We start from the raw sequence: 70,112 nt of genomic DNA, 5'->3' as shown, positions 1-70,112 counted from the left end.
TCTTCTTCTTGCGGCACGGCTTCTTGTCGTCGTCCCTCTTCTTCCACTCCTCCAGCTCGTCCTTCTTGGCCTCCTCCGTGTCGCTCTCCTCCAGGATGATCTCGTCGCCGCTCTTGCTGTGGTTGTGCTCGTCGTCCTCCTCGTCGTCTTTGGCGTCCGGCTCGGATTTGAGCACCAGGTCCGGGGAGTCTCTGTCCGTGCCCGAGGCTGGAGAGGAGTCTCTGGCGCCTAGTTTGTGGGTGACTGGAATGGGGACACAGGGGGATGTGGTCATTAGCTGATGGACTGATGCTGTGTTTTTTTTATTATTAGGTTGCACTCAGCACAGACTAGGAGCTTTGGGAAACTGTGCTGGTTATAAACAGTGCCACAAAAAGACATAAAAATAGACTATTTATAGTTACACTTACTGACAACACCCCAATTAAAAATGGACAAATTTAGCCACTGTTTTGCTCTTAGTAAAACAGCCTAAAAGAATAAAACATCGAACCGCTTTACTTCGTATAGTCTCATTTGAACAGACCACAGTTTTACAACCAACTTTCAGAGATCCCTCTTTGTTTCTCTGCATGAATGATGGTGTCATTCACATCAGCGTGTTTTAAATCGCGCACGGATAAATCACCCAGGGACAGGCTGTCAGTGACCCAGCCTCGGGGGTAAGATGTTCACGCTGAGCTCCCGTAGACAAATCAAAAGCCCGCTGCGCATCGTCACCCGTATCCGATGATTTCACGATGTCTGCTTCATTTTATGCACAGTGTGTCACTTTATTGATCTATTATCCCGCGTCGTGGCATAACAAAATAGGGCCTTGGTGGAGGAGCAGGCGTCACATCACTGTGTAGAACATGCACTCTGTGGCGAGGACAGGGTGCATCACCAAAACGCGTAAAATCCACGTTTACGCACAGAGGAAATGGCCCAGAGAGGTCCTGGTTTTTTAAAACAAATATAACCCCACACCTTCTTTCTTCTCAAATTAAAAACATCAACATCGCTTCCCATAATAAAACAGTATCACTTCAGGACTCAGCCTTACCTTCAGCTCTGTGCAGGTGGGCGGCCGAGCCCAGGGTGTACGGGTACCACCACGCCGAGGTGCGCTCCAGGTAGTGAGCCGGGAGACTGAACCTCTGCGCGGGCAGGTCGAAGCGTGGGAAGTGCAGGTCCCCGACCTGGGAGAAGGAGAACCCCCCCTCCAGGGCCGCCTTGGTGGCCGCCAGCACGGGCCTGCTGGGTTTGGACGACTTGCTGTCACAGCTCAGCAGGTTCTTGATGGAGAAAGGCGAGTCCTTGGCCGGAGCGCACGTTTCTGGCGTTGTCTCCGGCATCGCGGTGGCTGCGGTGTGAACAGCGGAGCACCAAGAGAGCAGGAACACACACACGCACACGCACACACACACACAGGAAAAAAAAGAAAAACAGACAACCCTCGCGTATCCGGACTGCGAGAAGCCCCTGGTTCTCTTCTATTATTCTTATTCTAAACGCAGAGACTGGACTCTCACTCGGGCGAGCGCGTCACAGCACGCGTCCTGCTCGGCTGAAAAAATCAAATAAAAAATGTTTGTGAGGTAGAAAATAAATAAATAAATCGCGCGGACGTGGAGATGTCTCATTCCGCGCTGTCCCCGTCAAAAAACACGCGAAAGTGTGTCCGCCGTGTCAGTCAGTCTGGCGCCGGATGCTAATGATGAAATAAAAATGTCATCCAAGTTAAATGCGGAAAGTATAGGCGATTGGGCATGTACAATGGCAAATGGGATTAAGGGAGAGACGGCGAAGGGAGAGAGAGAAAGAGAGAGAGAGTGAGAGAGGGAAAGAGAGAGGGAGAGAGACCATCCTCCCTCTTTGTGGCTCGTGGCCGCGCTGTTCTCGCCTGTTATTGGTCTCATAGAATCCAATTAGGCAGCGAATGAACACAGGGCTGTTATTGCGCCAAAAAGGAAGGTTTGGGATGAGCGCCTCGACACACAACTAACACAACAGTCGATCACTCATGAGCTTACTCAGAATCCAGATTGCTTTATTCTTATTTTTTTTTATCTCTGTATACATTTGGTGACCCATTTTGGAACTACTTTCACTCGGGCTGCAGGTGTGGGTTGTGGATAAAGTGTGTTTTTATATTTTATGAGATGTTAGACTGTAGTTCACTTTTAAAAACTCACCAAAACATATATGCTTTTTAATATAGGCTGTATTCAAAGCTCGCACTGATCAGTTGAGGCCTTATGATGATGCTTTCCAGCAATGGGTCAGTTTAAAGTAATTAAGATAAATAAGGAGAAAAATAAAATCCAACAATGAGTGTGCGTTATAACCAAGCCACTATTCAACAGCACATCATTCTAAATAATAATAAAAACCACAACAACAATGATAATACTAATAATACTAACATAACAGTTAATTTAAATATAACAAAAAAGAATGTCACATTCACATGCTGTTTTGTTTTTCTTCCAATAAATATGTCTCAATTGTTTTAAAATTTGAATTCAGATGTGACTCAATAAAGTAAAATATATCTCTAAGAGTCACGATTCCAGCTGTGGAAATGTCAAATAGCTGCTCCTCAAATATTCGCTCCTGAGACACAATATGAAAAAGGCCTGAGATCAGGCTGCGGCTACTCCACGTGTCACCAATGGGCGATTAGATTCATATTTCTAATCCATCGATTTCCAGCGAGGGACACTTCCACAATGTCTGCGGGTCACACGGTCATTTATTCCCCCCCTGTAATCGATTTGGTTAATTCATCCCTCAGATTGCACTCTTTGTAAATGTGCTATGTATATTCACTCATTGATATTAATTGACTTGTTTAAGAAAGAAGAAGAAGAGGAAGCAGTGGGAAAGCTGGTGTAAGAGGAGGTAGAACGGGGAGGCAGCGCCCTCTGTGGGCCATGTGGGGGAAATGCAAGTGTGTTGGTGTATGTTGGGGGTGAGGGGGTGAAAAGCAGAGTGTAGGTGTCAAGGTTAAGGTTTCACTGGTGCTGGTTTTCATCCCTGTCATATGTGGAGTTCTTACATGCACCAGTTTTCCATGCAATTAACACATGTTGTTCATTTAGTGAGCTGCTCGAGCGGTGCTATCCTGTTACTGTGATGTAATTATTGACTCTGCTTACGTTGCCCATCACAACAGCGAGTTCACGGTGCTCTCACACGCAGGTGCAAATGTGTATATTTGGTTAGGAGCTTCTACAAAATCCAGAAAATTCACATCAGCCTGATAAATGCGAGTATCCTAATGGGAATATTGCAAACTGGTCTGTGTCTAAAAACAGTTCGGGACCCATTGTGTTCCCCTGAGTACTATTGAGAAACGTGACTACTTTCTGGCAAGTAAATAAAACACTTTGAAGATGAGGCTGGGCATGTCTGATCCGATTTGACCCCAAAATGTACAGTTTACTATCGTAATTCACAATTTTTAAAAAGTAAACACAGTCTGCTCAGGATGCAGCAAATTAAACCAAGAGAAGCTGATGACGGATGAATATAGAAATGGAATCAAATGTTTAAAATTAAATTAAAAGTCGTTTGTTATTTGTGGGCTGTTCAGTGTGCAGAAATCATTACTCTCCTATTCTATTATTGTAAACCTTAAGTAAAAGTAACTGTATTTATCACGTTAGCCTGTTTGGTTTTGAATAGTGAAATATAGATTGTTGAGGAGCTCAGTCATATTTACACAACAAATATTAGCAGTCCAACATAATGTAATCGGAACATAACAGACGCTAACCTGAAAATAAACAAACTATGATCCTGTGCTTTGAAAATAATACATTTAATATTATGCATTGATAAAAAACATGCAGCAGACGCTGCCCACAGGCTACAACGGCCTTCTGAATGCTCCATAAGTCTATTTTTGTTGCTCCTCGGGTAGGTTACTCTGACTTTTATATTATTTATTTCAAAGCGCCCAGATATTGATTATTTCACAAAGAAAAATGACAAATGGCAGGAGGGAATGACACGGTCAGCAGGTTCTATTAGAGAAATGATAGTGTTGCTCGTGGTTTGTTAAAAGGTCCAGTTTAGATACTTTATAGGTTTACATCCATCATCGTCTAATGACCTATTTGATGAAAAACACGCGCTGTGGTGACAACGGCCCTGTGCAGCCAACTTCACTTTGTAATTGCTCCCATATTAAATATAGATTTTTGTTTTGATATCTTGTGAGAATTCCTTTCTGTGGGTCAAAATTGTGATAAAAGACATGGATGCAGTGGCGAGAGCTCGGAGGGAGAGGGTTACCAGAGGTTGATGGTGGAACGGTGAGTCTGTTGTTTTACGTTCTGGACAGTGGTGGAAGGGAATATTCAGAGTCTCCAGTTAAAGCAGCAACACTGCAATTCAAATGTAATCCAGTGCAAGCAAAGGTTATGCAGTGAAAATTGTATTTACCTAAAAATAGTTCAGTATTAATATTTACAGTATGTAATACCTTGAGAGATTCTGTATAGCCTATGCATATGCAGCAGATGTACGTATACGTTAATCCATACATCTGATGCATTAACGTCTAGTATTTGGTTGTCATAGTTTTATCTAATTTTAACTTTTGTAATGTAATCAACAAAAAAATCATATTCTGATCATATAGTTTTTTTAATCTCTAAATGGTATCTAATGCTGTCTGACCAATTTATTCAGATCTCTTACTTAGGAGTAAAAATTCTCTATTACTAGAAGAGCCTGACGAATTTGGCATTTTAGAATCCAACACTTATAAAAGGGGGGAAACCTTTCCAATGCTGATACGACGATAGATTTGAAATAAAATCGGCAATGATTCCTGAAATGTCGTTATTGAAACCGAATGACAGAAATGCAATTGAGGGTTGATATTTTACACTTCATTCTGATTAACTCTAAATAAAAAGAAAACACAAATACAACCTTATATAAAGAACTTTATATAACATATTTTATGTAAAATATAAAGATATTGCATACTTTTCTGCATTGTTCACTCTGTTAATAAAGGGTTTTCTTATCGATGAATATCGGCAAAAGCTGCAAGCAATATGTTTGTGAAAGACTATCAGCTGATTTTAAATGGCAGACCTTTAAATTGGTCGGGCAAGTAAGAGTCTGTCATTTATAATAAACAATTATACATAAACGAGGAGTATGCAAGTGTTATTAATCAAATTGTTCATAACATGTCAAAAGTACTCGTATTGGAATTATTAAGGTGAATGTAGATGACTAACACATAACATCCTCCTCTAAAATGCAGTATAGCAGAGGGATAACGCAGCATGGAAAGAAAATACTCAAGTCAAGTACAAGTACTTCAAAATTGTGGTTCAGTACACTTAGTACCGTCAATTTTCATAAACATACAGATAACATTCTGCTGTACTACAGTCTATGGCTATGACAGACTAAACATTATCTATAGCTGTACACAATAACTGTGGCCGAGGTAAAGATGGATGTAATTTGATGAATCCTTGCACGTAACCTCTTTGAATATGTTATTTGTTGTTGGTGAGAGGAATTGAAGTTGAGAGTTTCCACAACAAGCTCCCTGTGTCAAACTGCCTTCACACGGACGCTACATTTATCACAGAATCCTGTCCACCCTGTGTCCTTCTCACACTTTTAAGTGGCCACTCTGTGTTTGGGAACGAGACATTAAACCAATGAAGGCCACGGCAGAGATCACTTGGATTTAAGCATTGCTTTTTAAAGTATAGGAAAGGAATTGGTGGCCCTCCACTGACCCGGCAAACTTTAATTGGGATTGTGCCGGTATTGATTGTAAGTGGCCTGGCGAATCTTGAATTACGGCCTGATTAGCTTTTACTCGGCCCCGTGCACCAACCAGTCGAAAGGAGCTCAATGTCATTCAGGTTGGAACACTTCAGTGGCCACTTGACTGGAGGGAATCCTGTTACTTTCTGTGCAAACGGGAAACAACATGTATTTAAGATGAGGATGACAGCTCTCCTGGCAAATCTACCTCGGTCACATGAGGCTGTGATATTCCCTCGGTGCATGATCAATCACTTTTAGAAATAATTTGAAAACATGTCACTTAGCATGTACCGTATGGGCACAGAGAAGATGTATCCTCCCTTTTTATCTCCCCTGCTCTCATTTTATCTACATTTTATCACTCTCTTCTCTGGCTTTATTGTTTCTCAGCAGAGATGATGACCTCTGTAAGGTTTGGACGGAAGCAGTCACAGGAGCGATGTAGCCCTTTTTCTCTATTATGAGCAGCTTCATCCGAGCCCCCTCAGGCACCCAGCCTCAATATCTACCCTCTGTACCTCTAAAAACTCTGCCCTGGATCGTCAGCTTCTACCCAGCCCGCCTGGATGTGTCATTACAACTGGGTAATCTGGAGAGGGCAACAGAAAAAGTTCTCATCAGTGTCAGGCTGAGATATAGACATGGGCCGGGTAACAAATGGCCGAATGCACAGGCAGCAGAGCAGACCATCAATAAAGCAATTTCTTGTGTCATAACAGCCGCGTTTTTCCTAAAGCCAGCCTTTCAAAACTTTTCCCTCTGCAAATCGCTGCAGCCCGACCATTAGAGTCCTGCCTTGTGAATTTAATGGATTCCGTACAAATAATATTCCACCATAATGGAAAAGGTTGAAGTCACTGAAGACAGATGAAGTCATAAACACATATAATTGAGAATCAAAGACCGATAAATTTTAAACTGCTATCCATTCTCTCCTCTTAGATGATGATCTATGTCGGCGCGGCTGCAGGAAAATGGAAGAGATTATGGGGGGAAATTATAACAATAAATTTTCTAAACATACACCTTGATTATGCTTCGATTTTTTTTTGGAGGGGCAGCGGGCGAGGGAGGGAGGGGGGTTGGGGGGTTAGAAGGAAGGCTGGAATTGCTGAAAGCTTGCTGGCTAAATGGCACCATAAAATAGGTTCCCTGCTCTTTTGCCTGCAGAGCGGAGGCATGCCTGGAGGTGTGATCCCCCCCCCCACCAGCCCGGCTCTAAATGGGGGAAATGAATTGTGTAATTTATTGCAAACGCGCACACAGTGAGATTAGATCAGCATATCCCATCAAAGGAACAACAATCAATCAGCCTCTAGTTAACAGCTTGAAACACATAAACCAGGGCACCTAATGGCTTTCCAATTTAACAGATTGATAGACTTATCCGGTCCTAAGGGATGAATTAAGAAAACTGGGTACTTTCACACAGGCACTGGCACTTTTGACAGGACCTTTCTCCCCTCCCTCTGGCTTACTTACTATCTTTGCTCCCAAATATAGAGATAAGTTTAACCTGAAAATAAAGAGAAAACCGGTTCCCCCCCACCACTCCCTCTCCCCCACCCCCTCTTTCTGTTTGAGAAAGCCCTCCAGAGCTGATTTGTTATTCAGATGAGGCGGCAGTGGAAGTGTGTCAGATGTGGAGAATGGGCTCATTTTAATGACCTGATTATCGCGGGTCATTTGGAACTGTGAAATCAAGGGAGCTATTCAAAGCCACTTAACAATATCTAAATGTGACCCGAGCGACCCGTTCAAGAATGTAGACTGAAAAATAAAAGAGGAGCTTGTTTGTTTCATATCTCATTAATCCCGCTCGCTGATTCATGGAAACTCATCAGCAGAAATATCTGAGGATCACTCGACACTTTGATTTGGGAAGTATTTGCTTTTCTCAGACTTGAGGAGTAGCTGCAGCCAGCAAGCAGTCGGTTAGCTTAGCTTAGCATAAAGTGTAGGGACGGGGAAATATCTGGCGTGTCTTTAGCCATGCTCTCTACCTCAGGTTAACACATTGTGGGCCCTGGTACTCCCGGCCTCCTCCATGTTAGAGGATGGGACATAGGCCTAACAACTTAATCAAACATGAACATCAAATCATTTTTTCTCAAAGATGATTTGGTCTTTTTTAGGTAGTTCTTATCACACTTTGTTTTTCTAGTAGTTTGGTTTGAATTGGTAATTCCATTCTGTAAAAACAGGGTGAAACGTCACGACTGACAGCTGAAACTCTCTCTGTATTGGTCGAGTGCTTTTATCAGGGAGATCTCGATACCGCGGATCCATCTCCCAATCACTGCTGCACTTAATCTGTCTCCAAAAGGGCCTCATCTGCACAAGATGGCTCATTCACAACACATTCAAATAAGGTTAACTGGCTGTACTGTCCTGTTAAGAGCTTGGCTACGAACCCAGAGCCTTGACCCAGAGAACTGGTGTAATGCACACTCAGTGTCACCACATTATTTTGTCCACAACCAAGGAGACAGCTAATCCCTCTGTGCCGCTGCATAATAGAGGAGCCGTTGGTATCAAAGATGGGATCTTGAGAGGGATGAGAAAGTGCTGCCCTCGACCCCCGTGAGCCGAGCAGAGGAAGCGACTTGAGCGTACAGAGAGCGTCCACAGGCCAGAGACAGCAGACCTCCTCTCCACAGCCTCAGTCCTCAGAGGCCAGCGGGCTGGGACATACACACCTGACTGATGTGTGCGCTCCACTGTAATGTGACAGAACTCCACATTAACCAGAGGAACCTCATCTTCTCCTCAGAATTAAGTATGTGAAGGGCTGGGGTCAATTTTCATTGTGACTCAGACACTTGGAAGAAATGGATTGAGATTCAGCTCACGGGTTTGGGGATGAGCCAAAATTGATTACGGATGGATCAATAAATTGGCTAATGAATAAGAGGCCATTACTAACCAATCAAAACTAATAGCACTTTAACTGCCTCTTTGTTCCTGCTCTTCTATCAGGTTTGCAGAGAACCTGCACTTATCTGACACGAGGGAAGGAGGACATACCCGCACACAAAACCGGAGCAAGACTATTAAACTCAACAAGCTTCACACTTTCCAAGTCAGAGAGCAAAATTGGTGTTTTCCTACTTGACACTAATATTCATCTCCTTTTTGTGAACACAACTCCACTGACCCGATTGTTTGGCCTGTGAGCTCAGTAAAGGAGCGGATGATTACAGAGAGCGGCCAAACATGATTGTGCCCCCTCCTTGTGACGGACAGTAATTGGAGTTTGTTTGCTCTCTTTTCTCCCTCTCTTGTGTCGCGGGGTGGTAAAGAGTGTTATTACTGTCAGCTGATTAGTATGGCCTCTCTGCCTCTTCCTTCAGCTGTCAGGACGCACTAATGAGAGGAAACCTGAGCAGAGACAAGTGAGGCCAGCGCACACACACCAACACTGTATGAGTGAATGAATTTGAACATCCGCAGAGTGAGTGTGAGATAGAGAGAATCATTTGACCCTAAATGCACCTATTTTTTAATTTAGTGGAATTTAGTGTTGTGATACCGAACCAATGTTTATGCAGCAGTTTGAATAAAACACTTGATTGTTTGGACATGACAATGATTCCATGCACAAATAGAGTTTACTTCACTGACGTGCAAACACACGACCATACGCTTTAAGATGGACGAGGCATTTAGAGCCAGAGTCTGCGCAGTAATGATTGTGAAGTAGAGCCACTGTATCGAGATCCAGCTGATACACCTGCTCCGGTTCAACCTGTTTTTACAGAATCAGATTTCTAAATAAAACTTACCAAAAAAACTAACATTTAAAAGATGCATCAGTGTGGTAAAGTCTGCCTAACTTCATATAAACCATCTTTGGGTAGAATATATTTGATTGTGTACTTTTACTCTGCAAAGTGGTACATATTGTAACATTACTGTTTTTGTTCATCATCACGTTAATTCAATATCATATTTCCACTCATGCACAGTCTTAGCTAGGTGTAGCTAATAAACAACCTACTGGGTTTAGACAAAGATACATAGAGAAAAATATGGATATACAAAGTCTCAAGCGCTTTATAAATACAAACCATTTACATGTTACATGTGATATTAATACGACCTATAGAGCCTATGTCAAATACTACCCAAACATACATTTAAATAAATGTCATGTCATTTTCCGTCTTTTTAAGTAAAAATGGGACACATGTGAGGGACCCTAATGGATCCCTCACAGTTGCTCCCTTAATATATCAAGCATTCACAGCAGCCACTGACAACTCTATCTCCCTTACATCTGAACGCACCCCAAGGTCCTCAGGGCACCCAGGAAAATTAACCATTTAATGGCAATAAATAACAGTCTGAGTGAGAGGGACTTCAAATCAGCCTCTCTCTCCCTCACACACACACACACACACACACACACACACACACACACACACACACACACACACACACACACACACACACACGTTTGTAGGTACAATCCTTGTTTTCACATACACACCATGGGTAGTGTGTACATGAACACAAAGATGTTTTTGGCAGTACTGGATTGTAACAAAAATTGTCAAAAATTTGAGGTACTTTTACTTTAATTGAAAACTTTGTATGATTCTACTTTATACTCTGCTTTAGCTATTAGTTCCTTTGATATTTATATAGGATTTATAAGATTCTGTTTAGAAGGATATGATGAGATGAAACTGTATAAACTGTAGGTAAAAGTATTAGCTTACTTCAACCACCTACAGCGGAAACTTCTCCTCAATAAAAATGTATACTTCTACTTTTTAAAAACATCTTTAATGTAGTGGGTGTTTAAGCCTTGCTTTATCTTCAGTGACGGTTCAGAATACTTATTTTACCACCGTTTATCTTGAGTGATCTAAAGAACTACTGAGATGATCTGTGCTATTTCTGAATCTGTTACACCCACACAGAATCGTTACATCTATCTTAATGGCATTCCAATTAAAACCTCCTACTTCTCTCTTTGTTTCCCTCCTTTTTTCCATCTCTGACGAGGTATATTGTTACCAGCCCCTGTATTATTCAAAATGGAGCATTGATTATTTGTAAAAACACAAGTGCAAATCAAATCAACATTGCTCAGGGACAGATGAGAGCTGCCTACCTGTGCACACACAGGAAAAGGGGCCAGTTATTGACCAATTGATTTGATGTGAAGGAGGGGCATTTGTTTTCCCGCAGCGAGAAGACCTTGACTGTAAGGCTAGCAATCACTCCACCTCCTTACCCCCAACTACAACTACCTCTAACACCCAAATGTGTCCTCAATCTCCACTGCAACAGGCCCAGGTATGCAACTTTTCCGTCCGCACCGTTATGTATTTGGCTTTCTATTTCACTTTAATAGGGGAGAAATTGGCAACATATTCTTTTACAGCCCCCTGGCACCATTAGAAAGCCTGCTGTCATTTGGATTATTTATGAAAAACTATTTCATGCTTACTTACATTTGCCACTTATTTCCCCCCAGTGTGACCTGCTGCAGATTTAGTTCCATTTCGAAAGCCTTAAAGCCAATTCTTTATGTCTGCAGGTCAGCCTCCTCGATTGAGTCAAGATTGAAATACCAGCGTGTAGTGGGGAAAGGTATGGCAAGAGGAAACCAATAGTCTTTTATTGTGTGGAGGGCTATAGTAAAGAGAACAGGAAGGGGAATACTGAAAAAGGAGAAGCGATGGAGGGGTGAAGGCGGTGGTGGAGACTTGGGGGTGATTTTTAGACGGATATAAAATCGGAGGCACCTGCAGAAATAAGAGGGAATGCAAAGGCAGCAACAAAAGTTGGAGGAATGAATGGGCCACAAACATCCAACTGCTTGTGAGCGGCAAAGACAACAAAGAGCGGCCAAAAACTGAGTCAGCGAATTGGCACAGAAAGTAAAAACACAAAGGACATAAAAGGAAAAGTGCCCTTAAATCCTCAAGATTTTATATTTCATCCAAAAACATGTCAAATTCCTTTCCCTGCGTGTTGTTTTACAAGGACTACAATGATCAACTTTGCTGGTTTCCCCTATATTTCTAGAATCTATACTCATATTCTCGTCTGTAGAAGGAAATTGGCAATCTTTGTCTTTCCACATATTAAATAAATCAAAATAAATTTCCCCACTAAGGAGCTTGACGGCCCAGGACAAAACAGTCACACTCCCCCTCTGGAGAACGCATCTATACTCATAATCCCAAACTGTATGAGATGGGGTCTTTTACTCTCCATTGCACACAAACACACACACACACACACAAACACACACACACACACACTCTTGATCTGGGTTTGGCCCGGTCTTCATACAGTGACCTTAATAAACTGCGGCGTGGCCGGGCAGGTTTGTCACTGTCACAGGTAAATGATGTAATTAATGAGTGTGTAGCAGAGTGGATGGGAACCATGGTGGTTAGCTTTTAAACACCTCTCCAGCTGACTGAGTTTGGGGAGGCCCAGCTGGACACAGGCGGTGGATCGATACGGGGTCAGGGGTCAGTCAACCCTCCCATTATGGCCGAGGTTGGCTCCCATCATCGTCTGGCTAACGATGCCTGCAGGAGGGCCAGCCACGGAGCCGCTGTGGGGAGAGGACGCAGCTTCTGGAGCTTTAAACTGAGGCTGCTGTTCTGGGGCTGAAGCCTAAATCTGTCCTTGTATCTATGGCGGAGCATCCAACCATTTTTCTGAGACATTTTGAATGGTTATTTGACTGTTGTTGCCAGTAAAGTCCATATAGACCCAACACAGTCCACACTTCTGAATGGAAGTGTTTACATTTTCCCACATTTAAAGCAGCATTAATGCAGTGTGAGAGCTGCACAGTACGTTACATGACAGTCTGTATGTTATTGCCCTGTTATCAAAAGCATCGTTTAAAAATAATTCTCTCATGATAAGAAACATAACAAGACAGTGCAATCTGCAGAGATGTCCTCTGTCTATAGTTCCAGTACGGTCACTGACTAGCAAAGGACAAAAGACAGCAGGGGAGCATGGTTGTTGTTTAATAATCAATCATTTTAAGTTGTTTTAGTTTTAAAAATAAAACTCATCATATTACAGTATCTTTAAAATAAATTGTTTTGCTCTCTTGCCCAGAGGTCCTTGGTTTGTTCGACCAACTTAAAAAATTACTTTAAATGGGAGCACAGAAATTTATTTAAAAAATTCAAACTACAGTTCACAAGTTATATTAACACAATTGATCATTTTAATTTGAAAAAAAAACTTTTGTTTTAAAGATAAGCAATTTTTTTTTGTGCACAGAAAAGCAAAGATTTATGTACAATTGTACAGTTTGATTATTTATTTTGAGGTATTATATTTTTAATTCAATTTAATACAGCTATAACCCCCAAAGAATTTGATATTATAATGGGGTTTAAAATTAAATGAATTTTGTAAATTAATCTAAAACTTCCCTCATCATCCATTTCAGTCTCATCAGACTCAACAGTCACTCCACTAGATCCATACAGAGATCAGCACTCAACAGCTAATCTAAAGTGTGCCTCACGTTTCTTGGAGCTTTGAGTATTTTTTTAATCCCGTATGTGCCCCCCAGAAATTCTGTGCCCAGTTCTGTTCATGATGTTGATACATTATTAATATTAGAGCAGGGCAGCATGGGAAATCGTTCCTGGCCAGATTGGCTTTGATCAATATCCTGAAAGGGCACAAGCCTCATTAATCTAAAACTTCCCTCACATTAGCAGGACTGTCCGATGTAGACCACTCTTTACTGTGACTCAATAGCCACTCCAGGAGATCCATACAGAGATCAAAACTCAACAGCTAATTTAGAGAGCACTGGACTTTTTAATGCCGCCAGCCTCCCGATGAATTCTGTGACTAGCTTTGTTCATATTGATGAATTGTAAGATAGGCATCTTAATTTGTTAAGAGGTGAGGGGAATGTTTTATTACCTTTACAGACTTTTATCTTATGATTCAAAATAAAAGCCCTACCAATAAATCAGACAAATTCATTCAGCATATGTGAGCCTCTCACAGGCTGTCTTTGCCGATATGAAAAGGTTTATTTTACTGCTTAAATAATTTGCCTTTATGTTTACATTTTAGGATAAATGTGGCTAAATAAAAGTTGAAAAGAATAAATAGTTGATTAATCGATTTGAAAATTGGCAGAAAATTAATTAGACAATACTTTGGTTATTGATTAATCACTTTTCAAGAAAAAGTTACAGAAATGCTGATCATGTGATGGTTGACAAAATATTGTTTGTGTTTAATTTGGAGAAAACAAGCATTTTGAAAACCTGGTATTTTAGACATTGCATGAACCAAACCATTAAATCAATGGAGAAAAGAGAGAGGACACAATAATTACTAATTGATGAAAACACGTGTTAGCTTAAAAAAACCCAGATCTTAGTTTCATTCAGCTGCAGAGCAAACGTGTGCAGTGTGGCCGACATGTTGAGAGTCGATGCGCTACATGAGTGTCCCATTGGAGTTTAAGGATGTTCCAGTGGATGCACTATATTATCTTGCTATTGACAGGCTAATCCATTGCCAGGCTCCTTGCTGCACGAGTGAAATGCTCGTATTAGGGCAACTGTGCGTTCAGAGGCATCATTCAGGACAATGAGCTATAGCCAGAGAGTGACAGGCTAGAAAAATGTCCCCACTTTTCAGACTGTACAAATGACGTTTGGCCACGATAACTCACAACTGGACACTTCATTTCAAGTCGGGAGCTCGCTGGCCAGTCAAAAGCTATTATACCATCTTCTTTATTTGTGACCCTTGGTTTTGGTAGTGGGACCATGAAATAAATACTGCTAAAATGCCACTTCAGTCAAAAATATTGGCCAATTCTTTGTCTGTCGTGACTGGGCGCGGATGGCAAGCTGTTTCTGATGGTATATAAACCTTTAAGAGTCAGGTGGTCGGGCAGCTGGCATCCATCAGGCCCAACAGCACCACGGGTGAGTGCCGGACATATATGCAAGTGGATGAGAGTGACCAATGCGGCCGATTCCTCGCAGCCATTCTCAAAGCATAACAGTCAAATGAATTGATTACCAATTCATCACAGGAGAACTGCTTGGTTTGAGGAATAATCACTCACCGATAAAGAAGAAATGGCTATGAATACATTTCAAGGATGACAATCTTTGAGGAGTAATAGTATAATTTGTCACTTGTGACAGTCGATTTGATTGTTCTCAATATTTCAGCCTGGTGGAATATTACAGAGAATCACGCCACGTTGTTGGAGCCAGGCTGAGGTGTGTGTGTGTGTGTGTGTGTGTGTGTGTGTGTGTGTGTGTGTGTGTGTGTGTGTGTGTGTGTGTGTGAATTTGTCGAGTCGTGCTTTAATACGGTAATAAGGCAGTCAGAAGAACACTTAGACTTCCTGAGGTGACAGCAGTTTTATCGTGTGTCGCCTCATAAACTACCATCATATCTGTTCGCCACTATTATCAAATGGGTGTTTAGCGTGCTTCAGTGTGTCTGTGCGTGGGTGTGTGAAAGAGACAGAGAATGAGCGAGCTGTGTGTGTGTGTATGTGTGTGTGTGTGTGTTCTTGTGTGTGTGTGTGTGTGTGTGTGTGCAGAGAGTGCAAACAGATCAGCACAAAAAGTGAGTTGATCCAGGCCGAGGACAGAAAAATGTAGGACCACAACGATTTTGAGCTTTTTATAAGAAAAATAATCCCGTCCTCCCACGTGGACGTGAAACATTTCTCTTTTCGCTCCTAATCTCTCATAGGATCCAGGCAGCTGTGGTCAAACTTGGGTCAATAAAATGTCCGTCTGTCCAATGAGGTGCCACACCTATCAAAAGATGAAAGTTTGTCTTTTAAGGAGAGATAGAATTCAGTGGGGAGAGAGTGGGCCCTTTCTGTGAGGCATGCAGGAAATTAATCAAGGAAATGGGGTTTTTGGTGTGCCTATATCACATCTAATCTATCCTTTGTCCACATGTAGCCGGCTCCCAGCCTCACCAATCAAGAGCGACACGCTGGCTTTATGAAAAGCCACTTGTTCCCTGCATAATTGGGGGGTCTCATTGCTGAGTTAAATGGGAGGTGGAGGTGGAAGGAGGGGCAGTCTTGTTTGCCCATGTAAAGTGTGATCCAGATAATAGCATTCTCATCAAAGGCAGCAATTACATTCATTACAACGGCGCAAGGCGCGCCTGCAAGGAAATTAAGTGGTGAGAGGAAAGAAAAGCTTAATATATACCTCCTTTATCCTATCCCCCACCTCTCAGTTCTTTTCAAATGCTCCACGTGGAGCCGGAGACCTCAAGAAAGAAACAGTCTCAGCAGAAGAAGAATAAATCTCGTCAAAGTCCCCCTTCACCTTTCTGCCTCCGAGGGGCTCCTGTGTGCCGTTACTATGGCTGCACTTGTCTGGGATTAAAAAGCTTTTCCAGGAGGGTAATCTCTAATGCAGCTCTTACACAAGCCCAACAAATGACACCAAGTCTTAAAAAACTGCTTAAGACCTTCTCTAAATTAAATTCCCATTTCCTTCGGTAAAGGAGGAGCAAATTAATTGTCCTATGTGGCATTAAACCACAAACAGCCTGTAAATCAAGCAGTTAAGAGGAGGAGGGAACCTTTTTGTATTCAGGCCTTTTAAATGTGAATCAGAGCAAGTGGATAACACTGCAACCTTCTCAAAGACAGGTGTTGTCCCAGAGCCCATTCTGCATGTGCCACTGTGTGTATTCAAACTCTCTCATCTGAATCTGATTAGTCCTGAGGTTGAAGATTTTGAGTTCAAGTCTGGTCTTCACAAAATGTTAAATATATGATTTATTCAATTTTCCTATTTAAATTGACAACATTTTTGGATGAGTGTGTTATAGATAGATGTGAACGTTCCCACGGCGGAAAAGGAAGGTTTTCTATATAAAGTCCCCATCAGACTCTATTGGATTGATTGATTGACTAATGTGACCACAGCATTATAAGGTGTAAATGCCAGCCTCACTAATCCCTATCTGAGTATTACCTGCTCTCCCACTCATTAATACATGCCCAATGCCCTTTAACAGAACAGCTTAATATATTGCGGCGTGGACATGTCATTAATGCAAAATTAAGTATGACCAATTATTCGCCTTAAGTATTTTTAGGCGTAATAAATCTACCCTTTTAAACCGAATGCAGCATTGATTCTAACTGCGGGACATGCTTAGTGGGAAACACAACATAAGATTATTGTTTCTATGATTTATATGATGGGAGTTAAAAACAATAGCACTGAAACAAATGAGAGCGCAGAGAAGTGTGCACTTTGTCTTTTTCCTGCCGACAAATCATTGTGGCTGTGTGTGAATTATTCAACGGGACCTGGCCCCGGTGGAAACCTGAGAATAATTAAATTGCAATAAAATAACATTAGTGTGGACAGGCTGTTAGGAGCTGATGTAATTGGCTGCTCCGGCGGTCATGGTTCAACCGGTGAGGTCGACTGTTATGCCCCCCCACTTCCTGTGTCCTCTGGGACAGGCAGCTGACAAACACAGGGCTCAACTATCTGACTCAACGTTGTGTGAACTGTGACAGTCACAACCTGTGTGGTGGTGAGGAGTCAAACCTTGTGGGGAGTCAAACCTCGTCCTCGTGAATGCTACCCGTCCACGTGTCTTAGTTTTGTCTCTTGTGTCATGTGTGGAGAACATGTGTCTCAAACCAGTGTGTGGTAGAATCATGGGAGGTACCTGCTCCACCACTGAGACATGTGCGCCATCCAGTGTCTGGATGTTGAACTGTGCTCGCATGTGGACAAGCAGCAGCAGCAGCAGCAGGTGTACAAGAAGGACCTATGGGGGGAGAAAAGTGGAAATATGTGATTATATGTTAAAATAAGGGACACACAAGTTATATGTATTAGAGAATAGGGTATAGACAGGGAGATAAAGTGTAAACACCAAACGATCGACTTGTGTTACAAAGTGGGGAGCTCCCTGCCAGCTGGTTTACATTACTGCTGTAATACCGCAGCTCTGACAGTGGCAGTTGTAATGCGGTAAAAGGATCCGGCAGCCGCCCTCAACTTGGTCGTTTATCATCTTCTCCTCTGTGCCTTTCCTACAACTTTGACACAAATGGGGCAACGCGATCTTCACCAAGCCCCGACTGGTGAATTATTGATCATGATAAAACATGAATGAGTCAATAGCTTTGGAAAGTAATGCAATTGTTGTGGCTCATTTGCCACTTGCTCCTAATTGGAAGCTGTACATCCAGAAAGTGTGTCGTGTCAGCGTCGAATGAATGGACACGCTATCAGTTGACATCATTAGCTGGTGGCGAGAGAGAGGTGTTATATGTTCACACATATGTAGAAAACAAAAAGTTACTGTCTCTAAGTGCGTTGTTGCTCACGTGCAAGATTTCTAAAACAAGTTCCTCCTGCATTAAAGTTAAATGTTTAAATGAAAGATCATCAATGTAGAAAATCATTATAGGGGCGTTGACAAAATCTCTAATTATACACTGGTTTATTTCTTAATATCAAATTTGAAACTAGGCAAGAAAAAACAGTTGTTTTATCAGAAAGTCAATGACAAACTGTTTAATCATTTCATGACGGGTAAAATGTTCTCCTGTCCGTCAAAGGCAACTTTTATGTAACTGGTTGGCTAAAGTTTGTGTGTAGGTATTTGATTTATTATGAAAATGTTCATCTTAAGTAAGTGACCTCCCCAATCTGATGTCTAACTATAGGCATTTAATACATTAATGTTTAACAGTATCTTCCCCAAATCTTCTGTATTTTTATTCTTAAACCTTTTAGGCCTGTGCTATATTAAACTGATATGTTCAGTATTCAGGCACAGAAAATGGCAAAAAAAACAACACTATTTCAAACGAGGATGACTGTGTTTTGAGCAAATTCACAGCTTAACCAGTGTAAGCATTTCTTTACAGGTTCACTAACTCACTGGTAGGGAATCATCATGAGGGCTTTGCCAATATAAACTGATTCTATGTCTGTTGTCTTCATATTCAATTTAAAACTAAGCAAGAGAAAAATAACTGTTGCATGTTTTGTCAGAAAGCCAAAAACAAATCTGCAAAACATCTCCTTCTCCTGTAGCTGGTTGGATATAGTTTCTTTATAGATAATTGATTTATTAGAATATACATTATAATTTTAAAGAAGTGTACTAACCCCTCTGATGAGTTACATGGCATAAGCTCGATGGAGAAAATTTAAGGATGAGTAAATAACACAACATTGATATTATACAGTATCTTACCCAATGCAGCGCTGTCAGGCCTTGTATGTCATCAGATTGACAGAAAAACAGGTGCAGAGTCCGTTCACGTTGCTCTTCTCAGTTGCTTCACTGTAGATTTTGTGATTTCACACAAGGTGGAAGCTTGTAGGACTTTTCAGGATTTTTAGTAAACAGCTTCAGCGGTAGGAACCTTTCTTCTGCTCTTCGCTGCTGTCAGGACGCTGTTCAGCGGTGTACACGTGTTGCACTTTCACCCCTCCAACTGGTTTATTGTTTTGATTTCTCAGGTTGTGTTTCCGTTACACTCGTAGCTATTGTGTCGACGTCAGAGACATTTTTTAAAACCAGCAGTTCTCTCGATGGTTTTGTGTTTTTATCTCAGACCCGTACGTGACACATTAGAATGACGGCGTGGACCAGATAACGAGCTTCCTGTCGATAAAGATGATTTCTCCGAGATAAGCTAACTTTAGCCGCTCGGCTAACGCAGCGTACGTAGCTTCGGTTCCAACATGACGGGGACGAGGAGCTGTGTGTAGCGGGGACCGAGCTCCCACCGGACCGCACTGGGATCCTGTTCTTCGGACACTGGTTCCCAGCACTGTATTGGAAGTGAGCGAAAGTGTTTAACATCGAGACGGCGAACAGGTAACGTGTGTGCAGCTCTGATCACCAACTAGCTCCATGTTGTTTATTTGACTTCTCTCTCTCTCTGTGTCTGTTTGTTAATGGTGTTTCTTGTTGACGTGTCGTTCCAGTGTCGGGCCCTCTCTCTCTCTCGATGGGTGAGGAAAAGCCAGACACGCTGGACTTTGTGAAGGACTTCCAGGAGTATCTGAGCCAGCAGACCCAGCATGTCAACATGATATCCGGCTCCGTCAGTGGCGTGAAGGATGCGGACGAGCTGCCGGCAGGTACAGGTCATGCTTAACCTCTGCTTGTGGCCCTGAGGTGTAAATCTAGGCTTCTGGCTTTGCTGCCGTTTTATACTGATTGTTTCTGTTCACTTGGGACAAGCTTTGCTGTTTCCTGTTATCATCAACCACTGGAATAACCCATCCATTCATTATCTATACATTCAAGATCACAGCTGACCTTCAGTGAGGGGTGAGGCGGAGAGTATATAGTTATAAAGTATAACCTTGAGTCTGGATTGTAGGTCTTACAGTTTTCTCTTGTATGATTTCTAAGTTCTGCTGATGTTGATGTTCACAGACTGCAGTCAGAATGGCTTGGACCACCCCACAGTGGACATGTCCCTGGAGGACAGTTCAGGGATCCTCGTGGACGGCTTCGAGAGGACCTACGACGGCAAGCTCAAGTGCCGCTACTGCAACTACGCCACCAGAGGCACTGCACGACTCATCGAGCACATCCGAATTCACACAGGTGAGTGTTCGTGGTTAACTTTCGCAGGACGCTGCTGACAAATGTTTTGTTATTTAACCTGTTTTCCTCAATTTAACAGGAGAGAAGCCGCACCGCTGCCACCTCTGCCCATTTGCCTCGGCCTACGAGCGCCACCTGGAGGCCCACATGCGGTCGCACACGGGCGAGAAGCCGTACAAGTGTGAGCTGTGCTCCTTCCGCTGCAGTGACCGGAGCAACTTGTCGCACCACCGCCGCAGACGCCACAAACTCCTCCCGATGAAAGGCGCTCGCTCACTCTCCCACAAGAAGATGCTGAGTGTTTTACAGAAGAAGGCCAGCTCTCTGGGTTATGGTCGCCGGCTGCTCATCAACTTCAGCCCCCCGTCTATGGTGGTGCACAAGGCGGATAATGTGAATGACTTCTCTCACGAGCTGCCCCACTTACGTCAGGAGACCTATGGTAATCAGAGCGGCGTAGTCGAGGAAGGGCTCGCCACTAATCAAAATCATATTCCCCACAATATGATTATGGATAACCCCCTGAACCAGCTGTCCACACTCGCAGGCCAGTTGGCCAGCCTCCCGTCAGAGTCCCAGGCCCTGACTCAACCTCCCCTGTCCCCAGGAGCAGAATCCATCGTCGATGAGAAGCCATTCCTCCTCCAGCCGCCCCACCTTTCCACAGCTCCTGGAGATGTCACAGCCGGCGTGGCTCGCGCCTCATCCCCAATCACCCCAGAGCCCCGGGCTCCCCCCCACAGCAGCTGCAGCCCTGGAGGAGGACTCTGCAGCGAGCACAGTGGTCGCACCAGTACGCCCAGTGTCTCCAACAGCCAGCCCAGTACGCCAGCCCCAGGCCTGTCCGCCCCCCTCCAGGAGCACCACACGCTGCATCACTGCCAGCACTGTGACATCTACTTCCCCGACAACATCCTCTACACAATCCACATGGGCTGCCATGGCTACGAGAACCCATTTCAGTGCAACATCTGCGGCTACAAGTGCAAGAGCAAGTATGACTTCGCCTGCCACTTTGCCCGCGGGCAGCACAAGTGACGGATGGACGAGGAAACATTTGAGCGAACTTTCAACAGACAGCTTTGTTTTTATTAATTCCACAGTAACTTTATTTATTGGTCTTTTACTTGGCCTTGATGTAGCCTAGCCTTTGACCGTTATACTTATACAGGAAAATGGCAAATTCAGATGGTTCCTTTTTGTATAATTAAAGGTGCCCATTCAAGTGTATTATTAAGGGATGATCAGTGTTTTCGTAAAGGTTGAGAATTTATTTGTGGTGATGGAGAGAGTCATATTCGTGGGAAACCGGGAAAACAACTAATACACTATTTAATGATTAGGTAACCAATTCAGAACATTAGTTGACTTTTTTTGACATAGCTCAAAAAAATAATGCTCTGTTGCAGCTTCCCTGAAGTACGTGATCTTAACCGATTGCATGACTTATACAATTTGTCTTCAAAAGGAAATGCATTCACTCACAATGATGCGATCCGATAGCAGATCATTAACCGATTTACAGATTATTTGTATTTTTGATTGAAAACCAGGGACTGCTAATTGTATACCTTATACCTTATTAGAATCAGGATTGTCCAAACACAAATCATCCCTTTCAAGGGATGTCACCAATGCAAAGGGCTATTGTTTTTTTTCTAGTTGCTAGGTGGAATCTTTTTATCGACTGAAACCCTGACATCACCTCCCAGAGGAAACATGACTGTAGCTCACCTGTGCCTGTCAAGAGAGTGAAGTGGGAGGTTCACTTTCAGATACACAAACAAAGGGGAAATCTGACTGGACCATTCAAATAAATTCTCAACCCTCCCGGACCTATAGATAAATATTTCTCCAATGCTTCTCACACAGGAGCCAAACTGTCAGACTTGAGTTACTAACTTAAGCCTTGTTGAAGTTTTTCAGTGCTTGGTGCATTAATACTATTTCTTTGCAGTGCCTGACAAAGTCACCTTTCTTGTGTGTCCAAGATAAAGATGACTGTTACTTTTAAGATTATTATTACACATACCTCTTCTTACTGTAACCGATAGGCCCAGAACCTTAGAAAAAATAAGTTTGGCCGTCGCTCTCTATGGCGGCCGTGACTATTTTTCTTTCTTTTTGCCAAAATTTTGCTCAATAAATGCTGCTAATAAACTTTAAAATCATCTGTGCCAGCTGTACAACACAGGTGACACCCACGTTACCACCTGGCCAAACTTTGTACCAGTGATTCTGGTCAGCCAGCATAGTTGTTCAACTACATTTTACTGACGTATTGTTTTGAAGTTCCTCCACACACTTTGAATCATGTTACATTCTGATCTTTTGATATTGTATGAAGTCACTTTAATATCCAGTATCTCCATGTTTAGGACAGAATCACCAAGTCTTGTGTCTCATGTGATCACTTTTTTCAGAATTGCCACGTAGCACTGGGAATACCACGTTTTAGCCTTTGTGAGATTCCCCCATTTATCATATGGATCCCAGTGCTTTTCTGAATATTTACTGAGTATTGTATTGATTGGTTGGATTGATGTTCAGTGTCAAAAAAGCAAAACCATGTTGCAGTAAGACTGCTTCTTTAGCAAGATTGTTCTTTGTCTCGGGTACTGTTGTCTGTTGCTTAGCAACATGCGTGGAGATCATAGTTACTGTTTGTAGGACCCCCCCTCTCTGTCACCATGCTAACCAGTAATACGAGCATCCAGTAATGACTGCCTAATGCGCTCTGTGTGTTGTAGGTTCTTAGGTGAATGTTGAAGCCTCTTGGCAATCACTCTCCCTCTGGGATGGCAAATCATTTTAATGTGAGATAGATAAACTAATTTATAAGTAAAGTGTTTTCTAACTGAGCTGCTCTTTGTCTTTTGGTTTCTTTTTTCTCCTTTGTGCTCAAGAAGAGAAAATAAACAAGTGACATTATTGATTTAATTATTGTTGTTATAAGCTGTTATATATTTGTTTTTTTATGACATAAGAAAGTATACAAACACAGATTGTCTTTTTATGATGCTTTTATTCAGGTACTGTGATAGAGAAAGAAAATAGATATGACCGTCACCATGAACAGGCTGGAGAGGTTAAACCTTCTCCTGCTTTTGAGTTCCCTCTTCGTTTCTCACAGGGTCTGGTGAAGAGAAATTGTGAAACATCATGAGATCACAATGAGTTTTCTAAGCCCAACTAATATGATTTTTATAATTGATCCATCATTGATAAGAAAACCATGTACAAATGGCTACAGACCTTGGAGTTTGATGGGACCCAGGACCATGGTTTGGCTGTGATGCTCTGACCCCAGGTCTCTGGCCGTACGCGCCATGCAGCCACGGCGGCAGCGGGAGTTGTAGTCCTGGGCCTGGCATACCAGGACCTTGCACTGGATGTACACTGAGTCTGAGCCTCTCAGGAACTGGAAGGCCTGAAATGCGAAACGGGCGTAGGGGTTGGTTCCGCTGTTATAAACCCGGTAGGTGTTGTCCATAGGACACCTGAAAGTGAAACAGGGACATGATGGTGATGATCTTTAATACTGATGAATCAATGCATAAGTAGCATAGGAGGAAGATTTAACTACTTCTGATTTTGATCTGGTTGGGAGATGACCATTGGGTCAGAGAACCTCAGGCACAGGGAGCCTCGATTCATCCAGTGATTCTCAACCAGGGGTCCTGAGATCATTTCTGGGGGTCACCAGATGGTTGTGCCAAAAACTATATTATGTATTTACAACAAAAATGATGTAATAGACTGGGAATCAGGGGTTGGGGTAATCTGAGATTTTAAATTTTAGCTGTGAGTGTGATTGGTTCTATTGTCTGTATCCAACCTCAACCCTCAAAAGGACAAGTGGACAGACAGACCAGTGATAAGATCTGCTTTAGAATGGATGTTTCTGAGTGTGTGTGAGACTCAAAGTCGGTGTCCACATGAGTTGGAGCAGCCTGATTATACTTGTAGAACTCTTACCCGTTACGGACCAGGTAGTAAGCTCTGGTCTGGAAATCATTGGGAGATGGCGAGGCCACACAGGTGTCAAGAAAGAGGACCAGGCTGCTGTCGTACACTGTCTGGCTCACTTGGACGTACATGTATTGGTTGAGCGTCACCTCATATGGAAATTCAGTCACCTGCCAATGTGAAAGTAAAATATCAGCAGCTTGTGGAAGCAACTGGAATCCACTGTACGAACAGTCACTGCTTCACTACACAAACACACCTCGGAGTAGAAGCCTGAGGACGTGTAGAATTTCATGCTGGTGTTGAAGCTGCCTGAGCCTATAATGGTACTGTTTTGATTGTGCTCCACCAGGTACATAATCTGGGACACTGACTCCTTCTCCATTCTGCAGGCCACCTTCAGCTTCAAGAAGGACTGGCGAGTGATCTCTCCTGTCTCGGAGGTGAAGGAAGTGACAAAGTTGTTGTACGTAGCTGTGCCGTCCGTGAACTGTTCAGGGCAGGTGAAAATATCATTAGTGGGAGAATTATCACAGTTTATTACTCATGTTTTCCAGAGGGTGATGAATGGTCTACCTCTCGAGTGTTGCCACAAGCGTTGATGGGGTAACGGAAGGACACCTGGTAGCTGGAAACCTGTGGTCTGCATCGTCCGTCTTCCAGGGTCAGATTGTGGCCATAGAAGCCGAGAGAATTCAGGTAAGACCTCTCCAGCACAATGTTCATGCTGCTTGCAGAACATTCCACTCGACCTGACAAAGGAACACCAGCTTGAATTACTCTCAGGATGAAGGTGTAACAGTATGTAAGTTTTTCTCCGAGTGTGGCTCTGGGGTTATTTGGCCCATTTCACTTTGGTTCCGACTGAAAAATTCTAACAGCCAGCTGATGAACAGCGAAGACATTCACAGAACTGACAATTTAAAGTATCAGATGAATTATCTGATCAAGGATCATGATGGTGATGGCAGCCGACAGAAGAAGAAATGGATACATCATTTCACAGATTCAAGGACTGAGGTGCACTGCAGAAATTGTTATTCGCTTCCATAAAACTGAAATAATCAAAAGAGACAATTTAAAAGGAGAAAATTGTCAAATTTTAAGAAGTAGAGGCCAAAATATACCAATTATCAGCCCTTTGCTAGATCCTACATTACCCAGCATGCAACCAACTGCAGCTTGGTAAATACCCCCAGTTCAAAGCAGAGGCTTTCTGTGATAAACTTATCGTCTTCCACCCAAACTGAGACATCCCTTGTGACAGTTTACAAGCCACAGCAGACTTCACACGACTTCACACATGATGTCAGCCCACACCACTCGTTTACAAGACATAAAATAAGATACAGACTTTAACTTCCTACACCGGCTATTCAATGTGGCACAGTTTTACCTGCACTGCTTGGCAGAGAGCTTATGAAGTCGGCTTTGAACCCTCGACCAACCACGGAGCCATCACTTCTGAAGGCCACGGTCATGTAGTTGGACGTGGAGTAGAACGAGTTCAGAGTGTTGTTGCACACTTTCCCCAGATATCGAGAATTAACCGATGGCCCATCGTAGATTTGAATATAGTCACATGAGCAGCAGCTCTCCAATCTGTTGAGAGAAACATGATCAACAGAAGCAAAACTCAAAAAATCTTTGCATGTTTAGAGCCTAATTGTTTTGTTTTAGTTTTTTCACAAGTTATTCTTCACTCACTGCAGGAAAGTGAATTTCAGGAGAATTCGTTGGTCATGTGTGGTTTTGATCTGCCAGACGCAGTTGGCCCCATCGGGGTAGTAGTTGGGATGGTTCGGGCTGGAGAACGTTCCAGAGCCAATCAGTTGCCTTCCACAGGGTTCCGCTAAAAGTGGATACGATGGTGCAACTGTCATTGCAACGAAATACATGTAGCAGCAACATTTAACTCATGTGTGCACACGGTGGATCCTACCTGTGGCTGGCACGGTACTTGTTGATGGGCATTGGTCTGTTTGAGAAGAACAATAAAGATGAAGTAGAAGAACAACAACTTCTTAACTTCTAATTGGTCTTAGTTTTACACCATTAGCTGCAGAAACAGACAACATCATGTGCCACTCTCGACACAGCATCACAGTGGGATTTGATCAATTCAGAAAGCGACGGCTGCAGAGCCAGTTAACAAAGTTGATTAGTTGGACTTGGCACTTACGGTAGTAGTCATAGCAACAGTTGCCATAGTACTGACAGGAGCTTGTGCAGGAGCAGTATCCCAAGTCCCTGCCACAGTTGTACCGGCACGTGCGACCTCGGAGACACAAGAGGACACATTATCTTTTAAGCTTCAACATGCAAAGTAAATAACTCTGCTTTCATTGAAACTGGCAGCGAAATGCATTGTGGACGTATATAAGGCAGTTAACACTCCGCTAAAAGTGGATAAGATGGTGCGACTGTCATTGCAATGAAATACATGAAGCAACCTTTAAATCATGTGTGCACACGGTGGATCCTACCTGTGGTTGGCACCGCACTTGTTTGTGAGCAGTAGTCTGTTTGAGAAGAACAATAAAAATGAAGAAGAAGAACTGCACAATAACTTCCTAATTTCTAATTTGTCTTAGTTTTACACCATTGGCTGGAAACAGACAATATCATGTGCCACTCTCGACACAGCATCACACTAGGATTTGATCAATTCAGAAAGCGACACAGTGGATTTGTTGGACTTGGCACTTACTCTGGTAGTCATGGCAACAGTTGCCATAGTACTGACAGGAGCTTGTGCAGGAGCAGTATCCCAAGTTCCTGCCACAGTTGTACCGGCACGTGCGACCTCGGAGACACAAGAGGACACATTATCTTTTAAGCTTCAACATGCGAAGTAAATAACTCTGCTTTCATTGAAACTGGCAGCGAAATGCATTGTGGACGTATATAAGACAGTTAACACTCCGCTAAAAGTGGATAAGATGGTGCGACTGTCATTGCAATGAAATACATGTACCTACCTGTGGTTGGAGTCACGGTGGCTGGCACATCGGTTGTTGATGAGCATTGGTCTGTTTTACAAGAACAACAAAATGAAGAAGAAGAACTGCACAATAACTTCTTAACTTCTAATACGTCTTAGTTTTACACCATTAGCTGGAAACAGACAATATCATGTGCCACTCTCGACACAGCATCACAGTGGGATTTGATCAATTCAGAAAGCGATGGCTGCAGCGCCAGTTAACAAAGTTAATTAGTTGGACTTGGCACGTACAGTGGTAGTCATGGCAACAGTTGCCATAGTACTGACAGGAGCTTGTGCAGGAGCAGTATCCCAAGTCCCTGCCACAGTTGTACCGGCACGTGCGACCTCGGAGACACAAGAGGACACATTATCTTTTAAGCTTCAACATGCAAAGTAAATAACTCTGCTTTCATTGAAACTGGCAGCGAAATGCATTGTGGACGTATATAAGGCAGTTAACACTCCGCTAAAAGTGGATAAGATGGTGCGACTGTCATTGCAATGAAATACATGAAGCAACCTTTAAATCATGTGTGCACACGGTGGATCCTACCTGTGGTTGGCACCGCACTTGTTTGTGAGCAGTAGTCTGTTTGAGAAGAACAATAAAAATGAAGAAGAAGAACTGCACAATAACTTCCTAATTTCTAATTTGTCTTAGTTTTACACCATTAGCTGGAAACAGACAATATCATGTGCCACTCTCGACACAGCATCACACTAGGATTTGATCAATTCAGAAAGCGACACAGTGGATTTGTTGGACTTGGCACTTACTCTGGTAGTCATGGCAACAGTTGCCATAGTACTGACAGGAGCTTGTGCAGGAGCAGTATCCCAAGTTCCTGCCACAGTTGTACCGGCACGTGCGACCTCGGAGACACAAGAGGACACATTATCTTTTAAGCTTCAACATGCGAAGTAAATAACTCTGCTTTCATTGAAACTGGCAGCGAAATGCATTGTGGACGTATATAAGACAGTTAACACTCCGCTAAAAGTGGATAAGATGGTGCGACTGTCATTGCAATAAAATACATGAAGCAACCTTTAAATCATGTGTGCACATGGTGGATCCTACCTGTGGTTGGCGCCTCGGTTGTTGATGAGCATTGGTCTGTTTGAGAAGAACAATAAAAATGAAGAAGAAGAACTGCACAATAACTTCTTAACTTCTAATACGTCTTAGTTTTACACCATTAGCTGGAAACAGACAACATCATGTGCCACTCTCGACACAGCATCACAGTGGGATTTGATCAATTCAGAAAGCGACGGCTGCAGAGCCAGTTAACAAAGTTGATTAGTTGGACTTGGCACTTACAGTGATAGTCATGGCAACAGTTGCCATAGTACTGACAGGAGCTTGTGCAGGAGCAGTATCCCAAGTCCCTGCCACAGTTGTACCGGCATGTGCGATCTCGGAGACACAAGAGGACACATTATCTTTTAAGCTTCAACATGCAAAGTAAACAACTCTGCTTTCATTGAAACTGGCAGCGAAATGCATTGAGGATGTATCATGAATACTGACGTCTGTAAATACACACTTAAATATATTTCCCATATTATAACACTCATTCTTGCCAGAAGTGCCTTTTGAGTACTTAATGCTTTATGTACTAATTTCTAGATTAGTACACAGGTCGCCAGCGTGTCACAGGAACCAACGCACAAACAGTTAACACTCAACAACAATAGCAACATTATTCTATTGATTTAAGAAGTCGTTTTGTACCATATGTAGTTCCATATTTAGGTGCTGCAGGTGTAGAAGCGTTGTAGCGACCAGCACCTGATGGAATACAAGTAAACATACAAAATAAAAGGTCAGCAACAGCACAGGTAACAACAGCCACTGATCCTGTCAGTGTGCAAAACACAAATGCAAAAACGTGTTGTGAGAGGACATGAGAAAAACATCATCCAAAACCAAAGAGACAAGCACAAGGGTAAGAAGCTGGTGCACATTACCTGGAGCTCCATGTACGGTGACCACGGTGCAGAGAACTAGCAGAGTCCACATGGTGAATTAGCTTGCTTAGTTTGCTTCCTAACTTGCTTCAGGTGCTGACCCAGTTATATACCCTGCAGCCAGCTCACAAACTGTGGTGTGGTCGGACGTCACCGAATGTGAAATAAATGAATTGCTCTGTAATCGTTCATGAGAAACACACACATGCTGAAGCATCATAAAGATAGTTGTGCAAAGATTGACCTCCAGCTGCAGGATGTGTGTTTTAAGATATTTGTTCAAACTTTCTTGGGATGATCTTACATGTGGAACTGAAATCTGCTGCACTCATTGTGTGACTTCTTTATTAAACTTCATTATACATAAGATGTATCCAGACACAATAACACAGTATTAACATCAAACATGTCTGCAGTTATATTTTCAAAGTAATATACATGTGTGTATACTATAATAATAATGATGCACAGTCAATTGTAAAGTAAGACCTCACACAGAGTATATATATACCTGTCCTGTCTTTTAGTAGTAGTTTTCTGTCTCTTAGTAGTAGTTTTCTGTCTCTTAGAGGTAGTTTTCTGTCTCTTACTAGTAGTTTTCTGCCTCTAAGTGGTAGTTTTCTGTCTCTTAGTAGTAGTTTCCTGTCTCTTAGTAGTAGTTTTCTGTCTCTTAGTAGTATTTTTCTGTCTCTGAGTAATTGTTTTCTCTCCCTTTTTTGGTAGTTTATTTTTCTCATTGTAGTGTCTGTAGTACTATTCCATCTCTTTGTGGGGTTTTTCCGTCTCTTTGTAGTATTTTTACATCTCTCTATTGTAGTTTTTTATCTCTCTGCAGTAGTTTTCCGTCTCTCTGCAGTAGTTTTCCGTCTCTTTATACGTAGGACTAGTTTGCTTAGTGTGAATGTTTTATTAGTTGGACTTTAGTGTATATAAATGTATCTATTCAACTTTAAATAAGATATAAAGTTGAATACTATATACTGTTTAAAAACATTTTATCATTTTACACTATTCCTGTCTTCTGGGTTTTTAAATTATACTGTTCAAGTATAAGATGCCCTTAATGAAATTTATCAAAAAGCTTTGGTGATGTTTAGTACTACTGTAGATATTTCATATTTTACCAATATAAAAATGTGTACATAAATTCAGAATGTTAGTTATTGTACATTTTACTCTTTTACATTGGTTACAGAAAAGGTTTTACAACAATCCATCTTACTGTTAGCGTTACATAAAGACGTCCCTGTTATCAGATACCATTAATAAACAATTTGAATAAGAGCTAAAATCAAAGCTGTAAAACTCTTCACATGACGTTTCCCTTGCTCATGAGAAAATGTGCCCTGTTGATTCAGGTGCGTGTGTAGGATTTAACCAATAAGTTCACGGATGTCAAGAATTAGCAAATAGAGTTCAATCTGGAAGTTGTTAGAAATTTTCCCAGGACACGTTGGGTTTATTGTGCCTCTAAGTTTAGTCATTTTAAAAGATTGATAGCAGCATGAAAGAAAGATGAAATCAGGATACAAATACATTGCTCTGATACTTTCATTATTCTCACGAGTCTACAGTAAACAAGATTTAATCAACATTATTCTAAGTAGTCAACCCATTATCTACAGCATACAACTTATTCCGTGAGGCTCACAGGGGCAGCTGAGGTGGAGTAAACACAGGTCGCCAGCGTGTCACAGGAACCAACGCACAAAGTCAAACAATCATTCATACTCATATTATCACCAACACTCAATTTAGAGTGTACAGTTAACTTCACTCCAATCAACTAAGGTGTGCACAGTGGTAGGAAGCCGGAGTAACCACAGTGAACACACACAGACACACACAGGAAGAACAGGCAAACACTACGCAGAAAGAACCCGGCTGAACCCGGGATTTCAACTGGCAACCTTCTTGCTGTGAGGCAACACACATAGCGGAAAAAAACCCAGAATTGGCCCACACTGTCATCCGGCCCATCTGGCTGGAATGATGGCACTTTGTGAAAAATGTCGTACTCTAGGCAAGGTGCTTCCTGTTTGCCAGATCTGGGCCACAGGTGAGCCAGGGCAATACAGCGAGTCAAAGTCGGCCCGAGTTTGCTTTGTGCTGTTTGGACCATATGGGCCACTTTAGACAAATATTTGTTTTTGGGATATTTGGGCCAATTTTGGTATTTCACAGGTGGACAATGTTTTCTGTCTGGTCACAAGGAGACCAGAGATGCCGCATCACTGTTGGATGTTATCTGAGAAAAGTGCTACTATTATATGTAGTGATTCTTATATATTTAGATTCTATCAAAAAGTTAAATGTCTATAGAAAAGAAGACAGGCCAACATGTGTAATAAGATAACGGAAGAACAATAGTACTAGTGTTTATGAAAGTGTAAGTACTCAATCATTATTCCCTCTTTCTTCTTCTTTATAGATTTTCGGATACAGGTTGAAGTGACTCATGTTTGGGACTTTTCCTTTTCCCCTCAGCGGTCGTTTGACCCCATTAGGCAAGTTGACAAAGAACGTGCGTCAGTAATCAATAACACAAGTAAACATCTGCACAATGTGCTGTCATTTCAGTGAGTCACTGAACAGACTGACAAAGACAAACACAAACAAGCCTGGCTGCGCCTCTGCTGCTCCTCCTCCTTTGTGGAGGCCGTGCTCCCCTTTTTTCACCCCCCTCCAGGGTGTGCTTGCATCATCCTCCTAAAGTCAACAGTTAGAGGGACATTGGGTGGTCTCTCTCTCTCTCTCTCTCTCTCTCTCTCTCCCCCCATCAGACCTATAGCAGCAGCTCTTCAGTACAAAGCGGCCCATGACAGAGCCCCTGACTCAATGCTGCTTTGGTTAATCAGTAACCAGAGGGGGGGCACCGTGGGAGGCTGGCTGGGTTAAAGTGAGGGAGCAGGGGAGTCAGGACCTCATTCAGCAGCAGCAGACACACACACGGTAAGAGCCAACGGCAGCTCAGTGATTGACTTTTGATTGTGATGCACAGTGAAGGTAAACTTGACAGAGATTGGAGGCAACTTTTTGTTTCAAATAATATATTGTTATATCCTTCAGAGCCAAATTTTGTGTCTAAAACTGTCTCTTTAGCATTAAGTTTTTGTTTTAGTTTGAGGTATTTTTTACTTTACTTTCTGTAGAGTTGCTACTCGAAGGTTATTGTGCAGCTGATTATGTCAAAAGTTTTGTCCAAAAAATCCGGAGACTGACAAGAAACATCAGGAATCAGCCACTTTGACCTGTGTGGAGTCGGTTGGGACACAGGTTGCGTATGAGAACGTTTGAGTGCACCGGTGTTATTGATCAGAAACCAAGGCCATGTCCTGCGGTGCACGTCCAAACAGAGGAGAAGTCGAGTGTTGGCTAACTTCCAGTCCATCAGTCCACATTTCCACAGGTTCAACTCAGAGGATAAAGTCCTATTTTTGCATAAGAACAATTACACAAGTTCCTCTTGTTCGGAGACATTTAGTCTGATACAAACAGAGTTTTCCTAAGGAAGAGAAAGTTGTCATTTTAGCTTAGATGACCAGCTTTGTTTACTTTTCATTCACTCAACAACAAATCTTAATGAACTTGTCAATAAAGTTGTTGGTATTTTAGTTTGTATTCCTTAGATTTGTTTGCAACTTATATTTTTCTGTGAACCCGAGATATTTTTGAAAACATAAATATTGTTTGATATATTTTCCGATCTGCTGTTTTTTCTTTGACGATTTGATAGTATAAATTTGTACTTGAGCACATTTTGCCTTCATTTTACGGGCGGCTGAAGCGTCCATCTTTGTGGTCTCAGTAAACACAAACTTGTGCTCACACACACACACACAGACGGGTCTTCATTATCTATGCGACCTCTGTTGCCTGCTCTCATTCACTGACCAGCAGGAGAGCCGCCACACAAAAAGCGCTCCATCGATCACTGACACCCGGCTCTATGCCCAGTGTTCCTGCCAGCCAATCCTGTCACAGACGGGAAACCACTTCCAGCCAGATTTTTGTGGCCACAGACCAGCCCATCCTCACAAACAAGAGGCAGTTCACGTTCGTATCTTAAACTAAAAGCATCCGTCTCCCTCCGCAGAAGGAATCGTTTCAAGGTGACAACCAACAGAAGCTAAAATGCAGAGATCCCCTCTTCTCCTCCTGCTTAGCTGCTGCCTGACAGCGACTCAGGCCAACCGCGTCTACATTCACCCCTTCCAGCTCTTTGCTTCCCCCAACGTCATCTGCGAGACCCTGCAGGCCAAGCCGTCCAAGCCTCTGGAGACCGTTCCAGTGAGCCCCCTGGATCCCGAGGTCCTGACACCAGACAGCAGGGACCAGTCGGAGCTGGAAGCACAGAGGCAGAACATCACGGAGAGGACGGGGGTTCTGGCGGAGATGCTCAACGCTCTGGGCCTGAGGATGTACAAGGCTCTCAGCAGCAAAGAGCAAACCACCAACACCCTGCTCTCTCCCCTCGACACCTACGGATCGCTGGTCACTTTCGACCTGGGAGCTTCCAAGACGACAGCAAAGACGTTCCAGGTAATTTCTCCCACTATAGATGGTGTGCCAAAGTAATGACAGATGACTGATATGGCCATCAGGTCTTCAGCTTTAACTGAAAAGAAGCCAACCTTTCTCACTCCTCTTCTATCTTTGCAGGAATTTCTGGGTCTGAACAGCGCCACTGACCGAGAAGACTGCGTGTCCTTGGTGGACGGACACAAGGTTCTCAAGACCCTGCAGAGCATCATCTCTCTGGGGGACGATGGACCCAAGGACGAAATCACTAGGCAGGTCTGGGCCTTCACTCGTCGGGACGTCCAGCTGTCCGAGGACTTTGTTCGGGGAACGCAGGACTTCTCGGACACGTCGTTCATCCGCAGCCTGGACTTCTCCAAACCTCAGGAGGACAAGCAACTGGTGAACGAGTTTGTGGAGAAGACGTCAGACGGGAAGGTGAAGAGTGTCTTTAAAGAGCTGAACTCCAGCAGCGACCTTCTGTTCGTTACCTCCTTCAACTTTCAAGGTCTGTGTCCCTGCTGAGTTGATTTTGAGTAGATGGAGTCAAGATAAGACATTTTATTCCCGGGGGAGATGATATCAAATCATCTTTATTCAGAATATAGAGTTTTTACTGAAACTCTATCAGTGTCTCCTCCTGCACCACCTAAATGTGTTCTTTGGTTGTGTGGGTTCAGGCAACTGGAGGACAGCCTTCCAGCCGGAGAGGACCACCTTGCAGGAGTTTCATGTGGATGAAACGACAACAGTGATGGCTCCGCTGATGACCCACACGGGTCAGTTCCACTACCTGAATGATAAGGTAAAACCTAGATAACATCTACAGCTGTTGAATGTGACATGACGATGAGCTGGAATTTTTATGATTTTACTCATCTCTAATTTTTGTTGTGTGACGATGAAGATGCAGCGGTGCACTGTTGTGAAGTTGTGTCTGAGCAAACGCTCCTACATGCTGCTGGTGCTGCCTCACGAAGGGACCAAGCTCCACGACATCGAGTCCAAGCTGTTCACAAACGTCATGTCCGGCTGGTACCAGAGTCTCCAGGAGGGGTGAGTGATGCTCGTTTTAAAAACACTGCATATCAAGACCACGTTCAACTAATTCACTTATTGTGAAACTTCATGTTACATTATTAACCTGTAGTGGAGGAAGTACTCTTAGTACATTGTAAGTAAGTTCTTCCTTTAACATTTAAGTTTGAAATAAAAGAACTTGCCGAGTTAGGCCTATTCCCGAATGCAGTGGTCTACTACATCATCACTAGTTTCATTCCTAGTGTTGCTGCTGCAGGAGGCGGGGTCTAATGTTACCGGGCTGCTCTGATTGGTTCAATGGACAGATTCCTCGTTATTGATTACTTTAAAAAAATTATACAATGAACATATTGCAAATCTGTTAAAAAACAGCAGTTTATTAGTTTTTCCCTTACTGTAGAAAAAGCCCCTGGACCTTAAGCGTCAGTGTCTCATTCAGTCAATTCTGGGTTATCATATCAACGTAGGGCTAAAAAGGAAAATTTAGGACAGAAGAGGTCAGGTACATGTCCAATTTTGATATATTTGTCTGTGCAGTCTAAATAAAATCCCTTTTCCTCCCCCTCTCATGCAAACAGTCTGTTGGAGCTGTCGCTGCCAAAGTTCTCCCTGTGGTCTGACAATGACCTGCACGACCTGCTGGCCAACATGGGTCCAGTAGTCGAGGCCCAACTCTTGGGCTCCCAGGCCGAGTTCAGTAAACTCACCGACACCAAACCCTTCACGGTCGATAAGGTGAACTGAACTAAACAAGTGTTTAGCCTGTTATGTAATAAAAACCTCTGGGTGTACGTGTGCATCGCTAACACGTCTATCTCTCCTCAGGTGGTGAACAAGGTTCTGTTTGAGATGTCGGAGGAAGGAGCAGAACCTCAGGACAAGATAGAAGAAGCGGGCGTCCCTTTGAAACTCACCATCAACCGCCCGTTCTTCTTTTCTGTCATAGAGGGAGATTCTAACGCCATCCTCATGCTGGGCAAGATCACAAATCCCACACTTTAAAGTCGCGTGGTACTGGAAACCAGACACATTTCCTTAAGATCTACTTTACCACACAGGTCATCACCTTGTTCCTGCTCATGTTCACCAGAGTTGTATTTTTCTTTCACCACCTGATCCTCTCACTGTCTCAGTATTTATGAAAACGTGTTCCTTCCAGCCGAGTTGTTTTCCAGCTGCCTGTTAATTTGTTTTTCCTTTAAATCTTACAGCTGAGTTCTGTACAGTGTTTTTAGGTATAGAGTAGGTAGAGGAACCACGCTTCTCATGACTCATACATTGTATATTGTAACTAAAGAGTTTATTTTTGTTTTGTTATGGTTTATGATTTGCTGAAATAAAACATTTGTTTCCCAGTGGAGTTGATCTGTCATGTTTTTTAATCAGGGTTTTAAACTGAACTGTTTCAAATGAGTCTTATGTCAACATCCATCACATGCAAGCAGGTCAGAGAGTAATGCAACAGGTCATTTAATCTGAATGAGTTTTCATAACAACATGGTTTAAATTCAGGTCAGATGTGGTTGTGGTTTATGAATCTGTAGCAACGGTTTCAGTGAAAACAGCAGAGGTTCCTATTCCTGGATCTGCTCTCTGATGTAGATCCAACTCAAATATTAAAGGGTTCTTCCCAGATCAATACCACATAGTTCAACCATGTTTCATGGTAATCCGTCGACTAGCTTTTGTGTAATCTTACTAAATAACAGACAAAGAAACGCTAATAAAAACACAAGCTCCTTGGTTGTAGAGCAAAGGCCCAACAGTCCCCTTTAAATTAAAAGTAAAGCTGCATCAAATTACACACACACACACACACACACACACATCAGTAACCTAAATATGCCAGATATCCATTAATTATTCCCTGAGAATTAGGTGAAAATGTCAAAAAGGACAAAATCTTGTGATATTAAAAAAATAAAGTCATGAAAGTAATTCCTGGATCGCTTCCCTGATCCAGATCAGAACTAAAATGTAACATTGGCCTAAGTTACATCCTTATCCCAGGATTCATGGAAATTCAATCAGTAGTTTTTGCTTAATTGCACTGACAAACTAACAAATTGAACCTCCTTGGTAATAACATCTTGTTGACGTGTACAGAATTATAACCATCAGGGTTTTGGAATGAGTGATACACAACAACTTGTAGTTCACTTACAACCTTTGTATTAAAACACAGAGATTCTTCACTGAATCCAAAGTTCTTTCCTTCTTTCCCCCCCAGAGTTCATTATGTTAAACGTATCATATTATACAACCTCCATACAACTAAAACACTTCTTTATTGGAGATTAATCCTTCACCAAGTAGCAGAATTTAGACCGATAGTGTTTGATTCTCTCTTTAGAGCTTTCTGACCCAATCAGAAAAAGTAATCTCTGTCAAGTAGTGCATCTTCACACCTCCTTCTCATTCTCCTGCTCCTCCACCGACATCATTCTTTTTGGGAATCTCTGTCATGGACTCAGCACTGTGATGTCCTTCGTTCTCACAAACCTGCAGCAGAAGCCATGATGTTCCAGACAGCAGCAGTTTCACACAGTCATTTACAGCTGAACTCATGCTGAAGTAAAATGCTCTGAATTCTGCATTAAATAAAGATGTTTTTCTCAGATCATCCTACATTCTTCGCGGTTTGGCCATCATCAACCAGTCCATGACTTTGGTCTGGACAGGGACAAGAGTCTTCACAAAAGCGCAGGGATAAGTGCAGCAGGTTCCTGGGTTCCAGTCACTGTGGAATCAACGTTTTACTGGTTCTGTTCAGCAAGCTCTCGTGCCTCCTTCACAAGGTCCATCAGGGTGGTAAACATGGAGATGTCGCTCGGCTGAAGACCCATCTTTTGGATCTGAGACGAACGACAGAACAAAGCAACGTAAGCAACAGCGTTTCAGATGACAAGGAAGTTTCAAACACAATGTATGTATGTTACTGTATGTGAGTGAACGGATTAATGTATGCTTGAGGTTATGTGATGCTGATATGAATGTATATTTATGATTACAGTTAGAGTAGCGGTGTGGAAGCATGTGAATGCGTTCACGTCGGCTTGCTGCATGTGCAGGATTGTCCAGTGGTCTGTTTACTCCACCAGACTTTTAACTTGATGTTCTTTTTGTACTGTATGTTTTTTTTATGTATGCAACATGTTCCCTGTCTTCACGACAAATTTCTCCCTGGTGGAGACCAATAAACTAACCTAACCTAACAATCAACACGCAGTTTATAGCTTCAGAAGTTTCATTTTTTAATACATTTTTTTAAGTTTTTTAATACATGTCTGCACGGATGATGAATGCGTTTGTGTACTTGTCAAACAGCCCTCACCTGCTCTCCCAGGTATTCCACGTCCAACGCCAGCTGAAGGCGGATCTTGGTGTCGTCTGTCGGGCCACCGTTTGCTCCCGCCGCCGCAGCTGCGGTCGCGCCCTTTCTCGCTTGCTTAAGTCTCTTCAAACTCTCCTCCATCTTTCTCACTGAGCTCAGCACCTCGGAGATGGTCTCATAGTACCTGGACCGTGGAAAGTGTCATTAGTGAGAGAGGGTTCCCCATCTGGATTAGCTGAGTTACACTTAAAGGATGAGCACATGCTGTAAATATTTACATCCCCACTTTGGTTAGTATTTTTTAATTTGTCTATATAGGAACTGCCTCGAGTTTTGTTTGAGTGTTTAAAGTTACCTCTGTGTGCACTCACAAAGTGCAACTCGCAGCCACTTTTGTGCAGTAGAGGGAGTGACCAGCCCGGTCGAGTCCATCAGCAGCTGATGTAACGGACGTAAGGCGTTGTCCATGTAAGCTGACGCACGCACCGGCACATCCTGCACAGGGAGGAAGTCAAATGTTTTAACTTTTTCAAAAATATCTTTATATAGAATTCAATCTATTTCAAGGACGTGTGTTAGTTGAAACTTGCATCTTGCGTCAAAAAAATTATGTTGTAGACTACATTTTCTTAAAATACAGCTCTGCAGTTGTCAGTCATTTTAAAATCTACTTCACAAGAGCGGAAATCTTTGTGGTTGTGCATGTGACCACACAGAACCTCTCAAAGGTTTGAATCAGTGAGAGCAGTGAAACAGTGTTTCAGCCTAATATGATGTAAGTTTATTAGTTGGCAGAATGTTTTTGTATTTCCAACAAACGAGTTAAAATGTACTTATATTTACTTTTTAATCCATTTACTTTAGAATCAGACTTAGCATAAGCAGAGGCTCAGAAATGACTGAGGACTTGGAGAACATTGAGGGAGAATCTAATATGATACTGTTATCCTTGATGAATAGTTATTTACAGTTAAAATAAGTCTACAGTAATGTATCACAACAAGTTCTCAGCTACAGAAACATCTGGCCACTGGGGGGCAGACAAGCATACTATGAATGAGCATGGGGAGTTTCTGCCATTTCAAAGGCAATAGTATTTATAAAGCACCTTTCATATGCAGGTGTTGAAAGATTTAAGGTGCATTTAGTTCTTTAACAGGCTCAAGCTTTGAGCCGACAACAGTAAATTATTCCAGTGGCATTTGTTTGAAGGTCATTCATGTATCAGCAAGCATTATCCCTCCAGGTTCCCTCATAATCTTACCAGTCACTGCATTTCAAATGTCACAACACAATTCAAAGTGCATTAGCCCTCCAGGTTTGGTTTTGATCAGACAAATATTTGCTCCATTGCTCCGAGGGATGTTTTATGACGGGAGAAAAGAGAAGAAACGTGCGTGTGCGTGTTTGCATCTTCGCTGACCTTATTGGTCCTGCGGTAAAGCCGTGGAACCTCAGACGCGCTCTTTAGGAAGCGGCAGGAGCGCTCAGTCAGATGCTGGGTCATCCTGGCGTTCAAAGTGGGAGCGCTACTCGACAGGGAAACCTTGGAGTCCGCCAGAGCATCTGTCATAGAAGAGAGCACCAGTAAATACAAGGAAGTACGCTGACAGACTGAGCTACACATGAGCTGGAGGAATATTGTAATATGGACAATTACATCTATATTTACATTGGCCGTCTGTCTCCATAGCATGCATTATATCAGATTAAATCCACAGCACCTTTTTACTGACACATAATTCAGGAAAACTTACAGAAACAAAATCAGAAAAGATTCTGGTAAAAAACTGCAAAGCTAAGAGGAAAAACTAAAATGATTAGAGCCTGAACAATATGGATGCCGATGCCGATATTATAATAATATAAGAAATTGGCAATGATTCCGACAACAAACAACAATGTCGTTTTTTAATTATTTTTATTAAACTAAAATTTTAACATCTATGCACATCTTTTCTGCAATGTTTACTCTGTAAATCAAATATTTAATATCGGAACATATCAGCAAATATAAAGGCAGATACCAATATGTCTGTTAAAGGCTCATATCAGCAGATATTATCAGCCAGGCTCTAAAACTGAGTTTTATAGGCATCCTCATGGGCAGCTTACCTTCCACAACCGCAAAGTTTTTGAATCCAATTGCTTCTAAACGCTGTCGGACCATTTCCGACAACTCTGGGATCTAAGAGAAGACGAAGCACCTCAATCAGTTTAGAAACAATCAAGTGGAAACTGGAGAATGAATTTAAAGCAATACATAAAACAATAAAGAATTGTCTTTCACTGATATAAAAGTGTATGTGCAGGGCTCTAGACTAACTTTTTACATTGGTTGCACCAGTACCCCAGACCTGTGTGTGTGAATGTTAACTCTGCAGAGGAGATGAGATGAAGGAGCAACACGATCACAGAAACAGACACGCCAGCTAAATGTGAGGCGCACCGGTGCAACCAAGGAAAATGCTTTGTTGCCCTTTTGGAGCCCTGGTGTGTGTGCGCACCTGCTCCTGAAGCTTTTGGATGTCAGCAGCAATGTAGACCAGCTGTTTGGTGGACAGAGATGCAGGACTCCCACTCTCACTGCCGCCATCTTCCATCGAGGTGCGGCTGGAGGTGGAGGACGCTGAGCTGGGCAGAGGCCTGGCTGGTTCTTTAGTCACCTCAGGGGCTGGAATCTTCGTCAACACCTGTCCAGACACAAACACAGGTGAGGACAAAGTACAACAAAATGAATTGTTACATACTGCTTTGTTGACACTCGTCCTGCTGTTAATGTAAGATCACCTCATGGAGAAACTTGGCGTATCGAGAGTAGAGCTGCAGCGTGAGCTTCCAGAAGCGATGGGCCAGTAGTGACAGGTAGACCTTGTCAGACCAACATCTCGTTAGACAGGACCCCAACACCTCAGAAACCTGCAGGTGGTAAGCACTGCCAGCTGGACAGGACACAGACACACAGTTACTGTGAGTTCGGTCCACACTGGTGCTCATGGCAGAAAATAATGTCCTACCTGGTGCTGCCATGAGTCCATCACTGATGGCAATCTCCAGACTCCCTGCTATTTCCTTGTACCTGTGAAAACAAAGAGAGACACACAGAGAGGGGAAGCACAAAATAATCAATGTGTTGTCAGTTTATTTCTTGCATAACCTCTGATGTCCACATGTTCATGACGTTAAGCAAAACCGTTTCTTTGAAATGATGGACTTTGCAGAGAAGCTGAACTGTCCAGGCTTCTGTTGTGAAATGAGGACACAGCAGTCGAAATCTTTGTCTTGAGGTGCAATGATCAATCTGTGTATCGAGTACTTTACAGTGTACAGTGTGTTTGTGGGAGGGAGGAGGCTGAAAAAACATTCGACAACTGTTAATACTTTGTTCACAAAGATCAATGCCCATTAAGTCAAGGTCCAGTGTCACGTTTACGGGAAATGTTTACTAAGTTGGAGATACACATCCTTAATGTACCTTTGCTTCTAATGATAATGTTCCAGATTCCTATGAAAATGGTCTTTGTTAAACATTGGCCGACTTGTGTCTTTCAGCTAAAAAAACTGCTGACAGGCTGCAATTTAATCAAAGCTTGTCTCTTAAGTCATCAAGCAATTCTAGTCAATTCTTCAAAATGCTTGCTGTGCAGAAACTACATCCTCACCCACGTCTGACCATATTCATTTAGGATGAGGGGTCTAACTGTAACAGATTGCAAACCTATTCTTCCCTGCATGAAAGTAAAAATGCTGTTATCTAAGGGTTTTGTGTATCTAGCTCTAGTCCGGGTCTCATTCTAAACCAAAATATCTTGAAAGAACATTCTGACATTATGAGAAATGAGCTTATTTGTTTTCCTGCAGAGATGAAAAGACCGATACCACCCTCACTTCTAAAAATAAATACAGGTCTACAGTAATGATGAGTTTCTTCCAGCATAAAAAGTGAAAATACAGGAAAACAGCTGGTCTGTGTCATCCAAAGGCAACAAAATCCACCAATCATTTATTCTACTGCTCAACAATGAACCTGCTGTAAAAATGATTCATCGCCATATAACAGGAGTTAAGTGTGGAACTGTTTCTCTGCCGGCCACAGTAACTTCCTGGAGTTTCCAACGGTTGTCTAGCAACCACACAAGTACCTGGCCAAGAAATAGGTTGATGAGTACAGATTGTATTGAGGAGATGTGTACCGTAGCTGAAAGTAGACAGGAAGGTTCCATTTGCTGTGGAAACTGGTGTAGGAGGGATGAACTCTCAGTCTCTTCACACTGCCCTGCGAGCTGCACTGACGCTCAAACTTCCGCACGAACTCCATGCTCGCACTGTAGCGCTGCAAAAGAAGACAGAATCCATAGTAAACACACAAAAAAGAGGTGAAACCACACCACTTGAATGCATACACACACACACACTGTGTCACTGTGGCTGTACCTCATAGAATATGTCAGGGTTTCCAGGGTTGAAGAGGTAGGACAACCTCTCCTCGACCCCTTTGATTATCTCCGGCCAAACCGAGTTCACCATGAAATCATAACCTGGCACGGTGTCGGCTTTGTCACTGAGGAGAAAAAACATCTGCACATTAAAAACATTAAACACATTTTTAGACTGAAAGGGGAATCGTTTTTCCTTAAAAAAAAAGAAGGTCTGGTGATAATGACAGAAAACATTCAGGTCTGATGCCTGAGGATTTCAAAGTATGATAAAAAAGTACTTGATTTGTTCTTACAATTTTACAGAGTGTTATCATAATACAAATCTTAGTGTTGTTATTACACAGATATTAGCTTATTTAACTTGTTCCCACAAGATAATAACTTGTGCTCACAAGATTAAAAAAAATATCATCTTTGGGACTTCAGGGGCTCCAAACAATTTCAATGAATTTGCCTCCATGAAAACATGAATACCTGGATCTGCCTCCTCCAGTCACCTCCCTTAGCAGTCTACAGTGATGAGGAACAAACTCCACTAGTCTGGTGTACATCAACTGGAGGCCATTCGGACTAGACTTCACCACCTCTTCTACAATCACCTTAAAGAAGAGGAGAGAGATGAGATCTTCAGTTGATGATCGATAAAGTTTATTAAAGCAGGATAAGCAGGATTTTTCTGACATTCAATTTAACAAGCTCAGTATTGACATGGCACAATCTCTTGCTATATTATTATGAACTAAAGAGGCCTCGTTCATCTAGTTTTTTAAGATAGATACATGATCCATTAACTTAAATACATCACGTTAGAAGCAAAAAAGTATTTGAAGTGCCCCAGCATGTGTTGACTGTGTACCTGGTCCATGTATGGTTTGACGAGCACCTGTCCCACCAGTGCCTCAGCATCTCGGGTCTTGTCTATGGTGGCATACGTCCTCAGGCAGTGACGCACTATGTCCACATTGGATGTCTGAAGACCCTCGATCAGCAGGCCCTCGAGGGACTGCTGGAGCATGGAGGTGATCCCTGCGATACGCTGAAAGAGAAGGACACTCTGTCACTTACACTGATAGAAAGTGATCATCACACGTAGTCTAGTGTATCTAGTGAACACATAAAGCAAGTATCAGTGTGCCAGTATCAAATATATTGGAGATGAATTCTGTATGGTCAGTGCAGTGATGTTGTTTTCAATGATTGGTTATTTCTGCCAAGGAATTACCGGGCTGGTGAATTAAAAGAGGAGCAGCCAAACAGAAAAACGGTTTGACTAACAGAGAATTGATTCATCAGCCGTCCGACCGATTGACCCACTAACACTTACAGGTCTGACTTTGTCCAGCAGGGGCATGCCTTTGCTCTGTACAGCATGGAATTGTAGCTGGTTGAATTCTGTAGCTATCCTCTCCAGGATCTGACCTGCTAACAAAGGACTGAACACAGACAGACGGACATGAAGTCACACACAAATGGTTATCCCAACAAGCTCAAACAAATCAGATCTCTGCTGGTTTTGACATATTTACTATCAACAGAGTTTTGTTCAAACGTGCAAACATTCCACAAGATTACAAAACATGTATAACGTCTTCCACACCACTGCTCCAACAAAAGATAGATATGCACATTTAGAACTAGGATGTTTTCTATTTAATTCAATGTGTCCAGTGGTGGTTAATTTATTGTGTGAAGCCAATGGGTTTGATCACATTCCAGTTCCCCACCTGCTGATTTCCAGAGTGGTGGATTCCTTGGAGTTCTGCGAGTGGAGGATCTTCTCAATCTTCTCCACTGAACGCACTACCTGAATAAGCCTCAACACATAGACCTGTAATAATGAAAGAAAGTGAAAGTTTACCAAAATGCAAACAATTATTCACTGAAATGTTGAATAAGCTTGCAGAAACAACATATATCCAAAATTTGACAAAATAATAAAGTCAGAGAGGGAGGTTATGAGCCAAACCTTCTTCTTCTGCAGATCCTCCTGTTTGGACAGCTGGTTGTCGATAGCTACGATCACTTCACTCACACAGGAGCGCAGACTCTGCAACAGACCAAATCCAGGAACGTGCATGAAGCCTCAGCGGCAGGAATCAATGGAATTATTTAACTTATAGTTAATCAGAACACATACCATGATCTCTTCTCGTAACTGTCCCAACGGTACAGAGAGCTGATTGAGGGCTTTGTCCATTCCAACCTGAGACAAGTGAGCAGACATCTGACATTAGAAACAGTCTACACTCACAATAACTTTTAAAAATAATGTATCTTGAGGACTGATTGATAGTTTAATAATGATTATTTATTACTATATATTATTATTTGACTATAATTAGGGCCTGAGCACTGACATCAAAGGTCAGGTGAGACCCTATTGAAATTGTAAGGATCATTATTATTATTCAGGCAAATGAATTGGCTTTTTGAGGGCTTTACCATGCTCAACTTCATACCAAAATTTGCAGACAGTTAGAAAGTGGTGAACATGTACGTATTCTGAAGGAATGATCAATGGGCGTCGCAAAATGGCTCAACAGTGCCCCCCGAGACCCCTGGAACGTGTTCACATTGACCGGTCTTCACAAAAATCAATATACAGGTGTATCATGAGCAGACAAACAAAAAAGTCTTAGGTGCAATTGGAAAAACACAACAGGAAGCCTGCTATTTTGCATTTAGTTTTACATTGTTCTTTCTAAATGCTTTTCCAGGCCAATCTGGATGACAGGAGAAGTATATGAGACCCATCATAATTTCCACCAAAGTTAAACTATCATGACCATGGTGGAATGTGAATCAGCATGATTATAATGATTGTATACCACATGTGAAATATATGAATGTTAACAAAGCAAATATACGTTTAGGTCTACATTTAATTGATCTCTTATCGCTCTTTGAATCCTTGTTATAATTTGTATTTCCTGCACATGAAACCTAACAGGTGAGTGATTTTGAGAAGGAGCCAGACGAGCTCCACCTCCTGACATGAGGGAGCAGTTGCTGTGGCAACAGGTGCTGAAAGATTTTAGGTTTGTCGCCAAGTTTTTTGATAATTAAATAATTAAATCTGGATTAAAGCCGAGAGGGAATAAGGCTGAGATGCTGGAGCCCTGGTGACATAATGATGAGAATATATTTATTATTATTTTACCATAATAATTCATTGTAAAATAAAGGCTGGCTTTTTAGTCAAATAAGACAATCTATCTCACACTGATGTCTGGCTGCCTTCTGTTAATTATTGTTGCATAAAGCTCATAAACTGCAGCCACACTGGTCGATACAAGGCGACACTAAGGACAACTGACCAGGTTGGTGGAGAGGTTGACAAAGTCTGCGTAGTCCTTGTTGATGAGCTCCACCATGGCTGTCTTCAGCAGCTTGTAGTAAAGCTCCAGGTCCTCCCTCATCTCCTCCAGCTGGACCTGCTTCCGACACTCCGCCACAAACTGGTCCACGTCAAAGTCATCCTGCAAACACAGGAGACACGGAGACAACAGACCAGGAAGTTACATACAAGAACATCCACTGTGGACATGGACAGCACCAGTAAATAAAGACATAGCCTCAAAGTGACAGAACAAACAAACAAAGAAGGACATTTTACTTTTAGGTTTTAACTATAATTCATACACCGTGAGGTTGTCGTTCAACATTAATAGCAACAGCCATGTCTGTCATTAAGGATTAAACGTGTATTACATGGATAAACCTTCAAGACAGGTTGAGGTAGGACCAACCACCACCAGCTCAACTTAGCTTCATGCTAGCTAGTGTAACATCAGCAGCTCCGGTCAGTGAGTCATCAAAACGAAACGCTGACAGATTCTCACCTTCATAAAAACATCTTTGTCGAAGCACAGAGAGTCGGGGGCCTTCGGGAGATTCATGTTGGATCAGAAACACACACACACACACACAACCACAGAGAAAGAGAAGAAGACGACAAGCCTCCAGTTAGCTGCTGTCACCGAGCTTCCGCAAACATGGCAAGAGCACCAACGAAGAAGAGTCACTGGACTGGAACAGGGGACAGAACGCTGCTGCGCCCCCTAGAGGTCGGTGTGTGTTGCTCGATTCAGCCTTTAACCCTTTGATACACAACATGGGTCAAAAGTGACCCGATGGAGTTTTAATTAGGGCCCGAGCACCTTCGGTGGGAGGCCCTATTGAAATTGTAAGGATTATTCTGAGCGTAGTGAATAGCATGTTGAGGGCTTCAACATGCTCAAAAAGTTTCTAAAGTTTGCAGGTAATTAGAAATTGGTGAAAATGTACGTATTATGGAGTATTTGGAAATGGGCGCAGCAAAATAGCTCAACAGCGCCACCTACAGAAAGGCCCCTCATTCAGCATTCACCGATCCTCACGAAAATGAGGACCATTGTGTATCATGACCAGAAGCACAAAAAAGTCTCTCAGTGCATTATGATAAACGCAACAGGAAGCCCGCCATTTTGGATTGAGTGGCCATTTTGGCCATATTCCACTGTTTTACTTTGATGTACTTGTCGTAGAGCTTTCATCAGATCAACTTAAAATTTAGATGAGTTTCATCCCAACAAGATGGTGTGACTGTGGCCTGGCGTCAAAGTTTGATTAAACACGAGCTTCTGTATCTCAGACATATTTGGTCCAATCGAGTCCAAACTAGACACATAAGACAAGAGTCGCGACCTGAAGACATCTATACAAAAATCGTGACTTAAATTAACAGCGCCCCCTGGTGGCATCAGGAAATGTCTTGTTTTTTAAACGTCTTACACTTGGAACCATTCCTCCTAATCCACTTGCGAAACTATGTCAAACTGTGTGAAATGGGTGTTATTCTTTTTAGAAAAGTTGTCCGTTTTCATGCCGCTTTTTAACGGCAGAAAAGTTGTCCGTTTTCATTCAATTGATTTCCAAAAATATAGCAAAGAAACACTCAGCCGTGCATGAAATAACATTGTAAGTCAATACGGGTCATTTTTAACCCATGATGTGCCTTAGAAGGGGTTTGCATAGCTTGTGTATCAAAGGGTTAATACAGAAGAAAGAAAGGTCAAGTTCTCCCTGAGATTAAATATATTTATATCATAACGAAATGCTTTGTACACTTTCTGATTACCTCACTCTGATTCAATTTGTATTGTTTCGTTGTTGTTTCTCCGAACACACAGCTGCACACCTTCCAGATGTTGCTTTGCAGACTCCAGATGTTGACTTTTACTTCTGATGTCTTCAAGGTAGAAACTTTTTTTTTGTACATCAACACTGTGTCAGATAAACCTTCCTCATTTATTTGTTTAGCCTCTCTCTGCTCACTTTATATGAAAGTGTTCTCAGTCTCCCTGATCATGTTTTCACTCACACAGCTCCTCTTGACTGCCATCACTTGTAAGGTACGTCTCAGACATTTAAAGCTGAAGGTGTTCGATATCTTTTCACTTCCTCTCCTGCTTTGTCGTCCTATGGCTTCATTTTCAAATCCTCTGTAAGATTTGAAGATTTGAAGTGAACATTTCAGCAGATAATGGCAGTTAAAACAATTGAAGCTATAATGAAACTGTAAGTTGCATGTGCTATAATGAATGTTTATTTTTTTAATTCAACACTGCATCAACAATAGATGAAGGGTTAAAATTGGAAATTGAAAATATAAAATAATCACAGCAAATATAAAACAATATTATAGAATAGAATAAGACGTATTATAAATAGTGCAAAATGGTGCAAGACTAATAAATTCGCATTGGATAAAAGCATCAGCTAAATGACATGTAATGTAATTTACGATCACTGTCAGTTTTCTATCTGAATTTTTCTACAGTATTTGACCAAAGTTAGATTCAAATAACTTTATTTGTCAAAGGCCTATATCCTATGTAAGAGCCCATGTTCCCCTGTCACTGCTACAAATGTTAATGACAATATTTAATTTAAATATTATGAATTAATTAATTTATATCATATATGAACCAGAACAGCTATATTGTTTATTGCATTTAATCACGTTATGTTGTGTTGAGGTGAGATTATGTCATACTTCTGAGTTTAGTTAAAAAGGGGATTGAGACAAGATGATTGAAATATGGAAAAATAACAATGACCACAGCAGTTTTACCCGAGGCAGATTCTGTGATTGTAAATACAAGGGCTGCAAAATGGAGCTTGTGGAATAATGAAACACTGTGCCATATTATACATTTCTGTGTCAGACATTTTTATTGAAGTACCATCTCCTCCTCCCTCCTCCTCCTGTGCAGCCTCCCTGTGGGTGCAGGTTGCTCGGGGCTCTGTGGTTGGACGGCGGCGCAGGGCTGTGCTGTCAGCTGATGCAGCAGCAGCCACTACTCGCTTTCCTCTCTGTGCGCACAAACCTCTTGTATTTTCAACCCGGATGCTGATTTGTGCCATGACGGTCCTGTAGGTTTCAGCACCCTTGAAGCGGACAGCGCTCCCCGGATCCTCACGCCCCTGACACGCCGGGCTCCGCATCCGAGTCCCTGGAGGGCACCGCGGGGGGGGGATCCTGATCCACACACCCGAGACAGGGGGGCACCCGCCACGTTAAAGGCTTACACCTCCCTGCTCTTGCGAGAAAAATCGTGACCACTCCGCACGCCGCCGTAGTGGAAGGGTGAGCCAGAGGGAGGAAGCGGGGAGAGCATCACCGCAGAGAGGAGGAGATGGCGGAGTGCGGCCGGAAGGCGCTGTCCCTCCTGGAGGCGGCGCGGTCCCGCTACGAGAGCCTGCAGATATCCGACGACATGTTCGGGGAGTCCGGGGACGACAGCAGCGACAACCCCTTCTACAGCACCTCCGGAGACTCCGACTCCGACAACTACATCGCCGAGGTGGGCGAGGAGGAGCAGCCGCAGCATCAGCACCACAAGCGGGGGGGCAACAAGGAGACCGGCCACGGCGGGAGCAGCGGAGCCGGTCCCCCGGGGTCTCTGTCCCGGAGCCAGGCGGAGGAGGAGGGCTGGACGGAGGGGCTGCAGGACGTCACGGTGCCGCCGTACAAAGACACATACGGTGAGAGACGTGATGCACCGCAGCGGGAATAAGGTCATCGGTGGAGGATGGAGTGATAGGATGGAGGACATGCAGGAATATGCCAGTGCAGGACATGTTTTATTGTAGTGTGTGTGTGTGTGTGTGTGTGTGTGTGTGTGTGTGTGTGTGTGTGTGTGTGTGTGTGTGTGTGTGTGTGTGTGTGAGCGTGTGTGTGTGTGTGTGTGTGTGTGTATGTGTGTGTGTGTGTGTGTGTGTGTGTGTGTGTGTGTGTGTGTGTGTGTGTGTGTGTGTGTGTGTGAGTGTGTGCGTGCGTGCGTGTGCGTGTGTGTGAGCGTGTGGTGAGCTACAGAAGCATGATTCTGCACGGTTAAGTGCAACAGTGAATTATAGCTGCTGCATCTGCTGATGGTGGTGGTGGTAGTTGTGGTGTGTGTGTGTGTGTGTGTGTGTGTGTGTGTGTGTGTGTGTGTGTGTGTGTGTGTGTGTGTTTCAGGGCAGGTAGCATTTTGTGAAAGCATGATGTCTCTCCTGGTTCAACACACATACAGCAGGGTGTGTGTAGAATGTGTGTGTGTGTGTGCGCGTGTGTGTGTGTGTTTGTGTGTGTGTGTTCCTGCAGCTTCTGGGTGTCAGCAGCAATGTAGACCAGCTTGTTAGCGAAGAGTGATGCAGGACTTCCACTTTCACTGCAGCCGTGTGGGTGTGTGGTTGTGTGTGTGAGTGTGTGTGTGTGAATCGTGACAGTTAAACAGCACCATGCACCCACACCTCCCCGTCTCTTACAAACTGTTCTCATGCTGCTTAAGTGATAGTCAATGTGCTCCACGCTGTGCTCGGATCAGTTTTTGTGCATAAGTCCAGTAACCATCAGCGAGGTTGCATCAGGGTTTGACTGGTTTGGGTTTATTGTGCAGCGCCTTCAGTCTGGCTTTGTTTGGATTTGTTCTCCGCTCCCATCTCCTTCTTTTGCCTCAGCTGAAGCAAAGAGGATTGGTGGAGATGCACTGTTGCACCCTTGGAGGAGAACTGGTATTTGGCTCCAGCAGATATGGACCAAGCCTCAGTCCTCACACACACGGCACAGAAACACACAGTCATGCATTACAGAGCTCACACAAAACTGAGTGTAGGCCAAGTCACAGGAATCTACTGCAGGATAGAACAGCACTCAGTAGAGCTTATACATCCGCTAAGGTCCAACAGTTCCCTTAAATTCAATTAAGCTGCACCAAATTGCACAGACTCATAGATATCAGTTCCCTTTATATGCCGGATTTTGTAAAAAAAATTAAATATAAGCCCCATCTCACCATTTTAAAGGAAGTAGGGAAAACAGTTCCTAGATATCTGACCCAGATCCACACCAAAAATCGAACGACCAATACCTCATCCCTCCACCAGGTTTCATGGTAATCCCTCCAGGTATGAGGGTGAAAACATAACCTCCTTAGCAGAATTAAAACTGCACTTTTTGCATGCAAAGATAATCTGTTTTGCTAAACTTTTTTGCACAAAAAGCACAATGAGTGTCTTGCAAAACATTTTTTTTAAATATTGCATCTACTGCTGAATCTATGGTGTCCAAATTGAGGTTGGTGGCGTCGGCCTGCTTCTGAAAGCACTGAGCGTGACAGCCAACAAAACCCGTGGCAGCTGTGTGCTTCACTTCTAAAACCACAAGTTTGAGTTTACAGGACAGAGCCTCCTCTTGGGCTTTGCTTGGATTTGTTCTCTCGTTATCCAGCTAACTTCATTAATCCTGCTATGTGCGACGAGGCCCAGATTTGGAGCGGTGCCTGTTTCACTTTTCCAAAATAATCTGAAGCAAGCTGAGCTAAGCCGGGGTGACACCAGAGGTCCTCTGCTGAGAGACGTGTTACAGGATGTACTGAACTCTCCCATCCTGCTCTGTCCTGCAATGTTGACTTTAGCAAGAGGGAGGCAGCAGGTGTGTCTGTCTGCTTTGTATAGTCTGGCCTGGTTTGTAATGTGTGTTTGATCAAGCCCAGCCAGCCAGGGTGTGGTCCTGCCATCAGATGATTTACAGTCACCCGGCTGGATGGATGCAGCATAATCACACTCGAGTAGCCAAGATCCTTCTCTGATGTGAACGGCCTGAGGAGGGACTGCATCCAGAGGATCAGCACAAATATGCTTCTCGACCAATTCTAATGGAATGGGACAGAAAGCTGCTTAAGCCAGTTTCCACAAAGTCTGATGAACTGGTGTCTGTCTTTTTGTCCCCTTCCTGTCTGTCTCCCGGCCCATTTATCTGTCTCTCTGCGCCCCAGTGTCCGGCTGCGACCGTGCTGACACAGACACATAGTTGGTGTGACAGCTCTGCTCCTCTGAGGCTGCGTACCCCCGAACATAAATCATCAGCTGCCGTCAGAAAACATCAAGGCTACCTAGAGATTCCAACTTTCTTTTTGTCAAAGTTACAGCAGCGACTCATCTTCGGTTGTGAAACAGGTGCAGGGTTTTTGAAAACCACACTTGCATTAAAATGTGATTTACAGATGACTGTCTGTGCCAGAGATGAGGCTGATTATCTTTAACTCGGCGTGTGATTGTTTCCCTTGCAGTGCAAAGACTGGTGGCAAAGGACCAAGCCGAGGATTATGTAGAACACATGCACATCTGATATTATGTAACCACCTTATCGAGATGTCAAGGGGAATTATAGAGCTATTTATTAATTCACTCTGCTGAGATTACTGCTCTCCATATGTCGCTTTATCTGTCCGACCCTGTGTTTCTCATTTCTGAGCACGTGTACTGGGAGGTACTGTATATTTACTGGTTGCATGCCTGACTCTTCATTCTTGTCCAAATAACGTATACACAAAACAATACAACATGTTTGTTTTTGTGTCGGCAAACAGACAAACTATCTATAGACTGGGGTGAAAAACCACATTATCAGAGGTAAAATAAACTTTAAACAGAATATAATACAAACAACATGTTATGCATAGTGCATGACAAGAAAAAACTCTAAAAGGTAAACCATAATTTAATATAACTGGAATTGTGTTCTAATGACCAAAAGATCCATGACACTGCAGACTGTAGTAAACAGTAGTAAAAAAAAGCAGTACATGAATAAATAAATACAATTTACATCTCATCACTATAAAATGGTGTAATTATATAATACTGAAGGTATAAAAATAATGTCAATTCAGACATCTTGCACCTTTTTCCAGATTTCTTGCATTTAAACTGTACATACAAATACAGTAGTTTTGCTCAAGATATTTCATAGAACGTGGACACTCTTATAGTGTAGTAATAGTACTTTACAGAATGATTTACATGTTTCATCTGAGCAAAGTCTTTATCCGCTGCACATACACGATAATCTCTCATTCTTAAATCCACGGCTATTAAAGCTCGAGCAGAGACATGTTTGTCCTGCAACAATAGAAACGCTTCAACTGCCGATAATCACCAGGGATAAGTCCGTCTGTACGCTCGACATCAGTGGAGTTTTGTTATGAGTAATGTGGGATATTGATGTTTCAAGGTTCCCCTCGTTGACAAAAATCAGCTGATATATCAGTCGACTGAAAGCAGAAATATGTAAATGTTTTGATCCAGTTTAATCAGAGTGACACAAGCTCGACTGAACTCCAGCTGGCAGAGATGTATACAGATGAACCTGTGGAGGAAGGTTGCATTTGCTCCAGAGCAGATGAATCAAGTCCAATATCCATAAAGAGAATTACGAAAACCTTCCTCAGGGTTATATCTTTTTTTGGCTTCATTCCTGAGATGGAAGGAGACGAGATTGAGTCACTTGTCCTTCGGTGGACGTTCCATCTGAATGTCTGATGTTTTTTTTAACAAGGAGTGGCTCGCTCATAGGAAGCTGGGCTGGATTTTACATTTAGCTTTTAAGTCTAATCGAATGCAAATGAGTGGATTTCAAGCCGAGCCCAGCTCCTGCTGCCGTCTTGGCAGCGAGCATCGGCTGTGTCGGCCGGCTCGTACTCTACTCCGTCTCCTCTTGTCCTCCTCCACATGTTGCCTGCCATTTCATTGTACTTGTATGTGTTATCTTTAACTCGGCATTAAATCACTGAAGCATTATTTTAGGTTATCCACTCAGAGCCAACGAATGGATAGAGACTGAGAGACTTCGCTGTTATGCAGAGATAATGAGATTGTGCTGTTAAATTGAGCCTGAAGTTGTTCTGCTAAACGTACAAATTTCTCTCTCGTGGATCTGACAACCTCGGAGAAGATGTGTAATTTAATAGAGCAAACGCATCGAGCCAGTCGCTGCTCGACTGTGTTACTTTCACCTAAAAGCTGCATGACACAGGACTTTTAAATGGAAGATAAAAGTCACTTTCTCCTCTGTGAACTTGTGAAGGACAACTGATAAACTGTTTATTGATACCTTTTAACTATTTAGATTTCCAGCATTGCAGTATATTTAACATAAGGATATATTATTTACATTTTTTTCGAAATAGTAGTAGTACCTTTTCTCAATCTCTCCAGGTCTGCTGTGCACCTGCATGAGCTCACACCGGCTGCAGGTCCCCTGTTTGGAATAGACATGGTAATATGATAGAAGGATGATATTAGGTTTCGTTGATACTTTGCTGAAACAGCGAAACTGAAACGTACTCACCAGTGGATGCTTCCCTGACAGTTTGACTTCAGACACCCTTTATTCTACACTCACTGCTGACACGACTACATCAGAGCGTGATTTTGATTCATCGCCCGGCATAACACTAAAGCAACAAGACACGGAAACATCACGCTGTGACAAGCAGCAGCGTGTGATGGCTGTCATGTTGTGTAAACTTCCTGCCTGCTGCCCTGGGCCGATGACATTCACATCAAAAGCTGTCGTGGCTGATTCATGAAAGAGCCCAGTGATGATGGTTGAATGTGGGATGTGTCTTTGACAATTTAAACCTGCAGTAGTTCATAGATGTCCTCGAAGGTTAATTTGAATGTTTTTAAATGACAACATAGTATCCACGATTTGTTAAAATGTCAAAAGAGAATCCTTTATTTCAGCAAAGTCATTCAAACTGAAGCACCAGTGCCAAAGTATAAAAGCAGGGATTAGTTCATAATGGACTTTCCATCTGTAAGTCGGTCCATTTTTCTCTGTCAAAACATTTCACTCTTCTTTTCTTTTTGTCCTGTCCTCATCCAGGCCCGGCTCAGAAGATGCCAGCCACCGCCACAGCCTTGGACTTTTTCCAGCTCTTCGTCCCGGACAATTGCATCCAAAACATGGTCACCCAGACCAACATGTACGCCAAGAAGTTCCAGGAGCGCTTCGGCTCAGACGAGGGCTGGCGTCCCGTCACCACCCAGGAGATGAAGGCCTTCCTGGGCTTCGTCACCTCCACCAGCGTGCAGCGCTGCGAGTCGGTGCTCAGCATCTGGAGCTCGGGCTTTTTCAGCAACCGCAGCATCGCCCTGAAGATGAGCCAGGCACGCTTTGAGAAGATCCTCAAGTACTTCCACATCGTGGCTTTCCGGCCATCGCAAGGAAGCAACCAGGGCCTGTACAAGATCCAGCCTTTCCTGGACTCACTGCAGCAGTCGTTCGGCTGCACGTTCAGACCGTCTCAGACACAGGTTGGTACAATACTCTAGGCTTTTTTTATTTTGAAAAAGAAATGAGAAGGAATTAGCTTGTGAGGTCCACCAGAGTCCTGCTTTGGAAACCGTTTATGCAGCAAGTCTTTAGGCGAGCACAAGTATTTAACAGACTTCCCTCCAGAAGACTTAACTTCTACTTGTTCTCAGTTTCCCTGTGTTAATAACATCTGCATTTATGCAACTAGGGCAGTGTGCTCCAGATCTGCTACTCTATATCTGGCTCTATTCTCCGGTTTTACTTTCTTCTCCAGATGATCACCAGCTCTGCAGGTTTGAAAGGAATCAAGCATAAACAACGTGATTCAGATAATATCAGCTCTTTTTGAGAGCGCATGGCGAAAATGTCAGACAATGACCTATTTCACAGTGTTAAAGAAAGTGAATAACAATTCCTGGATCCAGCCCCTGATTCAGAATGGGCACCAGAATCAAATAGCTTCTTCCTGGTCCTTACAGCATCAGTCCACTAAGTTGCGTGGCTAACTGTCCAGTAGTTCTTATGTAATCCTGCTAAAAAACACTCAGCCAGTCAAGCGGAGATGAAAACGTAACCTACTTGGTGGAGGAAATTACAGCAGCTGGTGTTGAATGTACTCAAGGAAAATAAATCATAGGCTGCGATATTCTACAGATTGTTCATGTCCAGCTCAATTCATTTTTATTCCTGACTTGAAAAGTAATGACTCACTAAAATGGTTGTGTTTAGTTTGTTATTGGCCGACACGGTGTTGCTTCCACTTCCTTTCGGGGATTTTCTCATTCCACTAAATGTTCTGCCATCACAGAAACGATCAAATCGGCGTGGTGTTCAGAGCCGGGTTGGACGAGAGCACCAGCGGTGGATAACCATATTGCTGTGGGCCCCTGGAGCCACTGTTGAGCTCTTAAAATTTAATGTATTTCTGGGAAGGAGTCGACTAAATTGCTTTTGGTCTTTGTACAGTACGAGCGCTCTAACATCTGCGTTGAGCTGCATTTAGGAAAACAGATCCTCATCACATCCACATCTCACTCAGCTATGTAAAAGAGTAAAAATGTCAAAGATGGTGTAATTGATGGTTTGGAAAAACACGGTGTCTCTAAACACTTAGAGGTAAAAGTGAATGAAACAATGAGGGCAGGCATGTATGTGTGCGTGTGTGTGTGCTTGTGTTTGTATGTGTGCGTGCGTGCATGTGTGTGTGTTTGTGTGTGTGTGTGTGTGTGTGTGTGTGTGTGTGTGTGTGTGTGTGTGTGTGTGTGTGTGTGTGTGTGTGTGTGTGTGTGTGTGTGTGTGTGTGTGTGCATGTCATTACATGTGTATCTAGGCCAGTTTGTTTTATCTGCTGGTTTTCAGTGCCAGGGGCAGAGAGAGGGCTCAGATAGTGAGAGTGGCACAGACGGAGACTGTTGCTCTGCAGACGGTGGAAAAAATAATCTGCCCATTTTATGCTCGACTCTGCAAGAAAGAGGTCGATGTCGTGGTTTGAGTCTGGACCGAAACTCAGAATATTTAATCATCGATTCATCGGAATAATCTGGTGCATGAAATCTAAAAAAATAATATTTTTTTGTTAAATGCCTGAGGGAAATATCTGAGCGAGCTGCAGCAGATGGCGTGCGCTAATGTGTGGCAGCTAGAGGATGATGTATTTCTTAAAAGCCCATTATGGTTTGAGTGATATCATCCATCCATTTGCTGGAGAGCCTCATTCATTTCTCACTCTTGTATCCATAGCTGCATATTTGACTGTGAAATGACTTGTTGCTGTCGGCCTCAGAACGGTAGAAGGCTGTTGGTCTTCTGCCAGGCTCTTCACTAGAGTGAGCCGTCAGTCCCTCAACTTCCCTCCATTTGCATCCTCTATCGCCTCCTTGTAAAATAAAAAACAACAACAGTACAAGGTACTTTTTGATACATTAAGACGTTATCCCTACTTTTCTTATCTCTTTATCTCTTATTTACTATATTGTATTTGCTTGCAATCATTCAGATGTTTTTTTGTGTGTGAGCACTTTGTTCTTGTAGATTCAAACATGAAGGACGAAGCAACAACAAAACCATTATGAAAATATGAGACTGACGAGGAAGAAGAGATTTTTCTGAAGGGTTTTACAGACAAAGCTGAACATTCTCTGCTTAGTCCATTTTTTTTCTCGACAGTATCTCTCTCCAACACATGCAGGACTTGTGAGGATGTTCGATTTGATTCTTGCTCACCCTCAGCTGAAACGTTACATCACACACAGGCTTGCTTCTATCCCTCATACAAAAAAATCTATTTCTTGTTTTCACCTCTTGTTATGTAAAAATCCACCAATACAATCTCACGTGGGTGGTGACGTTGTCTGTGTGTCTCCAGGTTCTTCACGAGCCTTTGATAGACGAGGATCCTGTGTTCATCACCACCTGCACAGAGAGAGAGCTGAGGAAGAGGAAGAAGAGGAAGTTCAGCCTCTGGGTTCGACAGTGCACCTCCACCGGATTCATCTGTCAGGTAGCAGCATGACCTACATTGGTATATTGAATAATGGAGAGCAAACAATGCATTTGCTGCCTTTGCTCATAAATGTACAATCAAGCAGTTCTCAGGCTCCTAAGGGAACAGGTGGGGAATAAAACGATAAAGCAGGTCACTGCACTTCGATGTTGGAGGGTCAGATGTGTCAGACCACTTCTGTAACTCTGAGCTCACTGTGACACTTACACTGCGGGAGAGACGTCCCCTCCTCGGCCTGGATGGAGTCCAGGATTAGATCAGTAGAGAGAGGAGCGACCATGATGAGAATTTCAATCTCTTCTTCTTTCTTTTTGTAATCATTGGTTTGGTGCTTGAAATTGAACTCAATTGAATACCTTGTTTTTAGTTCATTCTTTTTTTGCCATGGAATTTGTGAAGCACATTGCAACCTTGTTTAGATAATTGTCATACAAATAAGGTTATTATTATATCAGAGACTAACTGATAATTCTCATCATTCATCATTTTCATTTTTTTATCCCAAATATCACAGCTTTTGTTATTTAAAGCCATTCTCCATTATCCCATTTATCCAATAAATAAGCATCAACATTCACACAGTCTGTGGCTGTTTGGCCGTCACTCAGTCTTTACCAGTCCTCTGACGTGTGTCTGCTCTGAGGTCTCCCCTCTCTAAATGAATTGTGTTGAGGTTGGAAACAAAATCTAAGAAATTTAACATATCAATGGAGTGAATCAATGCGAAGCCATTAGCCAGTGCACACACACACACACACACACACACACACACACACACACACACACACACACACACACACACACACACACACACACACACACACACACACACACGTCTGACGTAGATGTCAGCTAATCAGACTAATGCTGTTCAGCTCATGAACAACAGCAGGAAGTGGAAGAGCGACTCTGGATAATTTGTGGGTTTAAATGGATGCTTGTATATTTCACTCTGGTTTTCTTTGGAGTTCAACCTCTTACTCATGTTTCTTTTATATTTTGTAGTCTTTTTTTTTGCACTTTTTATTTATTCCACTTACAATAAAACCCTTGAGCAAGATACTAAACCCAGAATTGCACCATGAGAGAGTATTCGATGTGTAATTGAGAAAGTGCTGCACATAGATGCACTTGAATGAGCGAGCGGCAAAACTGTGTTGTAAAGTGATATGAGTGGTCATCAAGACCAGAACTGCGCCATATAAATAGACTTTTACTGAGTTTCTGTTAAACGTCTCTCTCTCTCTCTCTGCAGATCTCAGTCCATCTGAAGGACGGCCAGGGCACAGACGGTCTGGCCACCTTGAAGAACAAGCCTCAGCTCCACAGCCTCGTGGCCAAGCAGCTCTGCCAGAACATCTCAGGCAAGAACACCATCATCTTCACCGGGCCGTCCATCACGAGCCTCAGCCTTTTCACCGAATTCAGCAAACAAGGTACGAAAACTAAAAAGTATCGAAGCTGCATTGATAAACATAACAAGCTGTCATCTCCTCCCTCTCTTCTCCCTCGATGTCAGCCTCGATGAACAGATTGTCATCTCCTCTCCCCCTCTTCTTCCAGTTTTTATTTGCTGAACCATTTTTTTTATCATGTTGTGATAATGGCGTCCCCAGACTAAAAACCGACAGGAAGAAGGATGAAATCTACATTTACACTCCAAGTGAAAAATATGTTACCACATCTCAGAGAAATATGAAATGACGAGTCACTGTTTTACCCTCAGCTGGGGACATTTCTAAGGAGTTCAACATTTCAAAGAATACATATCTCGACGGCCAACCCTATATATGCACAACACAGCAGGTGATTGTCAGGCTCAAAGGCATTCACAACAGCAGGTAAATGTCCCGAGCATCCAGGCGAGGGGTGGCACTCGGGAAGAGCAGCAGAATGCAGGACATCACTGCAGAAATCACATGACACCAGCACCAGGCCTTATCAACGAAAACTCTTGAATTTCATTTGCAGCGTCTTGTACATGTGTGATTCCTCTGTTTTCTATACGTGTTAGAAGCATCATCAACTCGACTGTCCACATTTTCCCAGATGTATCCTCACATGGGCTCACTCGGACATTTACCAGACATTTCATTAGAATGTCCTGAGTTCAGTTCACGTCTGAAAGCAGTAATTTATTCACGTTTTGACATAACAGGAGAATCAAGTGTAATATTCTGTCTGAGCCAATGAGAAACCAGACCCAGGATGCTCTGCAGAAGCAAACATCTGGTGACCTGCATAATAAATAAAGGGTGATTCAGTGGGGGGGGGGTGTTCAGTCTGGTCACAGCTTGAAAATATATCGATCGGTATAGTGGACGCTAAAGTGAAACACCACTCAGTTTAACCTCTGACAAATAAAAGTTCTGAATTAGTTGAACTGTTAACGGCTCACAAAAACCCATTATTCTGATTATCCGTTACTGTAACCGAGGGCAATATGAAAAGATCTGAAGGAAATAGATTTGCTGGAAATTGTGATATTTTACGCAGATAATGCATCTTTGATTTCATCCGTAATCTTCATGCTCATTATACCAAAGGCATCTTTTAGTATGAAAGCTAAATCCTATTAGGTTGGGAGGATGAGTCCCATTAGAATTCTCTTCAGTGACCTGTCTCCGTCTCAATCAGTGAAGGCAGACAGAAAATATTAGAGATCTATATGAGACAAGATAATACTCCTCTGATGATATAATCTCACAGAGTTTTACATTCCCCTTATCGCAAATGCTCTTTGACTAAATTCAAACAATAGTGTAATTTTAGCCTCAACGGTGCAGCAATGAAAAAAACACAAGTCCACAGATGTAATCAATATTCAGTCGTACTAATTGGGTGAAGCTACCAGGAGACGTTCATCTGAACAAACTCAGCTCTAAGCTTGTGAAGACATTGTCTGACAATTTTCTTTTAAAGTTATCATGCTGGGTTAATTAACAGACTTAATTACCAGGTGCTAGACTCTGCAGCACGAACTGTGGACATGCACACACACACATACACATACACTTACACACACACACACACACACACACACACACACACACACACACACACACACACACACACACACACACACACACACACACACACACACACACACACACATCACTGATAGAAATCATTCTCCAAATTGAGGGCATATAGAAATCAGCAGCAGGATTGTTTTGTCTCTGCTCGACCGTGGAAGAAAAAATAATTGAAATGGCTGGAGGGACAGAAACAACATATCACAAAGATTTCAAGAAAAGGAGAGATGGTTGCATTTACAATCGAGATAAAGAAAAACACCACAATTCTCACAGTTGAGATCATTTAGCTTTAAAAACAAGTCGAACAATTAAACAATATCCCAAAAAACTAAAAATGCTGGCCAACTCAACTCTCAGCTCTAGATAAAACTGTATATTATTATATCAGGTAAAATTTTGTATTATCTGTCGTTCTCTTAATTACCTAGTTTGATTTATAATGGATTGTTTTGTCTGTCGGTGCAAAACAAAAAATATTTTATATTGTATATATAACTTAGACCTACATTTTTCTGTTGATCTAATTATCAATTCATCTGCTGATCATTTCATTCTAAACTGGATTACTTATTCTGTATTAAGTGAATGGCTGGCATTACAGTTCCAGAAATGTTACACGTCTTCATGTTTAGTTATTTTACTAATTGTTTTTGTTTTCACATGAATCTGTCTCCAGACATCTTCTGCTGTGGTCTGCTGAGCACCAGGAAGAGCGACTGCACCGGCTTGCCACAGAACATGCTGGTCTGCGGCTCCGTGCCGGCGCAGCGCGGCCAATCACGGGTCATGATGCAGGGCGGCATGTCGCTGATCAGCTGGTACAACAAGGGACACTTCAGGTTCCTCAGCAACGCCTACTCCCCAACTAAACAAGGTAAATAAAGAAGAAGCGAGTCAACAAGAAGCTGTATGACCAAAATATTTATCACAGTTTCCATTGAAGCCCTAAAGGTTTATTTTGACTAAATTATAAAAGTTTTAAGAATTTGTGTGCACACAGGGGATGGTGCACTTAATATGGAGTTATTATGTATTATACAAATACATATACTTGAAATAAATCACAGATGAGTCCTATCATTTTTAGAGATTATTAAACTATCATGAATGGATGCAAATAACCATCAGGTGAAATTAGCTCATCATTAGGCTTTCAGGGAAACATTATTGAGAGTTTCTAATCCATGATAATCCCATTCAAGGGAGGCATCAGCATCACGACACTCCCCTCCTCTCACAGCCTAATCCACTCTGGATGAAACGGTTTTGTTAGGTGTTAAACCAAGTTGAAGGACCGCAGCGTGTGCCTGAGCTCCTCTGAATGAGGAGAGTGGAAGTCAAGCCTCAGATCCGTTAAACTGGTTTTACCCACTATTGATTTTCTTTCCCCTCGGTGTGCGTGTGTGTGTGTGTGTGTGTGTGTGTGTGTGTGTGTGTGTGTGTGTGTGTGTGTGTGTGTGTGTGTGTGTGTGTGTGCAGAAATAGAGTGGTCCCACTGAAGTTAAAGGAGAGTAATAACAGAATAAGAAGTCTCCAGTTCTAAGCCTTTAAAGAAGCCAAATCAAAACGTGCAACTGATTTGCAGCTAATGTTTCAGTCGGAGGTCCGAAAGTTCTGAAGCCGAAGCAATTGACTCGGACATTTGTCTTATCACCTCCAGCTCCTCTGAAAAGATTTCTGAAAGTCCATTGTACGTCTGGTGTTGTAAACAAAGATCTTTAAACATCGCAACCTTGGAGGAGCCGAAGAACAAAGAGCAAAATAAAGAAAATGATAAGATAAAACTTTACTGATCCACACAACGGGGAATTTCAGTTGTTACAGCAGCAGGCAGAATAAAATTATAGAAAGACAAAAGTATAAAAACTACAAATGTGGTTTGTATAGAAAGGTTATTGAGTAAAGTGCAGTGGTACAGGATGATTGCACGGGCATGTAACAAACTGTAAGTATAAGGAGATATTGGGACACGTCCAGAGTCTGGAGGACATTAATCCCGTCAGCGGGAGCTCCTCTCTCTTCTGCACTCTCTCTCTCTCTCACTCTCTGTTTGTGTGTATCCCGGCAGGTTTGATCATCAAGAGGAAGAGTGGGGAGATCCCATGTCCTCTGGCTGTCGAGGCCTTTGCGGCGCACCTCAGCTACATCTGCAAATATGACGACAAGTACAGCAAGTATGTGAAACTTATGGTGACTGATGTTCCGACACTATAGAGAAATGGCCTGTATTTAGTCGAACATTTTAGATTGCATTCCCCCCTTTCTATCATTTCTAGGTGATCTAAACTACAGCCCACTCGATGAATAAGATCTAGTGGTGTACAAATGTAAGTGTTTAAGTGGCTGTTGTTGTCCCACAGGTACTTTATCTTCCACAAGCCCAACAAGACCTGGCAGCAGGTCTTCTGGTTGAGCATCAGCATCGCCATCAACAACGCGTACATCCTCTACAAGATGTCGGACGCCTACACGGTCGAGCGCTACAGCCGAGCACAGTTTGGAGAGAGACTGGTGAGAGAGCTGCTGGATCTTGATGACTGCTCCCCCACACAGTGAAGAGGAGGAAGAGGAGGAGGAGGAGGACAACAAGGAGCGCAAAGCAAAAACACACACACACACACACACTCAGACACACACCAACACAATTCCCACACATGTATTTACACCCTTCATTACGGTTGTACAGACACCGCCGTCTGTGTCTATGTGATGATACTGAAGCAGTGCCAAGCCTGTGTCTCTCTCCCTCTAGCTGTTTTTTGTTGTACTGCAAATTATCATTAACACACAGCGACACACTCACACATTAGAGAATTATGAGCCATGGGACACCCGCCTCAGCTGCAACTTTCCAACACACACACATTTACTGAGGAGTCATCAGCAGGAGCAGTTTCACAAGCAGACAAAGGCAGGAACAATGACACCGGGAAGAATTCACCGTTTAAATGATGTCAGCATCAAGTTTAAACGCTTATCAAAGAGGGAAGTTATTGGCGTGAGCCCGAATCTCCTGTGTGACTCTTTAAGCACATCAGAAGGCTACTTGATATACAACACACGTTACCCTGTACCTAAAGCTTATTAAACCAGGACTATGGTGTGTTCACACGCTGCATGCATTAAGAATCTGGAGTGTGATGTTCTCTTGTTCGATGTGAAAAATGATTTCTGCTCCAGGTGTTTTTTTTTGTTTTTTGGTCCCTGTGTATTTATTCAGCAAGTTGGAACTGCCATGTGTGTGCGACTTTGAGCCTGAGGATGTATTTGTACGGCTATTGTGACCCAAATGTGTCGTGTTGCTGCATAACGTGATCGTCAGGTGATGTAAATCCACATCCAGCAGTGTGCCGCCAATTCACAGATTCTCCTTCGAAAGAGATAGAAAAACATTTTGTTTCAGATGTCATGAAACCCCTAAAAGCTAATTTTGGGGAATGTCTCTAAAATGAGGGGGAACGGTTTTGTTTATTAATAAAATTATCAAAATCTTAATCCCCATCGCTCATGTTGAGAGAAGCTGAAAAAATAGGTTTTAAAAAATCTAATCTAAAACCTACTTTTGTACCAACAACACTTTTATTGCCAGATAAACGTGTGGTATTTGCCTGTTTCAGGACTTATTGCTATGCAAGCTAACTGTGCTTTGGCTTTGTTCACAATCTCTTTGATTGGATGTTCAGTGAGCCTGCGTTGCTAGGCAACAAGTGCATATCTTGGCCAGTGGGCCGGGGTTTGGACAAATAACGTCGCTTGGCAAGATTTACATTCCAAAAAAGACTAAAAGCTGAATCCCTGGGGGTTTATGAGCTGTCCCATTAAAGCAACAAATCATAACTTAGGAAAAAAGGCTTTGGGGGAATATTGTCGTACAGTGATTTGCTTCCTCACCTCTGGTCTCATCAAAAAAGCAAATTATTCAATGATTAAAAACATGCAGTTATTTTATCAGCACATTTGCAAGATGTAATACCAGAGGATTTATGGACTTTGACGAATAATCAGTTTCAACCACTGTGTTTTCCTGTGAAATTGAAGCACGAATGCATTTTGGACAATTATTAGTGTGAACGTTGTCTTGTTCCAGTGACACATTTCTTGTCACATAACAAATTTAGATCGTCCCCCTCTTGTCAGGCCGATAAAATTGTGAGAGAGAGAAACTCAACTCACTCCCTGTCCTCAGCCCACACTGCTGTCTGTAGCTTTAAAGAGGATTTGAGTCCAATTTGCTTTGTCATGCGGTCGACGTGTTATCGTCACGATGGAATCAAGGTTTCGATGTGTGCTTGCTCCGTCGGCATGGTCAGACGTGTGAATACGTGTTGCAGTAAGAAGACGGTCTCTACGCTGGCAGAGCCGTGGGGTTGAGTGATGTGTTGGCAGGACTCACGCACTTTCCTGAGTCACAGTCTTGCACTTTTGAAGAGATTTGTAAAGTTGTCTCTCTTAGATGATCCTTTGAGTCTTCGATTTGGATCCGATGATAGTACACACTGCTCTCAGAAGAATAAAGAAAATATAACTGTACGTAGATACATGAGATGGATTATATCAAATGACACTGATGAAATAAAACTGAACATTAATGACTATAACCAAAACAGAAAAGATCTCTACTGTAGATTTAGAGTATATGGTCGAGTATGTCTGTGTATATTTTGTTAAAATTGAGTGTATGTCCATTATCATTCTGTCACTGAGACTCAAGATTGTGATTTTCTTTTTTACTTTTTCACTAATCCAAAGCATTGTTGTTGTCATTGTTGCTCTTGTGCGTATGTTAGTGCGTGTGTGTGTGTGTTTGTGTGTGTGTATGTGTCTAATCACTGTTCACCTTGAAGTAACACTGTTAGTCTTAAAAGACGTTCCCTGTTATGTCATGTATTTGTAAACCGATGATTTTAATACACTTATTTGATGCCGACAAACTACACGCACTCGTAATAAATTGACTGGGTCATATTGTGAAACTGAAATACACCTGTGGCCATTGTGGAAACATTCTGCCCCTGCACTTTGCATAGAAGTAGAAGTATATTGGTAATTAAAGAAGACACAATTACCAATATATTTAGTATTTTTTTAATTTTGTGCATAAAAGAAACTATGTAAATGCTGAAAATACAAAAAAAGTCAAAGACAGTAACTTTTCTTAAGTTAAGCATGAAAAAAGACATAAAATTAATATTTCCATCACATTTACTACATCGTATTCATTCATTGAAATTTATCTGGGGCTCTTTTAATCATGTCCTCTTTCGTTTTCTGCAGTGTCACCTGACTGGATCAAAAGCGCCACCAGATTTTAACTAGATGCTCCCATCTCCTAATAATCATGTGTGGATGGGAATGAACATATATTCGATTTTTTTTAAATTTAATCTAAATTCTTGCAATTTTGCTTCCTATAAACTTGACAGACCTTATTACTGATAATAACTAAATACCTTGTTGAACAGCAGCATTTTACTGCCATCTGGTTGTGGGTGTGGTCAGAAGAACCTGTAGCTGCACCCATCAGTGATGTCACAGTGAAGTGACACACCCTTGACTACACTTATTGGTAATTTGTCCACACCCTCTGATATGACACTTGAGAGTGTTGGTTGTCATGGTTACAATAATAAATACGCAGAGAGTACTAGCAGTAGTGTACCACCCCTTCATCACCACGGTTACGATAACTACTACGATCAAACTTTGGTAGCTTCTTTCAGCTAAGCTAGGTCCGTACTTCGTAAAACGGGAGGTCATTTGTTGTCATGGTTACAGAAAGAAAACATGGTTAATGTCGTGGAATGGTCATGGACGCAAAAATCAGCAAAGACTAATCTAAACAATCTCCTGTATGAAAGTTCTGTGTTTTGTTCCAAATCCATCAAACCATCTCAACCTCATGGGATCATGGACTCTTTTCGCCTGACATCCACCCTTTGCTCCTGTCATAATTACTACAGCCGCTAGAGGTCGCCAGATAAGAACATTTAATCATCGTGTTCATAAGCTGCTGCACAGATGACTTAGAAGCTTGTATGTTCATAAATTAGAATAGCACTCTGTAGAGTGCATACCTCCACCATCAGTCCCCGAGAAATCAAGACATCTATTCAAATAAATCTCCCAATGTTAAAGAAAGTGAAAAAAATAAATATCCAGGATCTGCCCCCTGATTCGGATCCACGCCAAAATTTGATGTGTTCTTCCATGACCCACATCCATCCACTAAGTTTCATAGTAATCCATCCTGTAAGATTTATGTAATCTTTTTTTTTTTTACAAGCAAACGGGGTTGAAAACAAATTCCTTGGCTGAGATAAATCCAGAAAATATGACATTGCATCAAAAGGCTTCCAGGGCAAACTCAGTGATATTTAGGAGATTTCTAAAATATCAACGAATGCTTGTGACAGTTCATGAGTCAATTTTCCATTGGGTTTAACCAGTTTCCACAACTGACATTTACATTTCACACGAGGAGAAATCCATCACACAAAGGCAGACAAACCAATTTCTCCACTAAAGACCTTGATGCATGCACGTGTAGCTGCGTTTTGCAGTCAGGGACATAGATGCTTTAATCAGAGTGAAGCAAAATAATTTTTCGAAGTAAAATAATGTCTGGACTGCAAACACAGTTATCACACAGATTCAAGTGTGAATCTGTTCTGTCATGCATGAACAACACACACACCCCTTCGGATGGAAACATAGCCTGTGTGTGTGTGTGTTTCATCCACAGAGTTTCTTTAGTGCTTCTAGCACTTGGACCACAAATGAGAAAAAAAAATTATGCAGAAGGGAATCTGCAAGGCCACGGTTACTTAGCAACACATTATATATGAGTGTTCGGCGTGTGAGAGAGAGTAAAAAATGGTATTTGAAGTTTTTCTGGTGATAAGGTAAAATTGTTATCACCCCAGTTGGAGAGGCAGCCGAGGGGCCTCTCGTGGCCTCCCTGTGATCGTCTGTCATCTAACAGAAGAACAGAGGCTCCTCCCTCTGAGGCTTCAGTTCATTTAGAGAAGAGTTTTATTTCAGGACAAGTTGAGGTGATTTAGAAGAATTATTAGATTTATTCTGTGCAGTTTGCTCTGATGAACCAGACATTTGTTTTGTCCCTTTTCTGTTCATTTCAGTGTTTTTAGAGTTTATGCGAATACAGAGGAGATTAGATTAAGAGACAGGTCATAACAAAATTGATACGGTAAACTCCTGTCGTGCACGCTGAGAATAATAGAGGCTAGAGAAATAAATCACTGCCTATAGAGATTAAGATGCTGAGGATGTTTTATGAAGCCTTTGCCCTTGTTCCTCTGCTGCAATGACTCATTTCTACTGCGACTGTGAGTTTTTAAAACACATCTCAAAAACACAGATCCAGATAAAACAGTGCAAACTGGGTAATTCTATTCTATCTAACAATTGATAAGGGTAAGAAAATTCCCTTTGACTGGTGTTGGTTTTGTTTACATTGACTGTATAGGAACTGTGTGGATGTGCAAGGGCCCTGACAATCGGACATTTTGAAATTCTAACAGCAAATTCAGCTTTAAAACAAATGAAAATATTGACCCAAAAAGTTATGTTACTTTAATTGATCTTACTTTTTTTAATACCTTTGTCTTTTTACAAACAGCAGTGGTGACAGATGCATTTCATTCATGCCCATCAATTTGTGTCAGACGTACAAATGGGAGTAAACAAACACAGATGGGAAGGAAATAGGGACGCTTCAGCTTTCATCGAGTTTTGTCCGGCGATTCATGGTCTTAAATCTTTAGCTGATCATCAAAATAATATTATATAAATACATCACTGTCAGTGGCTCTGTGGTGATGAAGTCGTGTTTATGATGATGTCCATGTGTTGTAATGTATGTGCCATCTCTGTACAGTGCTTCATTTCGTTATGAATGACACAGTTGTCATAGTTAAAGATAACTAAGATCAGATTTAGATGTGATAAAGAACTAAAATAGCTGACCTCAGGGCTTCATTACTAACTGCTGTACAATATATTTACATACTTCAATCATAAACCTAATACTAAATGAACTTAAATAACCGTAACAGGTGCTATTACACTACTGTAAGATAAAAGTAGAGTTAGATGTTGGCCCCGGAAAAAAAAAAGTTAACACCAGGGTTATATATTCAAAAAGTCATGCCAATAAAAACAAAAGAGGTTAAAGTTTTCTAGAAAAAGTGTCAGAAATATCAGTAATAGCAGAAACCCAGATCAGACTGTAATGTCCAAGCAGTAGAACTTTTTTCCTTCAAATGATTCTGGTTTGTAATGGAGGATACAGAATGTTGAAGTGTTGTGTAGTTTCACAGGAGGCTCAGAATGTGAATGTGTGTGTGTGTGTGTGTATGTGTGTGTATGTGCATGTGATGTTAAAATTGGGTTGAGTCAAATGTGTAAAAGTTACTGGTGTGCGCTGGACCAAATAATTTTATAAAAATGTGTGTGACCATGAGTTGTACAAGGTTGTCGTGTAAATGTGTCTCCATTAAAACCCTGGGAGAAGTTCATGACTCTGTCGCAATTGAGGGGGATTCGTATGGATGGTGACGGTGGTGACGTAGAATCAACGTCACTTAGAAACTGAACAGACAATTAGTTCCCCAGAATTTATATTTTCTCTTTGGACAAAAAAAACCACTCCTCTTGTACGTAAACAACATTCAAACCATTGGGATAATTTGATAATTCCTCTTTTCAGAAACAACAAATTATTTATTGTTTCAAATAGAGTGAGACCTCTGTTCAAAACAGAACCATTAAAATGATCTCTGCTTCTGCTAAGCTTTTCCTCCATTGGTAAACCATCTTCTCAAACAAATCCATAGAGAATCTGTGATGAGGAAGTAAATTGAGGATCTGAGTTCAAGAAGTAAAGTGAGGATCTGAGATCAGGAAGTAAAGTGAGGATGTGAGTTCAAGAAGTAAAGTGAGGATCTGAGATCAGGAAGTAAAGTGAGGATCTGAGATCAGGAAGTAAAGTGAGGATCTGAGTTCAAGAAGTAAAGTGAGGATATGAGATCAAGAAGTAAAGTGAGGATCTGAGATCAGGAAGTAAAGTGAGGATCTGAGTTCAAGAAGTAAAGTGAGGATATGAGATCAGGAAGTAAAGTGAGGATCTTAGATGAGGAGGTAAAGTGAGGATGTGAGATGAGGAAGTAAAGTGAGGATCTTAGATGAGGAGGTAAAATGAGGATGTGAGATGAGGAAGTAAAGTGAGGATCTAAG

At 42.3% G+C, this 70,112-nt stretch overlaps 6 protein-coding genes across 8 annotated transcripts in view; 3 read left to right on the top strand and 3 right to left on the bottom strand.

The window, feature by feature from the left end:
- hmx3a (H6 family homeobox 3a) overlaps positions 1-1,337 on the bottom strand; it is a 1,717-nt gene extending 380 nt beyond the window's left edge. Inside the window, exons 1-2 of the mRNA XM_061087838.1 lie at positions 1,046-1,337; positions 1-243 (exon numbers count right to left, since the gene is read on the bottom strand). The exon at positions 1-243 is cut by the window's left edge and continues 380 nt beyond it. Of these exons, the coding sequence (XP_060943821.1) occupies positions 1-243; positions 1,046-1,337 (535 nt within the window). The remainder of the gene's footprint in view (positions 244-1,045) is intronic.
- A 17,963-nt stretch (positions 1,338-19,300) lies between these two features.
- ikzf5 (IKAROS family zinc finger 5) lies at positions 19,301-23,282 on the top strand. 2 transcript variants are annotated; one of them, XM_061087008.1, is made up of 4 exons: positions 19,301-19,680; positions 19,791-19,946; positions 20,248-20,421; positions 20,501-23,282. In XM_061087008.1, exons 2-4 carry the CDS (start codon positions 19,814-19,816, stop codon positions 21,457-21,459), a joined length of 1,266 nt encoding a protein of 421 aa, XP_060942991.1. In that variant the 5' UTR covers positions 19,301-19,680; positions 19,791-19,813; the 3' UTR covers positions 21,460-23,282. The 2 variants fall into 2 exon arrangements, with proteins under 2 accessions (XP_060942991.1, XP_060942992.1); XM_061087009.1 differs by lacking the exons at positions 19,301-19,680; positions 19,791-19,946 and adding an exon at positions 20,071-20,139.
- Positions 23,283-23,466: 184 nt separating this feature from the next.
- LOC133020992 (deleted in malignant brain tumors 1 protein-like) lies at positions 23,467-27,363 on the bottom strand. Its single transcript, XM_061087762.1, has 11 exons — positions 27,312-27,363; positions 27,101-27,196; positions 26,573-26,668; positions 26,333-26,368; positions 26,098-26,242; positions 25,787-25,992; positions 24,967-25,142; positions 24,650-24,880; positions 24,400-24,560; positions 23,677-23,921; positions 23,467-23,557 (listed from the first exon to the last, which is right to left on the bottom strand). The coding sequence occupies exons 1-11, from the start codon at positions 27,361-27,363 to the stop codon at positions 23,511-23,513; spliced, it is 1,491 nt and encodes a 496-aa protein (XP_060943745.1). The 3' UTR covers positions 23,467-23,510.
- Positions 27,364-32,212: 4,849 nt separating this feature from the next.
- agt (angiotensinogen) lies at positions 32,213-36,270 on the top strand. The gene is made up of 7 exons (XM_061087851.1): positions 32,213-32,305; positions 33,450-33,895; positions 34,016-34,382; positions 34,555-34,679; positions 34,782-34,930; positions 35,494-35,650; positions 35,741-36,270. Exons 2-7 carry the CDS (start codon positions 33,488-33,490, stop codon positions 35,915-35,917), a joined length of 1,383 nt encoding a protein of 460 aa, XP_060943834.1. The 5' UTR covers positions 32,213-32,305; positions 33,450-33,487; the 3' UTR covers positions 35,918-36,270.
- cog2 (component of oligomeric golgi complex 2) lies at positions 36,194-46,668 on the bottom strand. Its single transcript, XM_061087850.1, has 18 exons — positions 46,531-46,668; positions 46,006-46,167; positions 44,826-44,891; positions 44,655-44,735; positions 44,413-44,516; positions 44,013-44,121; positions 43,545-43,724; positions 43,163-43,287; positions 42,684-42,810; positions 42,443-42,582; positions 41,267-41,328; positions 41,040-41,191; positions 40,757-40,942; positions 40,365-40,437; positions 39,673-39,815; positions 38,605-38,744; positions 38,250-38,433; positions 36,194-37,770 (listed from the first exon to the last, which is right to left on the bottom strand). The coding sequence occupies exons 1-18, from the start codon at positions 46,585-46,587 to the stop codon at positions 37,672-37,674; spliced, it is 2,190 nt and encodes a 729-aa protein (XP_060943833.1). The 5' UTR covers positions 46,588-46,668; the 3' UTR covers positions 36,194-37,671.
- A 2,700-nt stretch (positions 46,669-49,368) lies between these two features.
- Positions 49,369-63,413, top strand: pgbd5 (piggyBac transposable element derived 5). Of its 2 annotated transcripts, XM_061087931.1 has the most exons (8): positions 49,369-49,536; positions 49,576-49,717; positions 54,885-55,315; positions 57,682-57,816; positions 59,075-59,255; positions 61,534-61,731; positions 62,926-63,031; positions 63,218-63,413. In XM_061087931.1, exons 1-8 carry the CDS (start codon positions 49,369-49,371, stop codon positions 63,411-63,413), a joined length of 1,557 nt encoding a protein of 518 aa, XP_060943914.1. The 2 variants fall into 2 exon arrangements, with proteins under 2 accessions (XP_060943914.1, XP_060943913.1); XM_061087930.1 differs by having other exon boundaries at positions 49,369-49,717.
- The last annotated feature ends 6,699 nt before the right edge of the window (positions 63,414-70,112 follow it).

This window comes from Limanda limanda, chromosome 15 (genome assembly GCF_963576545.1).
Source record: "Limanda limanda chromosome 15, fLimLim1.1, whole genome shotgun sequence".
NCBI lineage: Eukaryota > Metazoa > Chordata > Actinopteri > Pleuronectiformes > Pleuronectidae > Limanda > Limanda limanda.
The sequence above is the reverse complement of the archived record's forward strand: the minus strand, read 5'-3'. Positions and strand labels throughout refer to the sequence as shown.

What these genes read in the sequence shown, in the direction of transcription:
- ikzf5 (XM_061087008.1), top strand. Translation starts at nt 19,814, where the DNA reads ATGGGTGAGGAAAAGCCAGACACGCTGGACTTTGTGAAGGACTTCCAG. An exon ending in TGCGGACGAGCTGCCGGCAG is followed by an intron (nt 19,947 to 20,247) that starts GTACAGGTCATG and finishes TGATGTTCACAG; the next exon opens with ACTGCAGTCAGAATGGCTTG. An exon ending in GCACATCCGAATTCACACAG is followed by an intron (nt 20,422 to 20,500) that starts GTGAGTGTTCGT and finishes TCAATTTAACAG; the next exon opens with GAGAGAAGCCGCACCGCTGC.
- LOC133020992 (XM_061087762.1), bottom strand. Translation starts at nt 27,363, where the DNA reads ATGTATTTCATTGCAATGACAGTCGCACCATCTTATCCACTTTTAGCG. An exon ending in AAGTACCGTGCCAGCCACAG is followed by an intron (nt 26,243 to 26,332) that starts GTAGGATCCACC and finishes ATCCACTTTTAG; the next exon opens with CGGAACCCTGTGGAAGGCAA. An exon ending in GGGTCCCATCAAACTCCAAG is followed by an intron (nt 23,558 to 23,676) that starts GTCTGTAGCCAT and finishes TCTCTTCACCAG; the next exon opens with ACCCTGTGAGAAACGAAGAG.
- agt (XM_061087851.1), top strand. Translation starts at nt 33,488, where the DNA reads ATGCAGAGATCCCCTCTTCTCCTCCTGCTTAGCTGCTGCCTGACAGCG. An exon ending in CGACAGCAAAGACGTTCCAG is followed by an intron (nt 33,896 to 34,015) that starts GTAATTTCTCCC and finishes CTATCTTTGCAG; the next exon opens with GAATTTCTGGGTCTGAACAG. An exon ending in TACCAGAGTCTCCAGGAGGG is followed by an intron (nt 34,931 to 35,493) that starts GTGAGTGATGCT and finishes TCATGCAAACAG; the next exon opens with TCTGTTGGAGCTGTCGCTGC.
- cog2 (XM_061087850.1), bottom strand. Translation starts at nt 46,587, where the DNA reads ATGAATCTCCCGAAGGCCCCCGACTCTCTGTGCTTCGACAAAGATGTT. An exon ending in TCAACCTCTCCACCAACCTG is followed by an intron (nt 44,892 to 46,005) that starts GTCAGTTGTCCT and finishes CACTTGTCTCAG; the next exon opens with GTTGGAATGGACAAAGCCCT. An exon ending in TCAAACCATACATGGACCAG is followed by an intron (nt 43,288 to 43,544) that starts GTACACAGTCAA and finishes CTCTTCTTTAAG; the next exon opens with GTGATTGTAGAAGAGGTGGT.
- pgbd5 (XM_061087930.1), top strand. Translation starts at nt 49,369, where the DNA reads ATGGCGGAGTGCGGCCGGAAGGCGCTGTCCCTCCTGGAGGCGGCGCGG. An exon ending in TCAGACCGTCTCAGACACAG is followed by an intron (nt 55,316 to 57,681) that starts GTTGGTACAATA and finishes GTGTGTCTCCAG; the next exon opens with GTTCTTCACGAGCCTTTGAT. An exon ending in CACCGAATTCAGCAAACAAG is followed by an intron (nt 59,256 to 61,533) that starts GTACGAAAACTA and finishes ATCTGTCTCCAG; the next exon opens with ACATCTTCTGCTGTGGTCTG.